The sequence below is a fragment of the Giraffa tippelskirchi genome, chromosome 13 (genome assembly GCF_054371585.1).
Source record: "Giraffa tippelskirchi isolate mGirTip1 chromosome 13, T2T-mGirTip1v1.2.pri, whole genome shotgun sequence".
NCBI lineage: Eukaryota > Metazoa > Chordata > Mammalia > Artiodactyla > Giraffidae > Giraffa > Giraffa tippelskirchi.
In genome coordinates, this window is record NC_137287.1 from 84,491,686 (window position 1) to 84,563,774 (window position 72,089).

Sequence of the window (72,089 nt, forward strand, 5' to 3'; positions counted from 1 at the left end):
AACTTTTTTTCATGACTTTGCATGAATCAAAATTTATATCTTTTAGAAAAAAAATCAATTGGGTAGAATCCTGCAAACTACACATTTGGTGGAGTGGGAGTGCTTTTCAACTTGAAGACATTTGAGATCCCTGATGATACTAAATTGGCTTCCCTGGTGGCTCAGATCGTAAACCATCTGTCTGCAATGTGGGAGACCCGGGTTCAATCCCTAGGTCAGGAAGGTACCCTGGAGAAGGAAATGGCAACCCACTCCAGTATGCTTGCCTGGAAAATGATACAAAGACCTTCCCATTGGCTGATATGAAGACCTTCCCTTTGGCTGAGCTGTAAGCGGGCACGTGCTGTAGAGATGTTGATCCCTCAATGTAGAACTGGTTTCTGATGAGGCTGGGGATGTGTAGATACTGGATGGCTCGTCCAGGAGAGTAAAGGGACCAAAATGCTCTGTATGTTTCCTCTTGATGTCACCTTTAAGATTCCTTGGGGCTAGATCAAATGATCACTATAGGAGACCAAACAGAATGGTTTGAATCAAGTACATATTTGGAGACTGTGCAGTTTGCTTCATAGGAACAGGCTTCTATTTTGAGTAGTAACAAGAAGCTGAAAGACTGACACGCCCATGATGGTCCAGTGATTAAGACTTCACCTTCTAATGCTGGAGGTGCGGGTTCCATCCCTGGATGGGGAGCTAAGATCCCTCATGCCTTAAGGCCAAAAACCAAAACATAAAATAGAAGCAGTGTTGTAATGAATTCAATAAAGACTTTAAAAACAGTCCACATAAAAAATAAAATCTTTACAAACGTGAGGTTGAAAGACTAGTAAGTTGCCATTGTGCTATGGAAACACAAGGATGCCAGCTGATTATTTGCTGCTATCAGCAGAGATGTGAGTATGAAACTCGTGACAACTGAGGCCATCATATCATCACATCTTTGTTAATAAAAAGCATGGTCTTACTCACTCAGTTGACTTTCTAGGACTCTGTAAGTAGTTCCTGAAGGAAAGTTACATGGCTCAAAATAGCCTGGAGTTAAAACTCCCCTCCAGATCCTCCCCACCATTCTAGGCAAAATAAAGAACTCTCTCACCCGAGGAAAAAAATGGACATTAGGTTGATTATGCCCAGCCCCCAGATGGTCCAGACTCTGGCCGATCTCCAGAATTCCTTGCCCCAGCCGTTTAAGAGATAAGTACTCCAGGGAGGGAGGTGGTGGGGGGGGGTCCAGGCAGGGGAACACATGTAAACCCATGGCTGATTCATGTCAATGTATGGCAAAAACTACTACAATATTGTAAAGTAATTAGCCCCCAACTAAAATAAATAAATTTATTTAAAAAAAAAAAAGAGATAAGTACTCCAAACAACCTCAGAGAAGAACAGGCCCCCTAAGACAGTAGATGTCCACATATATGCCTATATATACTTACTCTTTTCTTGGGTTAGTGCAGCAGCTAGCTAATCTGACTGTTGCCCCTTCTCACTTCATTAAAGGTGATCTGTTCCTGTAAAGTGCCGGTCTCATTCTTTTTCTGAACCTCGACTTCTCTAACTCCCTTACCCTACGGTTCCGTTCAGTTCAGTTCAGTCAATCAGTCATGTCTGACTCTTTGCAATCCCATGGACTGCAGCTTGCCAGGCTTCCCTATCCATCACCAACTCCCGGAGCTTGCTCAAACTCATGACCATTGAGTCGGTGATGCCATCCAACCATTTCATGCTCTGTTGTCCCGTTCTCCTGCCTTCAATCTTTCCCAGCATCAGGGTCTTTCCCAATTAGTCAGCTCTTTGCATCAGGTGGTCAAAGTATTGGAGCTTTAGCTTCAGCATTAGTCCTTCCAATGAATATTCAGGACTGATTTCCTTTAGGATTGACTGGTTGGATCTCTTTGCAGTCCAAGGGACTCTCAAGAGTCTTCTCCAATACCACAGTTCAAAAGCATGAATTCTTCGTCTCTCAGCTTTCTTCACAGTCCAACTCTCACATCCATACATGACTACTGGAAAAACCGGAGGTGGAATTAAAATGTAAGACCAAATTGTAATAGTTTACATATTTGTTAAATTGGCTTCCCTGGTAGCTCAGAGGTAAAGAATCCTCCTGCAATGCAGGCGATGCTGGAGATGTGGGTTCGATCCCTGGGTTGGGAAGATCCCTGGAGGAGGAAATGGCAACCCACTCCAATATTCTTGCCACGTCCAATCCCATGGACAGAGGAGCCTGATGAGCTATAATCGATGGGGCCACAAAGAGTTGGACACAGCCGAGTGACTGAGCATCTACATGTAATTTAATTGAAAACACTTTGGCATTCATGGAGGTGTCATATTTGGATATTTCTCTAAGAAAGAACTTGCTGACCTGCCGTGAGGAGGAGAGACAGCACCTCTGGAATCTTCTGAAGCATTTGTAGTGGACCAGGCGGCCCCCGGTCAGCAATGGAGCATCCTGGGGTCTAACTGTTTCTACCAGCCCCTGGAGTTTCTTTTCTGTTTCTCAGGACTGACCTGCAGTTTTGAGCTCTTCCTATCTGATCCTCTTTCCTTTCATGCCTCTCATCACAGGAGAGCTGCAGAATGATCTTAAGACATCACTCCCTTCTCCTACTCCCTCCCTGACCATTCACAGGTGTTAACGCCAATAAAACTTTTGCACTTATAACTCTATCTTGGCATTAGCTTTCTGAAGGATCCAACTAACAGTTGCTGAATAAGGTAAAATAATGCATATTTCACCTCTGATTTTTAGAATTTTTTAAAATTATTTTGCTAATTATTTCTTTTAAAAATATTATTATTATTTTTAAAATTTTTGGCCATGCTATGTGGCATATGAGATCTTAGCTCCCTAATCATGGATCAAACTCATGCTCCTTGTGTATTCTTAACCACTGGACCACCAGGGTAGTCCCTCACCTTTTACTTTTGAGGTAATCTCTTACTTCACTGCATCCAGGTGAAGGGCCAGGAAAACCATGGAAGAACCTAGAAATTTTACTGGGTGGTGGTGGGGGTTGTTATTATATTTGAGAGCCAATGAATAGCTTTCCCCACCCTTTTTTTTTGACTCAGTCTAACTCCCTAATTTCTAAAGCAACTGCATCTTGAATTTATTCTGCATTTGAAATATGGTCATAACTATCTGTTGGGCTCTTCGTAGTTGTATAACCAAAGAACTATCACACAGCAATCTGGGTTACTTTAAGCCAAATGACTCAAGCTTCAACTGAATTTCACATGGCAATATTTTCACCATAAATGTCATAAAGGAGTTTCACCATGGAAAGATTTATGAATCACGGGACTGCTGTTTTTAGACCTTGGTCAAAAGTAAAGCAACATCTGTGAATATATAAATATATATATATATATGTTTGCCATCTTTAGATTTCTCCAAACAGGAGCAGCCACCATGCCCAACACAAAAGAAAGGCCATGGATGGTTCATGTCTTACTTATGCTACAGTATGCAGCCTCTCTCTGTGGGAAAAAGCGAGTCCACAGGATTTAAGAAAGTCCAAGTTTAACCACAGTCATCAGTGACCACTGCTTTATATAATGGAAGCAGCCACTCCTGGGGATTCAGAGGCAACATATCAACTTGTTATGTTGGGTTGACCGTGAAGTCCAAGGGCACAATTGCTGATGAGCTGGATCTGAGTTTGGATCATTATGAAAGGGTTGACCTGGGTCTTGATAGTTGGTTTAGCACCCAGAAAACCACACTGTCTGTTAAAACAGATTGAAAAAGATAACAGTTTTGCATATATGATATTGTTATTTTTAAAAGTACAATTAAGAAAATAGAGGTCTAAATGATTCAGGTGAATGGTGAATGGGAGTATCCTGAGACCCTCTAAGATCACTAAGTTTATTTGAATATTGACTGTAGGATTTGCTCCATAACCGTGATTGAAGGTATGTTTCTCAAATATTTCCCAAGTAAATACATTTTGCTCCATCCTCCCAGATCTCAAGTGTATTAATAAATCTACTCAGTAAGTGGCTTTTATTTATTCTTCTTTTTTTAATTCTGAGAAGAAAACTAGAATATCATGTTGAAATCGAGCCAGATGGTCCAATCTGACTTTTCACATTAGGTGAATGCTCATAATTTACTCTATCCTGAAGCAACCACAAAAGCAGAAATCATGGTGAATGGCCTCCAAGAACATCAAATCCAAAAATTCTCAGGGGTTTTATGTTCTGTCAAACATTTCATCAAATGGCATGAGAAACATATCTTTCATGTCCTTTTCATTTTTAAAAAGGCTGTATCCTTTATATTAGAGGAAAATAGTTTTGATATGTGTTTTAAATTACCTCACATAATAACAGTCTCTGGAAATGTGTCTTTCCCTTTTTTAAGCCATGCAAAGTTTCTTCCATAAGCATAGTTTATTCATTTAATTCTCTTTCAGATAAAACTTTAAAAATCTGAAATCACTCCCTTCTACCTTAAATAAAACAAAGAAACCCTTATGACTTTTTCATCTTTTCTACTGGATAGAATTTTTAAAAAATTGATGAATAGGCAACATATAGTAGGTCAAGATGATAACTAATCTGATTTTAAAAAAAGAAACGTGGGCTTGCACAGCAGAAGAATTGGAAAACGTGTTATCTAAATATGTCATGGAATATATGGACTTTAATATGTAACATATGTGAAGTTTAATCATTAAGCAATGAATTCCTCTTCTGAGGTACGTATGGCGAGTATCAATGAATATAATATTTTTTGAGCTGAATGAAATGCTCAAGACCAATCTCTCAAGATTTAATTACCCACTTAAAAGTCCCCAGAGTTCTTGAAGGAAGCCCCAAAACTCATAGATTAAACTCCTTGATAGTTGTCGTGCTTTGGAAGGCAAGCTGACAGCAAAGGGTCAGCTCTACTTGGAATTTTGAAGTGGGCAACATGCAGCAGAGAGCCCTCCCTGCCCCCATTCATTGGGGCCCTTGTGGATCCCACAAGCCCAAGGGCCTGACCTCCTGAAGATGATAATGATAGTGCTGTGAATAACTGAATACAGTAACATTGACTTCCTATCAGTGAGATTGGCACAAAGGCAGAACAGAACAAGGTCATGTGATGAGGAGAAGTAGAGGTGGAGGGTGGGTCTGCCTCAGATAGAATATTCAGGAAATGGCACCTGAGCTGAGATCAGATGGAAAGGAGGGGTCACCCTGAGGAAACAGCAGGCGCCATCCCCTGAGGTGGGAGAGTTTGGCAGGTGTCCCCAGGGCGAGTGTTGCTGGAGGGCAGTGACCAGCTGGACTGGGAGGACCTGCTTGGGTTTTTGGATGTTCTTGGAACAGAGTTCATGGGAGGCACAGAAGGGCTGAAAGCTGGGTAGCTCCAAGAGCCGATTTATTATTTTAAAAGATTCCTCTATCTGCAATCCAGGATGGTGGAAGAGCCTCCAGTTAGGAAGTCCTATAGCCCAACCCCCTAGTTATGGTTGACAGTGGTGTGAACCATGTGGAAGCAGTGAGGTGGCGGGCAATGAGCTGACATGACCGGCTGGTGATGTCAACATCTGGGATGAGAGAAAGGAAGGTTTCAGCCTTTGGAACCTGGCTGGTAAAGAGATCAAGAAGTGAGATGAGGAATGAGAGTGAGGGTTTTTTGGATGACGTTCAGGGGATTTATTGTAGAGATATCAATTTTGAGATAACATTTAGCCAACCAGGCCCAGATTTCCAACAGGCAGATTAGACACTGGTCCATTGTGTCATTCACAATTCAAGGATCCATGCATCTCCAAGAAATGGAACTTTTTTCATAACTCGTTTGACAGATCTAAACCAACAAATGAGCCAGTCCTGGTTTATCCTTCTGGGACTGTTCATACCTTGGAAGCAGAGTTATTGACCTGTGTGTGCTCACAGGGTACACCCCCAGATGCCATTGGGGTTCAGCATGCTCACCAGATGAATTTTCTAGAATCCCCAAGATGGAAATCTATTTGCCTCTCTCCCCTGCCACTCAATTTTGCATGAGGACCTGTGGGTTTCTGCAATGTCTGGAAGTAAGCAGAAGGGATAATTCTGGAGAGGCACAGTTGGGACTTGGACCCTCAAAGGGACAAGGAGAAAGGCATGGATTTGGGAATGTCATGATCACTCTTTGAAGTTTCAGTGGAATTTTCAGCAAGTAGACCCTCACTCCTTGAAAACTCCAACACACCCTGAAGAATTGGTGGGAGTGTGCAGGCTCTCCCTACAGACATTACCCAGCCCTGTGAGGCGCCAGTTCAGTTCAGCCCCTAAATTCTGGTTTGGGAGTAGAAACCATGCTTTCAGAGCCCATCAACCTGATTTTAATGGTTCAGCACAGCCCTTTGACTAGAATTTTCAGGGATTACTTTTTATGCTATTTGGTTATTAATTATAGCTTAGAAATCATTTTATGTTGTGAAGTGCTTTTTTATTTATTAAAACTGGCATAAATTTTCCCATGACATTCAGGGTCTAACATGCCACGGTTCTCCACTTTTAAAAAAAAGTATCAAATTAAATTCAGCTTGAGCTCCCACCCAGCAGCCCAGGTAAGAAATCCAGGATCCGTGAGTTTTGGGGGGATCCTTCCTCCACCCTCTCCCCCAGTTTCAGAGAACCTCGGGGATAACTCAGTTGGTGGAAATGGGGGAGTCTAGGACTTCACATCATTGCGCTTGCTCCTGGCTCAGGCTCCCTGATTCATCTGAGGCTGGTCAGCTTCCTGGAAGCCATATCCACACCCTGAGCCCTTTGCTGCTGGGCGCTGTACTTCCATTACCCATGTGGACCCCACCCCATAGGATTGACCGGTGTGGGTGGGCATTGAAGTCATCTGGCCTTTCCCTTTGGTGAAACATTGCCCTTCTCTGCAGTAGCATCTTCCCTGGGAGCAGCCCCCTGCAGTCTCTGACCGTGAAAGCCCCCAACTTCCCTCCACACTGCCAACCTAGACAGTCCTCCCATCCTTGCCCTCTTTCAAGGTTGGAGAAAGGCACACTTTGCTCCAGAAAAGTGATAGCATTGACATAAACACGAGCTACCAGCAAGCTTTTCATACCCTCTCACAGACCAAACAGACCAGGCAGACAACCAACCAAAATTCCCTCAAAATATCTGCTCACTGCTATGTTGTTGTTTAGTCTCTAAGTTGTGTCCGACTGTTTGTGACCCCATGGACTCTATCACCCGTCAGGCTCGTCTGTCCATAAGATTTCCCAGGCAAGAATACTGAAGTGGGTTGTCATTTCCTTCTCCTGGGGATCTTCCCAACCCAGGGATTGAATCCACATTTCTTGTGTCTCCTGCATTGGAGGCGGATCCTTTACACCATGCCATCAGGGAAGCCCCATTGCTATCTTCTCAGCATACGAAACCTAAGAATTTTGGCAGAATTACGACTCAAAGATAAGGAGAGGAAAAGGTTTGAGGAAGGATATTTATATGGAACAAGTGAGATTTTTTTTTTAACCTAGCTGTGCAATATTCCAGAAGTTTCCTCAGTGGTTCAGAGGGATGGTATTCTCCAAAAACAATCACATTTATGTCTCTAAGCTGTCACCCACTGAGATATTTGTGAAAAAGGGTCGAAATAATGTCACAAAGTCAGATAAACTACATGGAGTGTTTTGTTTTTAAAATATACTCCCTGCCCCCTCTGCTCCTGTCCCCATAATTAATATGTGCCAAATTGTAGAACAATTTAAAAATATAGAAAGTGCTATAAAATATAAGAGTCGGGACTTCCTTGATGATCCAGTGGTTATGACTGCGGGCTTCCACTGCAGGGGCCACGGGTTCAATCCCTGACTAAAGAACTGAGATCTACAAGCCGCATGGCACAGTCAAAAAAAAAAAAAAAAGGGTAAGAGTCATATTGCCTGTAATCCCTCACAGGGATCACTTTTGTGAGATTTTAGGCTTTCCTTCCAGTTTTGTCTCTAATGCTGGCTCTGTGTCCTGTAATTTCTGTATTGACATAGCCGAGGTCTCCAAGTATATGCAGATTGTGTCTTGTTTTTCTTTCAATAATCTTGGATTGTCATGTTTCATTCTCAGGAAATATGTCTAAAAATAAAGTGAGGATGCCAGTATTATGCTTTACATGCAGAACCAGAGAAGCAGGCCTCTCTCTTCCTCCAGCCAGGCACACACAATCTCAAAGGGCTCCGTGAACATAAAAGGAGGCCAAGAATAAAACAGGAATAAAAACGTCATTACATGGTGGCATCTATAGGAATTGACTCTCTTAACCATTTTTCTCAATTGTTTCCCCCCTTTCACAGTCTTTTTTGTAACTCTCTCATTAATGCCTGGCTCTATTTCTAATTTTCTTCCATAGGAGAAACAGTTTGAAGTCAAAGACCTTGGTTGAAGAACATGAACTTTTGGTTAGTGTTTGCTCATTATGACACTTTTCTCTGAAAATGATATACTGTCATCTTAAAATATGGAAAATACAAAAAAAGAAACCCATAAAATGAATAACAGAAGAATCATAAATATTCCTGTAACCTAGAGAAAACTACTGTCAGTACTGTGACATCTATAATCCCGTATGATTTTGTGAACATATGTTTCTACTTCTTTTATTAATATTACTTACTGTTAATTGCATTTTCCCATATTGTTAAATATTATTTGAAAAGGTGATGTTAATGGCCTGATGCATCTCACACATCATAGCATACCGAGCCGTTTTCCTTTTATTGGCTTTAATTTCATTTGCCAATTCTTCACTAACACTGGGACCATCAACACCCCCAGGTTCCATCTCTGAGCCTCTATTAGCTCAGTTCCCCCTCAGGGATGAGGGCACTGAAATTGGGACATGCACAAAGACCTCTTTAGGCTGCTGTTGGCAGATTTTTGTCCTCTTGGCAACTTTCAAGAGGTGCCTTTCTGGGTGGATATGTCTCCTCTGAAAGGACCAATTAGAGAAGAGGGTCCCTTCCTAGGGTTGGTACAGCCTTGCCAGATACAAAGTGGAGTGAGCAGGGTGAGGGCTAGGTTTGTGCACCCACTTCCTTGACCATATGCCTTTTTTTACAGTCAACAACCTGGTTAACCTTACATAGCTGTTGTGCTACATGTGATTTTTAACCCAAAGTAAATGTCAGAGCTGGTTGTTAACAAATCCAAATGTAGTCAACTCCAATTCTGCTGCTCCTTTAGCTGCTTCAAAACACCTTTCTGATCAGGTCACGAGGGCAACAGTCTGAGGTTTCTATAGCTCTTGCTGTGTGGTATTTGTGACCGGTTGTTCAGCTGTTCAGAGTACATTTTATTTTTGAAAAAGCACTCACCATTGGATTATCTAAAGATTCCATTCAGGCAACTGTATGTATTCTCTATTTTGCTAATGTACCCAAACTTTGCGATACTGAAAGTCTTAAGTTATGGATTGCAATTAAAAAAAACAAGTTACTGTGGTCTTTGGGATCCCTGGAGAATGTCCCCTCAACCAATTCAACTGGGCAAATTGTTAAAAACAACAAGCATCTTGAGCATGACCTTAACATTCATCAGCTGTGAAGGCAACAACTCTAAGCCAGCTCAGGGATCCCTGCTGGTTTTGATGTCCCAGTGGGGTGTCCTGGAATTTCGTCCTAACCTAGTTATAGTTTTCCTTTCAAAATTTGGAAAGCGGCTTTCACCCAAAGGCAGACAAAGGATGGGAAAGTGACAATGAAATGGAAAGCGAGGCGTTCACATGTCTATTATATGTCCTTTTAACCAGTCTTTTCTGCTGTGTATTTTGGCACATGGTTTTTAGACATATTTAAGTTGATCTTTGCAAAGCTGAAAGCTGATCCAAAGCCACGCACTCAGAAAGAGACTGAAAAGCAGCTATAATCTTTTCATCCTTCAATTTTTGAACAGAAACTTCGTTATAATAATTGTCCTGGATTGATGGACTCCCCATTGAAAACTGGGTCCAAAACAAGGCTTTGATAGAAAATCCCTCAGATGATAACATAGCACCTAAACAGTGCCGAGCAGACAGAAAAAGAAGCCTTCCTTCAGGACTGGTGTGGTGTCCAGTGGACTTTCTCTGCACTGTTTTCTAACTTTCTATCTTGAAATAATCTCGGACTTGAAACTTTCGAAAAAGTACAAATAATGTCTATACATCTTCACCCATATTCTCAAAACTCAGCATTTTAACCCGTTTCCTTTATTGTTCTGGTTCTCTCTTCAGTGTGTGCTTTCTAAAAATAAGAGAGTTCTCATAGGTAACCATGGCATGATGTCCAAATCAGGAAATTAGTATTAATGCAATATTGCTATCTAATCTGCAGCCCTTATTCTATTCTTCCCTGCTAGATTTGACCTCACCCACATGGGGACCAGTTGACCATCGGAGCCCCTAAGGTGACATCGTCAGAAGGACACATCGTCAGACACAGTATTGCCCCTGTCACCTTTCTGCCAAAAGCAAAAACTGCATCTAGTCTTGAGGAAACATCAAATAAACCCAGAGTGAGGGGCATACCAGAGCACAATGGGACAGTCATCTTTAAAAGCTCCAAGTCACCGCATTACAACAAGCCAGTAATGACTTCAACAGAGAGTGGAGGGAAAATTGTTCCAAACACGCAACCTGGCAGCTCTTTGAGTCTGAATTGTTTGTGAGGATGAAGACTGGCTAAATGACTTAACAACTGGATGGGGTCTCGGGAAAGGAAATCCTCACTCTTTCTTAAGAAACACAAAGGGCACTTTCATAAACACATCCACATAAACACATCCTACACGTGACAGTGCAGACAGCTTTGATGGGCATTGCAACCCATCAGATGTAAACTGTTACCCTGTAAATGAAGGGCTGACCAAAGCCCTGCAGCCCAAGCATCTGGTCATGGGTCTCTGTGTGGCCCCAGAGCCTGCAGGACTCTGCACCCTTAGACTTCTGACTCCAGAATCAGAGCAGAGCATCCCAGGGAATGCCCAGCACAGAGCTGTTTCCTTCTGCTTTTCCACATCACAGAGCACCGAGAACCATCACATTCGTATAGCATAGCAACCAGGAGATTTAGGGACATTTATAGAGTATTTGGTGAGCTTTTCATTATGTGTTCTTTATGTTATATACTTATGATAAGAAAAGTAAAATATGAGTCTTTTAGAAAACTTTTAAACATAGAATTTGTATAAATCTTCTACGTAAAATATTTTACAGTTTTTCCCCCATCCCTCCCCACCCCCAACCTCACATTTTAATGAGAAACTTGAACTTTCCACTATAATCTAAATTCAACTTCTTCAGGTTTTATGCTTGGTGTGGCTTTATGAAATTCCCCATCAGTCACAGATTCAGGTTACTTGGGTCTGAAGATTATATAATATGAGAGGAAGGGAGAACAGAAAATTGCAAATATAAAACAAGGTACAAAATTCACATTTATTTAGAATGAGAAAAAAGTCATAATATATTACTGGAGACTTGGAGATATAAGACCTTTTGTTTTACAATCTGTTTAGATCATTATCAGAACCATGTACATAGAAAAAGTCATGTTTGAAGCCTGGTTCCCCCTCCCAGCCTCTCTGTGACCCCCACTGACTCTGCCAGGACTCACAGGGCTGGTGAAAGTCAGACACCTTGGACTTTACTGAGGTTACCTTCTCAATAATTTCACTTTCTTATAGTCATTGTGAATCAGAAAGTTTGTTCACTCAAATAGATAATAAAAAATAGCCATTGTACATCATTCAAAAATGTACAACAGTTGAGCTATTAAAGACTCCAAAGTTTCTGCTTTTCCTTAATGGAAAAATAAGCTATTACAAGAATACTGGAGTGGTTTGCCATGTCCTCCTCCAGGGGATCTTCCAGACCCAGGGACCAAACCTGAGTCTCTGCGTTTCCTACATTGCAAGTGGATACTTTACCACTGAACCACCAGGGAATCTCATGATAATAAGCACAGATTTCTCATTCATTCGATTTCTATGTGTCAAACCTGGACTTTGAAAGCGTGATAGAGCTTTATTCTGCAGGATGCACAAGCCCAGTGACAGCAGGCATGTTGGACATGTAGTTTGGATGAAAAGGGCACTTGAGCCACAAAGATGTCAGTTTCTGATATGCCAGAGGACAGGGCTTTGGGACCGTGGCCTGGATTGACCCTCGACAGGCTTCCCCCAGGCCACAGCCTCTCCCTCGGTTGCCGTCTCTCTCTCTTTTGGACACAGTCTCGCTCCCAGGAGTGGATGGCAGAGCATAAGCGTGGGCTTGAGTCCCACAAGGATGCCACTTGCCATGTGGGGACCACAGGGCAAGCCTGCCTCCCTTTGGCTGCTGTCCCAACAGCTCAATCCAGACTGCCTTGGATCAAGTCCAACCATAGCTCCAGCCGAGGGGGTAGAAATATAGTGGATCCCATAGCATATGGGGTAGCGGGGAGATGTTCTGCTGTAGTAGATGAGGTGCTTTGTAATGGCAGAAGATTAGATCAAAACAATGTGCATGAAAAGGCTTTAGAAGTGATTAAGTAGGGACTTCCCTGGCCGTCCAGTGGTTAAGACTCTGAGCTTCTACTGCCAGGGGGATTGAGTTGAATCCCTGGTCTGGCAATGCAGATCCTTCATGCCACGGGCCATGACCAAACATTTATAAATAAATAAAGACTGTCTTATGAATTACTGAATTTAAAAGTGAAAGAGAAAGTGTTAGCTACTCAGTTGTGTACGACTCTTTGTGACCCCATGGATTATAACCCGCCAGACTCCTCTATCCATGGAATTCTCCAGGCAAGAATACTGGAGTGGGTTGCCATTTCCTCCTGCAGGGAATCTTTCCGACCCAGGCACTGAACCCCTGCCTCCTTCATCTCCTACATCGTAGGCAGATTCTTTACCTACTGAGACACCTGGGACCCCACTGAATTAAAAAAAAAGTGTATATAATAAAATAAAATGATCAAGTCATCTCACTCATTTTTGGCATAGAAATTCTAAATAGAAATGCCCTTCAGTGTAGACAGAACAGCAGAAGAACCACAGCAGAGTGAAAGAAGTAAGCAGCTTTACAACAGACTGCTAAACTGTCAGTGAAACTGGGTTTTCCCAGCAGTTTCCCTGCTTCCATCACAGGATGGTATAAAAGCCTCTGTGACTCAGGGTCAATGTCTGGGAGCTTGGGCACATGTGGTCACAAAGGCTGTTGCACCATTTACAAAACCAGCTTCGCGTGAATTTCTACCTCCCAGTTGCTGAACATCAGATCAAATGTGGGGAATTCCTTGCTGATGGCTGGGGAAGGTGTGTGCTTATCTTTCTTTTTAGATGATGGTAGACATATCTAGATATGTCTGGCATTTCAACTTCACCTATAAGAGGCCATCGGTAAATGCCACACATTTTTATTATTACAACTCAGTTAATTCCAGAAATAAACATGTAAGACAACTTCATCCCCAGAGGCAATGTGGGAATAAGTTCTCTCCCACCTTTCCATTAGAGGGTAAAGAACTTCCCCACAATGCACAAGACCTGGATTTGATTCCTCAGTCGGGAAGGTCCCCTGGAGAAGGAAATGGCAACCCTCTCCAGCATTCTTGCCTGGAAAAATCCATAGATAGAGGAGCTTGGCAGGCTACAGTCCGTGGGGTCGCAAAGAGTTGGACACAGACTGAGCAACTCACACTTTCACTTTACTTTCACTTTCATCTTCCATTGGCAAGGACGTCCTCATCCGTGTTTACCTGGATCAAAAACAGATGGAAAGGGAAACATAGCACACATTGTCACATACTGGCAGCCTCCAGCAACACATAAGGCTGAGAAAATCTTTGTAGGGAGGATGGTTGAGTTCTTTGCAGATTTGTAGCACACATATATTAGTACATCTTGGATTATTTTGCTTTATTTGTGTACACAAATACTTGATTTGTATTTAGCACTAACTGAAGGAGTCCCTTTTCGTTTTTCCTGGGTCTCCATCTGGCTCCAGCCCTGCAGGCCCCTCACCCCACCCCCCCAAGCCGCAAGCCAAGACGGCTCCCCAATTTGCTCTTCCCGAGGGGGTGGCTCCGAGCCTGCTTTCACGTCTCCCCATGTCAGCTGGGATTTATACTGCTTTCCTGCAGGGCTTCCTGCTCTATGCTGCTGCAGAGCGTTCTCTCTAACTTGCCACAGTTTAATGGTCAAACTTCACATTTAAAATATTATGGATCCAAGAAGAGGAAAATAAATAATTTCCTATAATGGGCAACCGAGACCCTGCAGCCGGGCCCGCCTGTGATGCAAATTGGTGGAAGCCGGCTGCAGTCTTTCCAGTGGGCCCTTCAGAGTATGTGGTTTCTTACGGAAAGTCTTTCTTCACTCTGCTCTTGGGGTGAAGGAGACTTTTGGGGAGATACTTGGTTAGAATCCTGAGGCTGTTAATCTCTAATACCTCCTATGGCATCCCCTTTGCTGAAGGTGCTGTGAAGGTTCAGGCAAGCCCCAATCTCACGAATCCTTTGTTCACACAGGCTTGGCAATCACCATCTAGACTGAAATCATAAACACAGTTTTCCTTCTGTCCTTCGAAGTTTCAAAACTCTATCAGTAATTCAGCCAGATTGCCCATTAGAATAAACCAAACATGAATAGAGAAGAAACAGCATGAAAAACAGAAATTTTTAAAAAATGATTTCTTAAATTGAGTAAAAAACATATTTTATCAACTCACACTTCTACCAAGACAGAGATTAAAAAGAAAAACAGGCTTATTGTGAATCCAATACAAATTCTGTCTAGATACATTAGGTCATTTCCTTCAAGTTCTTAAAAGCTGTTGATATGCATTTGTTTGACGTCTCTGATTTGATTTTTGACATGAGGCAGTGTGTACATTTTTAGAACTGGAAAAAATAGTATACTAATTTTAAAGTAAACAGAATGAAATGACTTCTCTCCATTTAGTAATATTTTTTTTGCACTAGCCTTCCTGAAACTATTTCCATCTGCAACTTTATCTTTAGAAGTTTTAATAATTTTTTTAATTTTGCCACTTGACTTTGATGAGTGCTGTTGGCAATGGATTCAGATGGCAGGGCCCTGGTTTAATCAATTGCAAGCGACTTCCATAACCTTTGGTTTGAGAAGTAAATGGGAGGAGAGCAGAAACTCAGTGGCACTTTCTCTTCTCTTTCAAACATATGTTCTTATTTAATAAATTCTCCCTCAAATAAAATAAGCCCGTAGTTATTGGTGGTCAGTTTCACATAATAGGAGCTACTACAGTTTCCCATTAAAGAAAAATACAAGGCTGCAATAAAACAAACCATGAGTCACTTTATTGGGTATGAAGTAATAAACCAGTGGTTATAATGATAACTCCTGTGATGTGCCTTACAGGAAAATGACCTTGATTGCTGTGTTTGGTTTGGGGTGGGACTCCTTAGCTTAGTCGTACAGAAAACCAGTATGCAGTCAAATTCTACTTCTCTACTCTGTGTTCTTACAGCGACTAGAAGGTTTTACTCTCAGCGATGATCATAGCCATAATTGAGTGCATAATGTAGTGTTTAATATCTCAGTCTTCCATAAAACTCTACCTAAAGGGCAAGAGCTATTCAGTTTTGGCAGCTGAATTACTGCAAGCATGCATGGTAATTAGTATCCATCATAGAAGCAAGGCAAAAAGAATGGAAAGAAAGCAGAGGAGAGTAGGAAGAAAGGAAAAGAGAGAGGGAAGGAATAAAGGAAAAGATAAAGAGAAAATGGTAACTGGGGGAAAATGAAAGAAAAGAAAGACAGAGACCAAGAAAGAAACACAAAGAAGAAAAGAGAAAAAAGAAAGACAAAGGAGCAAATGAAAGAAGGCTCTGAATTATTGGGAACGTACCATCTTAAGATTCTGCCAAGCTCCTTAAGTTGACTTTTCAGAATACCTGTATCAAATAGGTATTTCTAACTTTGGTTATCTTTTTAAGGCAAGTAAACCGCAGCACTACTAGTAAAGCGTTTCCAAAGCTTGTTTCCAAAATGCCCTGTGTTGCACCTTGCCGCCAGCCTGAAACACAATATTCTTCCCCAGCCCTTCAATATGCAGAGCCAGTAAAGAAAGCAAAGGTATTTCAACCAGAAAGGGTTGCTGAGTGCTGGGTGCTGGGGCTGTGCTCCGTCGCTGCGGGTTCAGCTGGCTGGGAACCCACGGGGTGACATGGCCTGCGGATCAGAGATGAAGACAGAACATCATTACCCCTGGCAGGATTCATATTTTGCCACCGACCTGAGAACTCTTGTTGGATGCGGGTTCCAGTCCCCTGGAAATGATACTGCCCGGCCGGGGAATTTCTCTTAAAGACGCAATAATTCACGGCTGGATATTAACTAGATCTGTGACATACGGGGCTGCCACATCTTCTCATTTCACTGGCTCTAACCCTGCCGAACGTTTCTAATACAGCAGGGGTGTTGGGTGAAATACGACTTTCTGATTGAATGAATGCCTGTGGGCCTCCGTGATAAACACCAGCCCAAGCGCACTGCGGCTTCTAAGCGGAGGACAAGTGCCAGACCCTCTAGATGAGTTAGTAGCAACCCTCTCCCCACAGCTCCCCCTCCTAACCAAATTATCTCCGTTTATTTTTCATCACATCTGACTGTGACCAATAATTTGTGTACGGCGAACATCAGTGTTTCTTGCCTGCCTTGCATGGTGCTGATTTTTCTCTGTCTCTTCGCGATCAGACGCCATGCTAAATTTGACTTAAAGGCAGTTTAATAGAAAGTAAGTTTCAAAGAAACATTTGCTGTGTGGTGGTATTGATATAGACCCAAGCATGGGATAGTTAAAGTCCATCCACCTTATCGCTGTGACTTCCCCCACCTTTTTATTACCTTTGTTGGGTTCCTATGGCTAACATATTTCATTTTCTCCTGGTGTATTTTTCCAGCACTAAAGCTCTGCTTTTTTTAGGTCTACCTAGAAAATTTTCAGTTACATCATTTGCAAAACTATGTTGATGTTAACATTGAAAAACCTCTTTGCTTGCGGTTGTATATTTTATTTGGCTAAAAATGGCTCATGTCTAATACATTACATGTCCTTTGGTGATACTCTTTAAGCGAGAAATTCCAAAACTCACAAATACCGAATAGCCAAAAGTTCCAAAGCAGTGCATGAACGCTAAACATGCAATATATCTCCTCCTTTTCCAAACAGAAAGAGATTTCTCTCTGATTTGTTTGATAAATTTGACCCAAGATTTCCATTTGCAGTTATTGGAGTTCCTACTGTTTTTCTGCGTGTTGGTGGGCCGAGGCCTAATCACCCCAAAGTCCCACGGAGACCATAAATTACAGCGATGAGGCGAAGCTTTGTGCTTCTCGGGCTGCAGGAGAAGGCCATTTTGCTGCAGCCTATTTTGACAGGCATGAATTTAATTCATTGTTTTATGACAGACGGGAAAAGTGTACATGCTCATAGTACTGATTTATGGTCATTTGGGTCTGGAGGATTCTATAATTTGCAACTAATGTGAAAACAGATGGATAGGCAGACACCAAAGGTTAGGCTGACCCCTGGGTTCTCTCCCCTGGTTACAAATGGCGTCCATATGCGTCCAATCTCTCTGGGTGAGGTCTACGCTGGTCGGCCAGACGCCATAGAGCGTGCTGCCCCATTCTTTCCTTTCCTGAGTAAGTCGGCGAAAGTGAAATTTGGAGAACATTTCTAACCTTGGTTTTCCAAGAGTCATTCTGTGCCTTCTGCACGTGTGGGATTCTTCTCTTTCTTTTTATATGAGAAAGCACTTTTCTAAGGTTTGTGGACTATTGTCCTTATTAACCCAACATGCAATAGCATGTAGAGGCGTCGTTGGATGTTTTCATTTCAATTGACAAATTTGTTTTAAGAGAATGATTGATTGAAAATCATTGGTTGGGGAGTTTCAAAGGAAATGCCTCGAGTTGGGGACAAGCAAGCATTTTTGTGAGAAACGTATTTCACATAAACGAATTTCTCCCTTACAAATCACTTGGCATTTTTAGAAAATAAACTTTATTGAGTAAAGTTGTTCCATTGATACTAAAAGTTTTTAATATATTTTTGGCTATTAAATGACTTCACCAAAGAGGGAACAACAGTGATCACGTCTCTTTTTGAAGAAAGAAAGGCATTTTAGACCTATAGCAACAAGGTAAATCCACTGTGAATTTTAGTTGAACTGGTACTTGTCATCTGTTAACAAATATAGTGTTAACCAATTATATACATATTTTGTTATTGATTTTCTTGTCCAGTTATTATAACATTACTATCTTCATTTTATAATTTCAGTTTTAATTTCAATATTAAAATTAAAGAAATCATTCATTTTAGTTCAGAATATAAGGTTGTGTTTAATTCCACTTCCTTTTGTAAAGTGGAAACACAGATTGCTGATCCTTAAATAAAACTACAAAATCCAGATATAATTAAAGGCTGTTTTAGTCTTGACCAAATTAGTATTTTGCCAATAAAAGTCAAAAGACATAGTGTTGCACGGTGTTAAAATATTGCTGTATTTTTTTTATTCCATTTTAAAATTACGTATGAACCAGTCTAATGGCTGCACTGGAGGCTCAACCAACACAATATGATTTGTGCTGGTACAATCAGCAGGGTATTTGCAGCTTCACATGGTGCTATGAAGACAGCAGTATTTAACCTCATTTGACATTTCAACCTTTGTACACTTACCCCAGGAAAGGAAAATTTTAAGTGACTGAAAACTAATTTTAATCGGCATCTAAAAAAAAAATAAAACAAACACACCAGATGAGTATTTTCTTAAGGCTGTGGTCTACTTGACCATGGGGCTTCCCTGGTGGCTCAGATGGTGAAGAATCTGCCTGCAATGCAGGAGACCAGGGTTCAATCCCTAGGTTGGGAAGATTCCCTGGAGAAGGGAATGGCTACCCACTCTAGTGTTTTCGCCTGGAGAATTCCATGGACGGAGGAGCCTGGTAGGCTCCAGTCCATGGGGTCGTGCAGAGTTGGACACAACTAAGAATATAACACTACTTGACCATAAGCTCCTTTTTAACTATGGAAAGAAACCCATGTATGTGGATTTTTTTCCACACTTTACTTCCTGAAGCTGTAGGCTGGACATGCCATTTTCATTTTTTTTTAATTAATTAATTTATTTGGCTGCACCAGTTCTTAGTTGCGGCATGTAGGAAATTTGATCTTCGTTGCAGAATGAAAACTCTTAGTTGTGGCAAGTGGAATCTAGTTCCCTGACCAGGGATCAAACCCGGGCCTACTGCCCTGGAAGCCACGGGACCACCAGGGAAGTCCTGCCATTTTCATTTTGGACAAGAGCTACCACCATCTCTTTGTTGAGTCTTGTAGGGGTGGCTTCCTCAGAAGATACTAACAGGAGTCACACATGAAAGTCTGTGAAATGACAAAGGGCAACATCTGATCTTACCAACTTGGCCCAAATTTTAATTTTTGTCAAGGGTTCAGACTGTTGACGTAAAAAGAGGCTTATTCACAGTATCAGTTGACTTCAAAACAAGTATTAATACCAGGCACTTCCTTTGATCATGTACTTTTTGGAATGGTTATGCTAAGTTTTATTTATCTATTCAGTCAATTGCCTAGAAAGGGCCATATCTGGACCCCTGAGCCCTGGGAAAGGAAAGGAGGCAGCGATTGGTGGCCCCGAGGAGGCCAGCCCTGCTGTCAGCCTTCATACCCACACCTGTCTCCATCTGCACCTCACTTTCCTTCATCTGCCTCCTACCCAACATCTTCATGCCCTCAGCAGTGTCTGGGGCTGGGACTGGATGGTGGGCAAGAGCTCAGGACTCTGCTTTTGCATGAACTCTCATAGCTTTCCCTGAGTTCCCTGTGCGTCTCTGTCCCAAGCACCACACTGTCAAAAGGTTGGTTGCTCAAGACCCTTCTATTTTGCTGGGAACCTGACTTGATTATATTAACTTTTAAAATTCCATTACTGAAAGAGAAAAACAAACACCGTATATTAACGCATATATGAGGCATCTGAAAAAATTGGTATAGACGATCTTATTTACAAAGCAGAAACAAAGATACAGAGATAGAGAACAAACATGGATACCAAAGGGGAAAGAGGGGTGGTGAGATGAATTGGGATTGACTTATACACACTATTGGTACTACATAGTAAATATATAACTAATGAGAACCTACTTATAGCACAGGGAACTTTACTCAATGCTCTGTAGTGACCTAAATGGGAAGGAAATCCAAAAAGGAGGGGATATATGTATAGGTATAGCTGATCAACTTTACTGGACAGTAGAAACTAACACAACATTGTAAAGCAACTATATTCCAAAAAATTTTTTTTAAAAATTCCATGACCTACTTCAGTGTCTGGAACATAGGAGCTGCTCCCAATAGAAATTAGCGGAAAGTTGAATATGTTGAAAGGAATATGCTCCTTAAGTCAACTGCGTAATGATAGACATCAGTCAGGATGCTATAGATCATGGAATAAATTAATGGTATATCTATAACATATACATAGTTATAAAAGGATTTCAGAGAAGTAAGAACTATAGGTGAGGAGACCAATTCTATGCATTAAATTAAAACATTTTAACAATCACTTGCATGTTTTGATGGCTCAAATAACAGATACTTACACCCCTTTGGGTAGCCTTGCTAACAATTCACACAAAGTAAAAGCCAATTTCTCGGTGTCATCCTCTGCCCACTTTCTGGCTCTGAAGGTACCAAGGTTCACAATGTGTAAATCTCTCATACTTTCTTCTTTCTATTTACAAGAACGTATATGGTATATGTGAGCAAACCATTCTATCTTGGTTTGCATGTTTTTATTTTTAACTAAATGAGTAGCTAACACTTGCAGTGTGCCTGAGATTTTTGTAAGCACTTAACAGTGAGAGACTTTATTTTCTTGGGCTCCAAAATCACTGCAGATGATGACTGCAGCCATGAAACTAAAAGATGCTTGCTCCTTGGAAGGAAAGTTATGACCAACCTAGACAGCATATTAAAAAGCAGAGACATTACTTTGCTGACAAATGTCTGTCTAGTCAAAACTATGGTTTTTCCGTTTGTCATATATGGATGTGAATGTTGGACCATAAAGAAAGCTGAGTCCTGAAGAATTGATACTTTTGAACTGTGGTGCTGGAAAAGACTCTTGAGAATCCCTTGGACTGCAAGGAGATCCAATCAGTCCATCCTAAAGGAGATCAGTCCTGGTTGTTCATTGGAAGGACTGATGCTGAAGCTGAAACTCCAATACTTTGGCCACCTGGTGCAAAGAACTGACTCACTGGAAAAGACTGATGCTGGAAAAGTTTGAAGGCAGGAGGAGAAGGGGATGACAGAAGATGAGATGGTCGGATGGCATCACCGACCCGATGGACGTGAGTTTGAGCAATCTCTAGGAGTTGGTCAGGGAGGCCTGGCTTGCTGCAGTCCATGGGGTTGCAAAGAGTTGGACACGACTGAGCAACTGAACTGCCTGACTGTGTTTCATTCATCTGATAATCAGAGCAGCCTTAGGCGATAGGCACTGTCATGGCACCAGTCCTAGAAACGTTAAGACCAAGACCAGGGAGGCTGAAGAATGTGCCCAAAGCAGTGACTGATGCTCAGAGGATAAGAATGCAGGCAGTCTGGGTCCAGAGCCCACACTCTCACCTCTGTGTTCTGACACATTGAAAAGGAGAACAAACCTGATAGATTACTTTGTAACTTTTTTTTTCCATTTCATGATATGTCTTGGATATTTTTTCATTTCCTTACATAGAGATATAACTCATTTTTAAAATTACAAGCTAATATTCCATAGCATCAATGAATGCTAATTTACTTCGCCATTTGACATCCATGGATGTTTAAGTTGATTCCAGTCTTTTATTATTATAAACTTACAACAAATATTCTCGTATACTTTTTGTGTGTAATGTGGCAGCATCTCTAACTGACATACCTAAAAGTGAAATGTTGAGCTGGGGGAATGTATGTGACATTTTAATAGATGCTGGTAAATTTCCACCCAGGAAGACTTCACCAGCATTTCCAGCAACCAACATTATTTGTTATCTTTTTTTTTTCTTTGTGAAAAGAGTAGGAAAGATCCAAAAGCAATAGTTGATAGTTTTAATTTGCATTATGCTAATTATATCAGGATTTATTTTTACTATTTGTCTATTGATTTGTAGAGGTTCTAGATATATTCTGGACACTAATTCTATACATGTAACATATATTAACACATTTTCTCATTCTGTTATTCTGTTTCTTATTCTGTTATCTGTTTCTCATTAACAGATATCTGTTAATCTTTGTTGACTTCTATTATTCCACTGTTTTAATTTTATTTATTTATTTTGGCTATGCTGTGTGGCACACGGAATCTTAGTTCCCCAGGAATTGAACCGCGCCTCCTGCAGTGGAAGCACGGGGTTCTAACTTTTGGACCACATGGATGTCCTCCCACTGTTTTAAAGGTTTATGAGAACAAATCTTTCCTGTGTTTTTTATACTGCTTAAGAAATTCTTTCCTACTGGTTTTAATTGGACAGTTTTTATAACACAATAGCATTGAGATTTATTTGTTTACTTGCTTATTTATATGCAGGTGTTATTCTGAAATTTATTAATGTTTATAATGTAGGTATACTATACTTTATACTACTCAATTTCCCAATTCTATTTATTGAATAATTCTTTTGCTCTTCACTGATTTGGAATACTACTTTATCATTCATTTAATAAACATTACTTCTATTCTGATAATTGTAGTAAAATTAGCAAATAAAAATACAGAGAAGACAAAAATTATCATAGTACATTAAACTATTGTGTAGTTTTTCGATGCTTTCTCCTCAACCTGATTATTACTTTGTATAACTGACTTTCACCCTGTCACTTCTTACCATATAGTAAACATTTTCATATATCATTAACCAAGTAATTAAAATAACAGTGGAATACCATGTCTGGTATCAAATTAGCAGAGACTTCTAAAAACACAATACTTAGAGGTGGTGAAACTGGAGATTGATTGGACTTGACAATGCTGCTGGTAGCAACTTTTTTGTGCAAATGCTCTGGGAAAAAAACTGATAAAATAATTGAAGAGTATTGCAGTATTCATGTGCCCTGATCTAATAGTTTACTTGCAAGATATGTATCCAAAGGGAATAACCAGAGATGGAATCAAAGATTAATATGTAATCTGTTGCAGGTATTTTTATAAGACTAAAAATAACGAAAACCCTAAACTGTCTAACAAGGAGGATGGTTAGATAAACCCGGTTTATCTCACCAAGGTGCGTTGACTAATGCAGTGAGTGCAGTGGGCCTGGGGGGGCAGCCAGTGGTACCCTCTGCCACATGCTATCAGCTCCCACCTCCCTGACACGGGGGAGGCTGGCACTTTCTGGAGCCCTAGTGTTTGGCTGGGGCTCTGGCTGCCTCACGATGAGTCATAAGCACAAGTGACACAAGTCACCTCCAGGCCAGAATATTTAACTGCCAAACGGAAACACTCCAGGGTTAGCAAGGAGACCAGCAATGTTTGAAACAACATGCTAAGAGATGATAATCAGGAAACAACTTCTGCTAACCATGTTACAGGAAGAACAAACAAATCTGACTAGATGTTAGATTTGTTTCTTTTACTTTATTTTTATTTTTTTTTAATCATTAAGTCTTTTAGAAATTTTATTTATTTGTTTTTGGCTGCTCTGGTTCTCCGTTGCTATGCCAACTTTCTCTAGTTGCTGTGAGCTACTCTCTAGTTAAGGTGCACAGGCTTCCCATTGCGGTGACTTCTCCCCTTGGGGAGCACAGGCTCTAGGATGCAGATTCAGTAGTTGTGGTGCATGAGCTCAGCTTCCCAGCAGCACGTGGAATCTTTCTGGACCAGAGATCGAACCCGTGTCACTGGCACTGGCAGGTGGATTCCCAACCACTGGACAGCCAGGGAGGTCCTGTTGCTTTTACTTTAACCTTTGCCTCCTGTTGCTTCGTTCATTAAAAGAAATAATGGCTTTCCTCGGGGAGCCCTGCCCCTCTGCTTGAATGTTAAACAAAAGTGCCCTTGTTCAAGGAGACACCCTGACCCTGTCCACCTGTAAATGGCTGCAAGAAAGGAGAAATTAACACATCCCCTCCTTGATGCTGGCCAAGCCAAGAGATGTTTGGCAAGATTAATGGCCATTTTACTTCCTCATCTACTCCTCCTCTGTGTTCTGTAAAACAAACTGGCATCCAGATCCCATTAGATTATTTTTTGAGACATTAGTCGGCCATCTTCTCAGTCTGCTGGCTTTCCAAATAAAGTCCTTATTCTTTGCCTCAATACCTGTTTGCCAACATACTGGCCTGTTGTATGGTGAGCAGAGCGAGTGTGGACTTGGTAACAAAGGTAAATGGAAATATTGATTAAAACAAGCATATTTTATCGCTAAACAACAGCTTTTAGCCATGGATTCATACAGACAAGAAAAGGTTCACAAAATAATAACTGGAAAAACAGGATTAAAAACCTGTTATCCACATACAAAATCAATTTTGCTTCTGTGTATGCTTGTGCGTTGTCTGTGGATGTAGAAAATAATGTAACAAACACTAAAAGAAAAAAAAAAACACCCAACAGCTAAGTTTTTACCTTTGGATATTGGGTTTAGTGATTTTAATTTTCTTACATTTATTTCTGTATTTTCTAAAGCAATTGTATATTATTTTATTATTATAAAGCCTGTTTTCTAGATCTTGTAAGCATATTTTGTAATGGTTATATTTCAATATATAAATAAATTTAGCCTCTTCTTGTTGAATGTAAGTTATAGTTTTCCACTATTTTCATGAGATAGTGATTATCGCTGTGTGTAATTTTTACCTTGTGGATCAATCCTTCCCAAAGTATTGATAGTAAAGTTAATTACATTTACTCACATTAAACATTGTTTCACTGCCAGACTGTTAGGGACATTCACTCTGCTTATGATCACTGTGGATCCCAACATTAATTGTCCCTAAACTTCTGTGTTCTAAGGAAACATTGTATCAAAATACAATTTTTAGCATGGCCTTTTTTTTTTTTAACATTATGTTGTCTTTTCAAATACAGACAGGGCTAGGATTACAATCATCCCATCTTCACACCACTCAACAACATCTATGGCTTTATAGTATGGTAACCTTCATTAATGTAGATAATGATGTAATTTGGAGATCAAGAGCAGTGGCTTTGAAATAACAAAAGCCTTGAATTTAAACCCTACCTCTGCCACTTCAGAGCTCATGGACTTTGAGAAATTTATGTATGTTCTCTGGGACTTAAGGTCTCTGCTGGTGAACTTGGGGTCATACTAGTAGCCACAGCATAGACATCTAGTGAGGATTAATTGAACTATATGACAGTTTTAGCATAAGCTATATTATGCTAAACAGAGCATGAGCTCAGCAAATGATAGCCAATATTATTGTTGTTTAAATGTCCATTTCTATAAAATGCTGTTTATAAAAATTGGGAGTAGGAAAAGAGTCAAGCTAAGGAATCCAGAACAACTTGATTTTAATAAAAGGACAGATTATTTAGGGGCAAATCTCTGTAGCATTTTGTTGTCCTGTTTTTTTGGCGAATTCATCCGCCTCTATTCCCAATACCTTGTTCATATTACCGACTTCAAAGTGTCTTAATCTCCACTCTTTTCCCCACCAACAGCAGCCCCACATCCTCACTCTAAATATGAGCTGGAAGACAGCAACAACTGATTCTCCGTCTGAGCTTCTCTACATGAGCAGAGAGCTACCTTACCCTACTGCCCCAGCTGGTCCCCAGGACTTCACATTTCTGCAAACCATCAGCTCATCCCAAAGAAGCAATTTCTGTTTCAATTAAAATCTACAACACAGTTAGGATCTGGGAACTCCATGGGGAGTTTCACCCTTTCTAAGTATGAAATAGAGCTTCTCTGACATGTGCTGGGACTACTCTACTGCAAGTGTTGGAAAGGAAATGATCTTTTAAAAGATGAAATAGGCAAAAATGGCAAAGTCTCTTCTGGTTTTTCCTGGGGCGTTTTAAGGCATTTCCCCAAAGATCCCTGGTTAGTTCCATAACTTTTCAAGACCTGTTCATTGTGCCAGAGAAGGAAATGTACCTACGATTGCTCTTTGGGGTAATATTTAAGTCAAGACTAGATTTCAAGCTCCACTGAAGTGCAACATTTTGTGTTTTTGAAGAAGAAAATTTTGCTGGTAAAAATGCTGCTTTTCTTATAGAGCAATCCATAAACATGCTTTGACAACTTTCAAAATGGCTTAAAAGTTGGCTTATACTTCCAAATGTACCTAATCACATCTATTCTTTTTAGATCTATTTAAATGTTCCTTACCATGAACTGAAATTCTCCATCATTTCCCGTTATTCCTTCTCACATAGGCAGACTTCATTTTAATGTGCTTTGCTTTACTGCACTTTGCAAATACTGCGTTTTTGACAAATTGAAGGTCTTGTGGCAGCCCTACCTTGAACAAAGCTATTGGCTCCGTTTTCCCAACAGCATCTGCTTGCTTTGTGTCTCTGTGCCACATTGTGGCACTTCTTGCAATATCTCAAACTTTCCCATTATTATGGGGATCTGAGATCAGTGGGGGCTTCCCAGGTTGCTTTAGTGGTAAAGAACTCACTTGCCAAAGCAGGAGACATAGAGACGCAGTTTGAGTCCCTGGGTCAGGAAGATCCCCTGGAGGATGTCATGGCAACCCACTCCAGTATTCTTGCCTGGAGAATTCCATGGACAGAGGAGCCTTGAGGGTTATAGTCCATGGGGTTGCAAAGAGTCGGACATGACTGAAGCGACTTAGCACAGCGCAGTACATGATGAATTTCAATTGTCACTTCAAAAACTGTAGAAAAAAAAAAACAGAAATATTGCAATGTGTCATATTTTACTTCATTATTGCAATGATTGTTGAATACAATACATTTTTGTTGGCAAAGTGAGATTTATTTTTCATGTAACTCACTCCATATGAATAGTGTACTTCTATATTTAGTGGAATTCTCCTTTTCCACAGGTGTTTCTTTTGGACTTCCACAATCAGAGAACAAAAATGAGAAAAAAGTGTTTTCCTGCCTTCTGTTGGCTCATTTATCCTTGCTGTGACACAGTAGTGTTCCCAGCAACAGAATCTTCTCTGTTTGGTTGGGAAATGCACCTGCCAACCTGGCCTGGGCATGATAGATCGTAAACCACTCTGGTCCATGGGCTCCTCCTTGCATCTGCTGGATTCTGTTGCTGTGCCCTGGACTGACCACTGACACCCTTTCTGAGTCTCTCTTCCTCATATCCTCTGACATCACTTCTCAGGGCTGGGATGATCCCAGGCTCCCTCAGTAGCCCCTGCAAACACCTGGACCCACCCTCACCGTCACCTCCATAAAATGAAAAACATAGCCCTTGCCTTGATGCTGCGCAGAGCCCCAGCAACTTCCTGGAACATTTCAACAAACAGGAATGAGAACAGGCGCTGTTCTCAGCATTTTATACACCTTAACTCATTTAATTCTTGTACTAATCCTGTGCATCTTATTGTCATCCCCATGTTATGGGTGTGGAAATGAGGGACAGAGAAGGTAAGAAAACTGCCTGTGGTCACACAGCAGTATGTGGAAGGAGCCAGGAACCCCAGGTTCCATGAATTAAAAAAAATTTTTTTTTTAATTTGGTGGAGTATAATTGTTTTGCAATGTTGTGTTAGTTTCTGCTGTACATCAAGTGAATCAGCTATATGAACACATAAATCTCTTTTTTGGATTTTGTTCCTGCTTAGGTCACCACAGAGAATTGAGTGGAGTTTTCTATGCTCTACGGTAGGTTCTGATTAGTTATCTTACACATAGTAGTGTATATATGTCAGAGCTAAGTAAGAAAGAAAAACAAATATCATGTATTAACACATATATGTGGAGTCTAGAAAGATGGTACAGATGAACCTATTTGCAAAGTAGAAATAGACACACAGATGCAGAGAACAAACATATGGACACTAAGGTGGGAATGGGGAATGGAATGAATTAGGAGATTGGGATGCATGAATTCTTAACAGCATCTGCAGGCAGCCTTGGGATTTGCTTGGCCCTGAGGGCTCCAGATCCACCTGCCTCCCAGTCTCAACACCTGCCACTCAACCCCAACTTTAAAGCAAGTCATCAGGAGGTATTACTCTGACTTTTGGGTCTTTTATCTAAGAATATAGTTTTAGGCTCAAAGAGAACACCTGGTAAGAAGGATATTATTAGATCCATCTCTCAGCTTCGTCCAACTTACTGTCATCTCTCTTGCTCATAGTCCTGATTGATGGACTGACACACCATCAAGGAACTGCTAAATTGAAGGGAAATGAGATAAGGGTCAAATTAATCTTGCATTCGAGGGCTGTATACCTCTTGATTCCCGTGAGCTGAGAATCACAAAGATAATCCATGAAGATGATCAGATGTGGCTGCAGACCAAGACCAAAGTGCTCAATTGAATTTCAACTTACCTAGTTTTTAGATAGAAGTAAAAAGATGCAAAGAGGAGAAACATTTGTGACTAATATAATCATCCCAGCTTTTGGTCAGAATCTGGAATATTAGTATGTGGCAATAATATGACCAAAAATCCTCTGCTAATTCATCATGGCTTATACTTAAGATTCCCTAAAATCACTGGGTCCAAAGTCAGGCCACGTTTTGTCAGAATTTCCAGAGCTGAAGATCTTTATAAGATGTCACCATTCTGAATTTCTCAGACCACAGAAGGATTTCAATTCTTCCTCTCAACACTCAACTGCAAGTTGAACCTCAGGGCAGGCTCTCAGCTCAGCCATGTGGACATGCAACATTTGTCCTTTGTTGAGAGAGGGAAAAAGTGAAATATTTTGGAGAGATGATAAAAACTGGCTCCAGAAATAAGGGCCCCCCATGAGGGACCCATCTGTAAAAAAGACAGGGAGGAGTCTAGGTGGAAAGAAAAGGTCCAGTGGGTATAGGTGGGAAGGAAGGAGAGCAGGTGTAGATGGATGGAGCAATGAATTGCAGGATGACTAATCAGCCACTGGACAAAACTTACCTCCAAGGTAAGTGCTACTAATATTTGCCTTAAACCAGTGAAAAAACTGGCATAGGGTATCAGGGACACATGATCATTTGGCAGGTGGCAAAAACAGAGGTAAAGAAAGGGCTCTTGTTACACCTTATATCCAGAACAACTACCCACGCTACTGTTTTCAGTGCCCTTCTGAGTGTATTAGCTGATTCTCTCAGGTGATAACAAAGAGGAGGGGTTTAGACTACAGAGAAGGAACCACACAGGTATTATTTATTTGAAGATGACATCTGAATTTTTTGGTATTGACCATATGGTGATGTTCATGTGTAGAGTCTTCTCTTGTGTTGTTGGAAGAGGGTGTTTTCTATGAATAGTATGTTCTCTTGGCAAAACTCTGTTAGCCTTTGCCCTGCTTTGGTTTGTACTCCAAGGCCAAATTTACCTGTTACTCCAGGTATCTCTTGACTTCCTGCTTTTGCATTCCAGTCCCCTATGATGAAAAGGACACCTTTTTTGAGTGTTAGTTCTAGAAGGTCATGTAGGTCTTCACAGAACAATTCAACGTCAGCTTCTTCAGCATTACTGGTCGGGGCATAGAGTTGAATTACTGTGATACTGAATGGTTTGTCTTGGAAATGAACAGAGATCATTCTGTCATTTTTGAGATTGCACCCAAGTACTGCATTTCAGACTCTTTTGTTGACTGAGAGCTACTCCATTTCTTCTAAGAGATTCTTACCCACAGCAGTAGATATAATGGTCATCTGAATTAAATTCACCCATTCCGGTCCATTTTAGTTCACTGATTCCTAAAATGTCAGTGTTCACTCTTGCCATCTCCTGCTTGACCACTGTCAATTTACCTTGATTCATGGACCTAACATTCCAGGTTCCTATGCAATATTGCTCTTTACAGTATCAGACTTTACTTCCATCACCAGTCACATCCACATCTGGGTGTTGTTTTCTCTTTGGCTCCATCTCTTCATTCTTTCTGGAATTATTTTTCCACCAATCACCAGTAGCATACTGGGCACCTACCGACCTGGGGAGTTCATCTTTCAGTGTCATATTTTTTTGCCTTTTTATACTGTTCATGGGGTTCTCAAGGCAAGAATACTGAAGTGGTTTGCCATTCCCTTCTTTAGTGGACCATGTTTTGTCAGAACTCCCCACCATGACCCATCCTTCTTGGGTGGCCCTACACTGCATGGCTCATAGTTTCATTGCGTTAGACAAGGCTGTGGTCCATGTGATCAGTTTGATTAGTTTTCTGTGATAGTGGTTTTCATTCCATAAGAGGCTTATGGAAGCTCCCTGATGGGAGAGACTGACTGTGGGGGAAACTGAGTCTTGTTTTCATGGGTGGGGCCATGATCATTAAATCTTTAATCCAATTTTCTGTTGATGGGCTGGGTTCTGTTCTTTCCCTGTTGTTTGGCCTGAAACCAAACTATGGTGGAGGTAATGAAGAAAATGGCAACCTCCTTCAAAAAGTCCCATGCAAACACTGCCGCACTCAGTGTCCCCGACCCTGCAGCAGGCACCCACCAACCCACACCTCTGCCGGAGACTCCTGGACACTTACAGGCAAGTCTGGATCAGTCTCTTGTGGGGTCACTGCTCCTTTCTCCTGGGATCTGGTGCACACAAGGTTTTGTCTGTGCCCGTCAAGAGTCTGTTTCCCCAGTCTTGTGTAAGTTCTGTAATCAAATCCCACTTGCCTCCAAAGTAAAGTTGCCTGGGGGTTCTCAGTCCCTTTGCCAGATCCCCAGGTTGGGAAATCTCTTGTGGGTCCTAGAACTTTCTTAACAGTGCAAGAGTTTCTTTGGTATAATTGTTCTGCTGTTTGTGGGTCATCTGCTCGGCAGCCCTATGGTGGGGTTAATGGCAACCTCTTCCAAGAGGTTAATGGCAACCTCCTAATGGCCATCACCAGATGGTCAATACTGAAATCAGATGGATTATATTCCTTGCAGCCAAAGATGGAGAAGCTCTATACAGTCAGCATAAACAAGACCCAGAGCTGACTGTGGCTCAGATCATGAACACCTAATTGCCAAATTCAGACTTAAATTGAAGAAAATAGGGAAAACCACTAGACCATTCAGGTGTGACTTAAATCAATCCCTTACAATTATACAGTGCAAATGACAAATAGATTCAAGGGATTAGATCTGATAGACAGAGTGCCTGAAGAACTATAGATGGAGGTTTGTGACATTGTACAAGAGGCAGTGATCAAAACCACCCACAAGAAAAAGAAATGCAAAAAGACAAAATGGTTGTCTGAGAAGGCCTTACAAATAGCTGAGAAAAGAAGAGAAGTGAAAAGCAAAGGAGAAAAAGAAATATATACCCATTTGAATGCAAAGCTCCAAAGAATAGCAAGGAGAGATAAGAAAGCCTTCCTCAGTGATCAATGCAAAGAAATAGAGGGAAACAATAGAATGGGAAAGACTAGAGATCGCTTCAAGAAATTAGAGATACCAAGAGAATATTTCATGCAAAGATGGGCACAATAAAGGATAGAAATAGTATGGACCTAACAGAAGCAGAAGATATTAAGGAGAGGTGGCAAGAATACACAGAACTATACAAAAAAGATCTTCATGACCCAGATAACCACGATGGTGTGATCACTCACCTAGAGCCAGACATCCTGGAATAAGAAGTCAAGTAGCACTTAGGAAGCATCACTACAAACAAAGCCAGTGGAATTGATGGAATTCCAGTTGAGCTATTTCAAATCCTAAAAGATGATGCTGTGGAAGTGCTGCACTCAATATGTCAGCAAATTTGGAAAACTCAGCAGTGGCCACAGGACTGGAAAAGGTCAGTTTTCATTCCAACCCCATAGAAAGGCAATGCCAAAGAATCTTCAAACTACCACACAGTTGCACTCATGTCACACGCTAGCAAAGTAATGCTCAAAATTCTCCAAGCCAGGCTTCAACAGTATGTGAACCGTGAACTTCCAGTTGTTCAAGCTGGATTTAGAAAAGGCAGAAGAACCAGAGATCAAATTGCCAACATCTGTTGGATCATTGAAAAAGCAAGAGAATTCCAGAAAAACATCTACGTCTGCTTTATTGATTACTCCAAAGCCTTTGACTGTGTGGATCACCACAAACTGTGGAAAATTCTTCAAGAGATGGAAATACCAGACCACCTTACCTGCCTCCTAAGAAATCTGTATGCAGATCAAGAAGCAACAGTTAGAACCGGACATGGAACAATGGACTGGTTCCAAATTGGGAAAGGAGTAGGTCAAGGCTGCATATTGTCACCCTGCTTATTTAACTTATATGCAGAGTACATCATGCGAAATGCCAGGCTGGATGAAACACAAGTTGGAATCAAGATTGCCAGAAGAAATATCAATAACCTCAGAAACACAGATGATACCACCCTTATGGCAAAAAGTGAAGATGACCTAAAGAGCTTCTTGGTGAAAGTGAAAGAGGAGAGTGAGAAAGTTGGCTTAAAACTCAACAGTCAAAAAACTAAGATCATGGCATCCAGTCTCATCACTTCATGGCAAATAGATGGGGAAACAATGGAAACAGTGAGAGACTTTATTTTCTTGGGCTCTAAAGTCACTGCAATGGTGACTGCAGCCAAGAAATTAAAAGACGCTTGCTCCTGGAAGAAAAGCTATGACCAATCTAGACAGCATATTAAAAAGCAGAGATATTACTTTGCTGACAAAGGTCCTTCTAGTCAAAACTATGGTTTTTCCAGTAGTCATGTATGGATGTGAGAGCTGGACTATAAAGAAAGCTGAGTGTGGAAGAATTGATGTTTTTGAACTGTGGTGTTGGAGAAGACTCTTGAGAGTCCCTTGGACTGCAAGGAGATCCAATCAGTCAGTCCTAAAGAAAATCGGTCCTGAATATTCATTGGAAGGACTGATGCTGAAGCTGAAACTCCAATACCTTGGCCACCTGATGCAAAGAACTGACTCACTGGAAAAGACTCTGATGCTGGGAAAGATTGAAGGCAGGAAGAGAAGGGGATGACAGAGGATGAGATGGTTGGATGGCATCACTGACATGATGGACATGAGTTTGAGCAAGCTCTGGAAGTTGGCGATGGACAGGGAAGCCTGGTGTGCTGCAGTCCATGGGGTTGCAAAGAGTGGGACACGACTGAGTGACTGAACTGATCTGAATTTTTAGAAAACCTGAAAAAGAAGTTAAAATTTTAGTACTAATACCCAAACCAGGCAATTCTGTTCAATATAAAAACAAATACACCACAATTATATCTTTCTGACTATAAACCATGTTATTTGAAAACATGAGAAAAATGAGTCATGTGAGCAAAAATAAAAAGAAAAGCCAATTCCCCACTTCCCCAAAAAAACCCATAGAAATGACATTAGGAATAAATGAATAATTGTTCAAAAGAATCACATACACACCTTTAGAATTACTTGAAGATCATAAAATCTTAGGCTGGAAAAACATACCATGTGGTACAGAGGGTGATGGGTCATAGCACAAAGTCAGTTTCCCCCAAATGACTGCATCAGCTTCATACTCTTCATCAAAATCTTGATGGAATTTTCTTCGAAGATCAGAGAGATTTTTCTGGAAAGATAACCAGGCAAAAATAGCCAAGACTTTTACAAAAGCAGAAGAAGAGAACCACTGAACATTGCGCCTGCTACCAGCTGGAGTGGAGACTGTTACAGTAGCAACGGCTTGTAACTAGCCCTCTTAACTAACTCGTGTAACTAGTCCTTGGGCTTCCCTGGTAGCTCAGTGTTAAAGAATCTGCCTGCAATGTAGGAGATGTGGGTTTGATCCCTGGGTCAGGAAGATCCCCTGGAGAAGGAAATGGAAATCCACTCCAGTATTCTTTCCTGGGAAATCCCATGGACAGAAGAGCCTGAAGGGCTACAGTCCATGGGGTTGCAAAGAGTTGGAGATGACTTAGCAACTAAACATACACACACAACTAGCCCTTGTAATGAACCCTTATAAAAATCCTATGTTATCTTTCCTGAGCTATCACAGTTCCCTGCTTCCAAAAACTTCATGCAAAAAGAACCATGATATCCCCTTTCAGCAGAAGTCAGAAGGCTTTTAGTGCCTATTCACAAAATCACACAATCAATAGCAGGTATTTGCATAGCACCATGCAGTTTTTTTTTAGCATCCATCTGCTTACCTGCTATGCTCTGAGCTACAAAAAATCAGAGGTAGCAATGGTGTGAAGTCAACAATGGGCCAATGGACCAGAAATGGGTGCCTTGGATTGAATATGTGATGGAAGAAACATCATTTATCATGGAATATAATATTCTTCAAAAATTGGTGCTGAACACTTACTTAGCTGCTTTGGAAACAGAAAACAAAACAATCTCACATTACATGACTTACTAAAGTAAATTCTACTTGGATTAAGGCACTGAATGGAAAAAGTAAAAATTATTATTTTTTTACAATATGGAAAAATACATCTAAGTCCAGATGTCCTAATGTTGGAGAAGGGCTTTCTATTAATATACATGAAAGAAAACAAAAGGGAAACAAAATAGGAATATTTAACTACCTAAAATATCAAAAATATCGGAACTAAATCAAAACATCTTAAATAGGTTAAAATTGCCATGAAATGTCTATGTTAGTATAGAAAGAGCTCATAATATTTTGTGAAGGGAGCTTAGAATATATTTTGAGCTGATAATAAGATCCTGTTCTACAGTTTCCTAATTCTAGTTCAAAGACTTTATGCTAAGGAAAACCATCAACAATGAAGCCAAAGCTGAAAGGATCTTCCCAGAAACAAACTTTGTCCTAGCAAAAGCTACAGCATAATCTAAAGAAAGGAACACATTCAATAGGAGAAGGAGTTAACTAATTCTTGTCCATCTCTATGAAAAACACAGTGACGTGGGAAAATCTGAGGACAAAAGTTTGAAACTATGTCTATACTTAAAAAAGAGAAAAATAATTGTCAGATTATGCATTAAACATCCAAACGTGGTGATGAGAGACAGTGGGCTAGAGATCCTTACTTTGTTTTTTATTTTACTTGTTTTTAAATTTCTGCAATATTTTATTTTGTATAGTGAAAACAAACCATGTTTACCCTGAGAAAAGAAGAAAATACTAAATGGAACAGCTTGGTTTAAGATTACATATCAAACAGTGCTGCGATGAACATTGGGGTACATGCGTCTCTTTCAATTCTGGTTTCCTCAGTGTGTATGCCCAGCAGTGGGATTGCTGGGTCATATGGCAGTTCTATTCCCAGTTTTTTAAGGAATCTCCACACTGTTCTCCATAGTGGCTGTACTAGTTTGCATTCCCACCAACAGTGTAAGAGGGTTCCCTTTTCTCCACACCCTCTCCAGCATTTATTGCTTGTAGACTTTTGGATAGCAGCCATTCTGACTGGTGTGAAATGGTACCTCATTGTGGTTTTGATTTGCATTTCTCTAATAATGAGTGATGTTGAACATCTTTTCATGTGTTTGTTAGCCATCTGTATGTCTTCTTTGGAGAAATGTCTGTTTAGTTCTTTGGCCCATTTTTTGATTAGGTCATTTATTTTTCTGGAATTCAGCTGCAGGAGTTGCTTGTATATTTTTGAGATTAATTGTTTTTCTGTTGCTTCGTTTGCTATTATTTTCTCCCATTCTGAAGGCTGTCTTTTCACCTTGCTTATAGTTTCCTTTGTTGTGCAAAAGCTTTTAATTTTAATTAGGTCCCATTTGTTTATTTTTGCTTTTATTTCCAATATTCTGGGAGGTGGGTCATGGAGGATCCTGCTGTGATTTGTGTCGGAGAGTGTTTTGCCTATGTTTTCCTCTAGGAGTTTTATAGTTTCTGGTCTTACGTTTAGATCTTTAATCCATTTTGAGTTTATTTTTGTGTATGGTGTTAGAAAGTGTTCTAATTTCATTCTTTTACAAGTGTTTGACCAGTTTTCCCAGCACCACTTGTTAAAGAGATTGTCTTTTCTCCATTGTATATTCTTGCCTCCTTTGTCGAAGATAAGGTGTCCATAGGTGCGTGGATTTATCTCTGGGCTTTCTATTTTGTTCCATTGATACATATTTCTGTCTTTGTGCCAGTACCATACTGTCTTGATGACTGTGGCTTTGTAGTAGAGCCTGAAGTCAGGCAGGTTGATTCCTCCAGTTCCATTCTTCTTTCTCAAGATTGCTTTGGCTATTCGAAGTTTCTTATATTTCCACACAAATTGTGAACTGAAAGAGACACGTGTACCCCAATGTTCATCGCAGCACTGTTTACAGTAGCCAGGACATGGAAGCAACCTAGATGTCCATCAACAGACGAATGGATAAGGAAGCTGTGGTACATATACACAATGGAATATTACTCAGCCATTAAAAAGAATACATTTGAATCAGTTCTATTGAGATGGATGAAACTGGAGCCCATTATACAGAGTGAAGTAAGCCAGAAGGAAAAACACCAATACAGTATACTAATGCATATATACGGAATTTGAAAGATGGTAACGATAACCCTATATGCGAGACAGAATAAGAGACACAGATGCATAGAACAGTCTTATGGACTCTGAGGGAGAAGGTGAGGGTGGGACGATCTGAGAGAATAGCATTGAATCATGTATATTATCATATGTGAAACAGAACACCATTCCAGGTTCAATGCATGAGACAAATGCTCAGGGCTGGGGCAATGGGATGACCCAGAGGGATGGGAAGGGGAGGGAGGTGGGAGGGGGGGTTCAGGATGGGGAACACATGTAAACCCATGGCTGATTCATGTCAATGTATGGCAAAAACCACTACAATATTGTAAAGTAATTAGCCCCCAACTAAAATAAATAAATTTATTTAAAAAAAAAAAGAGAGATTACATATCAAACATGATTCCATGATCATAATTTTCACTTATCTATCCACACATAGAAGTAAATACATCCAAAAAAATCATGGTAATGATCTGAGGGAATGTGTTACAGGAACTTTTCTATTTCCTTTTTACTGATTTTTATACTTTTCAAAATATAACGGAGACGGCAGTGGCAACCTACTCCAGTACTCTTGCCTGGAAAATTCCATGGACAGAGGAGCCTGGTAGGCTGCAGTCCATGAGGTCACAAAGAGTCGGACACGACTGAAGCAACTTAGCAGCAGCAACAGCAGCAAAATATAAACAATTTTATCTCCTTTTTCTAACAAGAAAAAAATAAACAATGTACTTTTGTATAAAGACAGATCTCAAGGAGTCTGCTTTCTGCTCCCTGCAGGCAAAATTCTGAGTGTTTTTTACTGCATGTGGTTGCTGTTGTTCAGTTGCTAAGTGGTGTCTGACTCTTTGCGGCCCCACGACTGCAGCATGCCAGATCCCTCTGTCCTCTACCATCTCCTGGAGTTTGTATGTGGGCACAAACCATTTCATCAACTTGCAACTCTGGCTTAAATTCTACAGGCACCATCCCACTTTTGTTTGTGTCTTGTGTAAATTTCCAGGAGGATGTGGGTGCAGCCTTAGGAGGAGGGGTCACTTGTCTATGTGTCTATGTCTTGTGATGGATGTCTCCATCACATCCTGCAGGTGTGGTTGAAGGTTGATTCCTCGAGGGAAACAGAGACAGGCCGTTGCCGGCAGAGCTGTAGGCATGCTCTGGCTCAGATGGATGTCACCAGAAGAATGTTTAGAGCCAAACCCTGGAAACTGTGACCCCAGGAGAAGTTCCCAGATGGAGAACGGTAGCATGTTTCCATGTCCTGCAACTAGGGTTTCTGTTAAGTGTTGGTGAAGGTGAGATGGACTTGACCATCGCTGTGATGGGATTTGCTGAAAAATTTAACCCTGATGTTTGTATTTGAACACTTGCTGCCTCTAACAGCTGCAAGTTCCCTTCCTCTCAGCTGAAGGCTGCCAGCAGGAAATGACTGCCTGTGGGCTTCTGTAAATGGCAGAGTCCAGAAAAAAAGAGGATGTCGACCTGCCCAGCACCCGTCTCTCAGCAGGTCACAACACTCCTTCCCTACAGATGCGTCTTCCTGCCTCCTCACACCCTGGACTTTTTCCTGACTTTGCTTTTCACACCACGTTAATTCATGCCTTACGTGCTTTTTTCTATCCTGCTGTGTGGCTGTCAAACCTCAGGTTTGGTAGGTGGCCATGGAATTGTGCCTCCAGCACTGTAAGGAGAGTGGGGGTGGTGTCGACACCACTTAAGACAGGATCTTTCAGCGCCAGGTGTAGGGGCTAATGATGCAGAGCCAGCATCACTTCCAGCGCTGAATGCCTGGTACCTCCTTCACCGGAGTGGGCCAGGTGGTCAGACATCACCTGTGTTCCAGGAGGTGGTTTCTCTGCACCCAGGATTGACTGAGCCGTGTCCAGAGGCCTGGCAGCCAAAACACGGTGGAGTCTTTCCAAACGTAATCTTCCATTGAACAAATCTCTATTCTGTCTACATGGTGGTGTTGCCGGCAGCTGTCCCTCCAGACCTCAGCTGCCACATGGCTGGGATCCCCAGCTCAGAAGTCTAGCTGATGTTCTGTGCCTCTTGAACCCCACGGGGAAGGGGCAGTTCATGGGGATCTGCTGGCTGGTGGAAAAGACAAATGTTCGGTTGTGTTTTCTAGAGTGAGTTGGCTGACAATTCCAAGCTCTGGATTTACATTTTAAGACCCACTTACACGACAGTTGCATCTTCTTTTATAAACGACTTGAAGAGTGGTCAGAAGAGCTGGTTAGAACCTGAGGCCCAGCAGTCAGTCTGGGGAGATAAAGGATTAAACAGCAAATTACATAGGCAGACTATTAACCGCAGATGGTAAAGAATCTGCTTGCAATGCAGGATACCCGGGTTCGATCCCTGGGTTGGGAAGATCCCCTGGAGAAGAGTATGGAAACCCAATCCAATATTCTTGCCTGGAGAATCCCATGGACAGAGGAGCCTGGCAGGTTACAGTCCATAGGGTCGCAAAGAGTTGGACATGATTGAATGACTAACATATTAACCCCAATACACAGTGTTTTAAACACTTTCATCCTTCCTAAATCCCTTCTGCATCCCTGAAAAAGTAACAGAAAGTAGAAGTTTTTTGGCTTTTCCTGGAAAATGCAGGAAGATTATAGCCTAGAGTAGGCTTTGAGGCTATAATTCTAACCAAGTGAGAGGCTCTGCCAATGGATGGAGCCCTATAGTTTCCCCAAGGATCCCTCCATGGTCAGGGTCCTCGTCTGTCCTGTAACAACTCTGCTAAGTTCCTATTCTTTCTTCAATTTTTCTCATGCCCACTCTCTTTGCCTCTGACTTGCTTCTCTGATGAAGACTGCGGATACAGAGAAGTGAAGTGTGGTAAGGATGGACCAGGTCTTGCCAGTGGGTGCTGAAAGATTGCTTATTTTAGCAAAAGTTTTACATAGGGTTCCCTTCAGAAGCCTCTCCAACTGGGCTGTCCTTTGAGAGGGGAGTACTTACTCAGAGAGGAATAGAATTTAATATAAACATTCCTTGCCCCCCAAAATGAATCAACGCAAAAGACGAAAGCCTGGTCTCGGATTGTCTATAAAACTGGCTGTTTCAATAGCTAAACTCACAGAATTGCCTTCCAATTAATTTGGAGTTTGGATGGAAAACATTGTTCAAACTTTTGCCCTAAATCATTCAACAAGCAACTACTTCTGTGCCCTTCATATAAGCCTGGTACTGTGTACTTAGGTTTTATTTCTCCAGAGCCAAAAAAAAAAAAAAAGATGAAATCTACGAAATTGCTGCCTGGATTGGTACACCACGTGCAGAAGCTGTGGTTCCTTCAAAGGGTATCACAGAGCCCCTTCTCCCCCTGCAGAATACAGACCTTGTCTTTTCTTAACAGAACTTTGTCAGGTGCTTTCTTTGACAACAGGAGGATTTTTATTTGATGGAGAATTTCCAAAAGGACTTAATCCAAATTTACTCTGTGGAATTGCAGGATGGTCCAAGATTTGCCTGACCATAGCTTTGAAGGAATGGGTATGCCAGAAATCCCTGAATCTCATTTATGACCTGACCTCCCTGACAACAGAGACAAACAAAATGACACCAGCTCTGTGATGCCAAAAGGAGAATCCAGTCAGCAAAGGCTTGGGTTTAATTCCATCTTGTCTTCCCTAATGAGGAAAAATCACCTAGCATAAAACTCCTTTACGTTATCACAGATCTTGGTCCCTGATTTGAAACAGTCCATCCAGGAAACTCCAAGTTTGGGGTCAAAGTATTGAGGAATGTCCTGAAATGTGATGAGGTGGGAAGTGAGCGACATTTAACTTCTAAGAAAATCTACCAATTGAAAGTGTAATTAGGCCACTTAAAAAATAGTGATATAACTTGAAGATTAGATGACCAGTGTTAAGCTTTTGATTTTTTTCTCTCTCTCTGTCTATATATATATATGTATACGGTGTATAATATGAGTCATTATGGTTCATGATAATTGTAATCTCTGCCAATCTGACATGGAAAAACTCCAGAATTCTTAGTGCTTGTCTGATCCACTGTGGAGGGCCCTTTGAATTAGTGTGTGTACAGACCATGCATAACAAGTGCCCACAAGTGAAGGAAGTTCAAAGATAGTAAAAGTGCCTTTAATAATTTTGTCTTATGTAATTGTCTAGTAATAATTTTTATTTTCCTAATAATAGTCTGTCTATCTCAAAGTTTAGGCATGAGCTTTTTTTTTAAATGCATGCTTGTATTAATTTTTATAAGCCACAATTAAAAATAATATGTGGTATTCTATTTTACTGTTGTTTTGGTACTCTTTGTATTTCCTGAAATGTCAGCTATGCCATAGGGGGAAAAAATATGAGTCCATTTTCTTTGCAAGACATCGTGGTAACAGAACCACTGAAACAAAAGAGGACTTACAGGACAGTATTTGGATAATTAGTTTAATGCTAATCTAAATGATTCTATTTCTCTGCAAACTTCATTATTTCAGCAACAAGAATCCGTCTTATGTACATAAGAAACAGGAAGTATGCAAGCATATACCTAACATTGGTAGAACAACCCCCCCAAAACAGAACACATATTACATATTCATTTATTAGCTTTTAACTACTCAGAAATAGTTTAAAAATACCATAACATTCACAGCTTACAAATAAACTAATTTTTTTTACTTGTCTGAGGAAAAAAAACAAAGAAATCTTTTTCTTAAACTCTTTAAAGTAATCCGTAGTCATTTACATTTTTGAGAAGCCATTTCCTTCTAGATTTTTAAAGCAATATAAACATTTATGTGCTACCAAAATACTCTAAGCCTAAATATATATTTCTATATATTTTTTATGGTTCTGAGCTCACTTTATGGGCAATGTAATTTTGGGAAACTCATGCATACTACTTGGAAAATACTTCTGAATTTTATCTTATTGTTATCTAATTAATAAATGGATTTTCAGTGTAAATAGAAAAAAAAGATATAAAATATCTAGAATGAATGTAATTTTTGTAACCAAGCAACTCTGTGGATTTGACTATGCATACCATGTTTTAAATTTTGCCCTTTCCCAAACCCCAAGTCGTACCTTCAACTTCTGGCTTCAAACATGCCCACGGAAACAAGACCCTGGAAGTCTGAGACTGAAAATGAAAAAGGCAAAGTAAAGTTCTTTAAAGCATTTAGTCATCTTGAAAATAATCACATCAGAGAAACATTCATGTATGCGTTTCTCTATTTAAAAGGTGGTAGAAAGTGAAAGCAGAACATTGATTCTGAATTCTAACAGGCTTGATTTAAATTTTGATCTCTTGATGTCTAAGCAGTTTTTCCTCCTATGTCTCTAAAAGATGCCTGACTTGAAATGTATTCCTGTCCTGCGGATGCCATACCCTGTAGTTTGGGAATGTGTGGGAGAGAGAGTTACGGCTGTAGAAAGAGGTAAATACAAAATGCAGCCGTTCCCTCTCAAAAGAGTGCAACAGTTAGTCCTACCACTTTAGCAATGATAGTGTTTCAAAACAGTATTTTAAAATTGGAAGAGGCCTTTTGAGCTCAGAGCTGTGTGTAGACCCGGGGCTGCCTTGCCCAGTCTTCAGTTTCTCGTGTGTAAATAGACTAGCAGGTTCACCCACGGGACCTGGACCACCGTAAGTCAGCATTCCAGCATGGCTCAGGGACACAGGTTACAGGTGTTGACTAAAAAGATGCACTACATGAGAGCTGCGAGTTAAATTCTATCTGGGGCAAAACGAGGATAGCTCCTCAGAGAGCTCAGAGAGACTGCTCCAAAGAGGCAGTGAGGGAAGGTCAACATATAAGATTTCCATGAAGGAGGAGTTCAATGCAATCAGTGCTCACTTTACAAAAGGTTTTCTGATAGTCACAAGGAGATGTCACCATCAAGGGATTTAGTGCTTTTCTAGATATGAGGAGACACAAGGATTGGGATCATGATATTAGTTCCTGAAAATATCTAACTATCTAAAGACCTGTTTATTTTCTTGGGCTCCAAAATCACTGCAGATGGTGACTGCACCCATGAAATTAAAAGACACTTGCTCCTTGGAAGAAAAGTTATGACAAACCTAGACAGTGTATTAAAAAGCAGAGACACTTTACCAACAAAGGTCCATCTAGTCAAAGCTATGGTTTTTCTAGTAGTCATGTATGGATGGGAGAGTTGGACCATAAAGCAAGTCGAGTGCCGAAGAATCGATGCTTTTAAACTGTGATGTTGCAGAAGACTCTTGAGAGTCCCTTGGAGGAAATCCAACCAGTCCATCCTAAAGGAAATCAGTCCTGAATATTCACTGGAAGGACTGATGCTTAAGCTGAAGCTCCAATACTTTGGCCACCTGAGGTGAAGAACTGACTCATTGGAAAAGACCCTGATGCTGGGAAAGATTGAAGGCGGGAGGAGAAGGGGATGACAGAGGATGAGATGGTTGGATGGCATCACTGACACGATGGACATGAGTTTGAGCAAGCTCCAGGAGTTGGACAGGAAAGCCTGGCGTGCGGCAGTCCATCAGGTCGAAAGGAGTCAAACATGACTGAGCGACTGAACTGACTACAAGACCTGTTCCACCAGTTTCCCTGGAGCACAAAGTGCCTCACTCTCCACCCTGAATTCCCTTCAGGGAGTCTTGAGGGTCAGCAGCTGCAGTGGCATAGGCAGATGGCAAAAGCCCTTGTTGTTGTTGTTCAGTGGCTGGTGAACGCTCTTGGCAAGTGTGTTTCCTCTTGACACAGGAAAACGGAGAGGGGGTATGCGAGATGTCTGGGGGAAAGTTGGGGACATGTCCTCAACATAACTTCTTTCTCTTTCTTTATTACGTTTTCTACAAGTGGGTGAAGATTCAATTCAGTCTCTCATTCATTTCAAGAGGGAGGTGTCAAAATCACAGCAAACAGAAAGAGCCCGCCTCCTCCACCTGCCTGGTATGAAGAAATAATTCCCGGGTCATTTCCTGTGTTTCATTTTGTTTTGTTTTGTCTGAAGGACTGAGTCCCCACCCCATGAAAGTACTAGTGAATTAATTACTGAGTTATTTTTCTTGCAGCGATTTTAGTGTTTTATTAGTTTTTCTACCTCACATCACTAGTGATTTAAGTCCACTCCAGCATCTGAAATGTTACAGTTCGATAAAATAAGTAAATTAATAAAATCTAAAGTGCTTCCAAGCTGGGCAGACGCCTTTCGGTATGCTATGCTTTTACTGCTCTTCCCAGCTGATATTTATAACTCAGCCCATATGCGGTTATAAAGATTTATTATGAGCCTGTGGAATAAGTTCTGTTAATGTGTACAGTAAACGTCCAAGTTTTGACTCTGTGAGCCTTGGAGATTTCTAACAAGATGAAGCCATCTTGACCAGGGGCCAAGCCGTGCACCGTTGGAATGAAGCCTTGTATTGACGAGCACTAAGCTGTGCACCCCAGACTGTATGCACCACGTGTGTGTGTGTGTGTGTGTGTGTGTGTATGTTTGCCGAAAAAATTTGTGAAGGTCAGGTAGGTATTTTTCTTCTTCATCACCGTCCTCAGCTGAGAAGTTGAAGGATCCATTGACCAAAAGTTGAAATGGAAATTTTTAAGATGATAAATAAAAGCTGGACTGAAAAGCCAGGCCAGAGCCAGCCAGAAGTACAGTGAATGGGGCGTCTGTCCACGACCTGGCTGGCTGAGTTCAGCTGCTGGGCGGTTACTCCAGGCTCATCAGGAGAGAGAAAGTTGCAGCCACCAGCTGGTGTGGATCCTCACCACCTCCCCTTCCATGGCCCAGCCCTCTCCTTTCACTTGCTTCGTTCATTTTGTGACACTTCTCTTGTCCTTAATGTATGTGTTTATTTTTTTCAACTGAATATCTGCCTTCTGGGGAAAAGAAAGTTCTTAAAATAAAACAATAGCATGAGATAGTTTCAAAAGGTTTGCAGTACTTTTCTTGACCTTGACTGCATTAGAATCATCTGAGAAATCTTTAAAAATATAAAAAAGTCCTTCCCAAGTGCTGTTGGAACATGGCTTTTTTGTTTTTTTGTTTTTTCCTTAGAGAATCCCCAACTGCTAATATGCAGTTCAGTTCACAAATCTTTGACCTAAGTACCAGTGCTAATTCTGACTCAAGGATTAGAGAATGGTGAAAAAGTGACCTTCCATAGAAGTTTTGAAAATAAGTAACGTTTGTCTACTCCCCAGAACTTCACAATATCTGAAGATAGCTTGAGATGCCTGATTAATTCAACCTAAAATTTCTCTATGTGATGATTCAATACGTGATTCTAGTATTATCAATATTATAAATGGACTTTTGTCCCAAATGAGCAATTAATGTAAAATTTCAGAGAGTAAATAAACCTGGACTGACGCTAGAAAAATTCTGAGGACCTCTCTACGTGTTACTTACGACTCAACAGCAGTCTTCTCGGATGGTTATCCATCTTTGAAATAAGCAGAGAGCCCTGGATTTTAGCTGGACCTGTTTGTGGTTGGACAACATAATCTTCTCTGTCAATTTCCTTTCCAAAGCATGCTTGAAATCTATGCATTCTCCCCACTCCGTTTCCACTGCTGCCACCACCTATCCAGGCAACTGCGGTCTCCAGAGCAAAATATACTAGCATCTTCATCTCCCTCCAAACCTGGTCTCCACATGAGCTATGTCACCACCTCCCACTGACGTCTACTTAAAGTCCTTTATGCCTTTTCACAGCACTGAAAACAAAACCTGGACTCCTCACCAGGCTACAGGTACCGCTGGGTCCTCTCAAACACATGGACTATGCTCTCTGACCTCACCCATCATGTGTTCTCTCACTTCTTTCTCACTGGGAGACTTTCCCCAAGCTGCTGCTTCCCCTAGACGTGCTTTCTGCCTCTGTTTCAGTCTTTATCACCCTTTGACTCAGCCTGTTTTTCGCTCCTTTATGACATTTCAAGTTTGCAACCTTCCATTGTGTTTTGTCTGTTTAGCTCCTGTTCCAAGCCTGTCTCCTCCATTTCAAATGCAAGTCCTGGACTTCCCAGGTGGTGCTAGTGATAAAAAATTCACCTGCCGATGCAGAACACATAAGAGAAGTGGATTCAATCCCTGGGTCGGGAAGATCCCCTGGAGGAGGGCAAAGCAACCCACTCCAGTATTCTTGCCTGGAGAATCCCATGGACAGTGAAGCCTGGCGGGCTACTATCCATAGTGTCACAAAGAGTCAGATACAGCTGAAGCGACTTAGCACATACGCACCCACGTATGCTCCAAGCCTGTCTCCTCTGTTAGAACGGAAGTCCCCTGAGGGCAGGGACAAAGATGTTCCCTGTTTCATCTACAGTTTCTTGAACATGCTTTGTGTGTATTGACTGCTCAAGAGATATTTGTTAAATGAGGAGAGAAATAAAAGAAATAATCTTTCTTCTTTCCTGTCCTTTTCCTTAAACCTGTCTCTGTGTTGCTCCATAGTGCCACTGATATGGAATCCAGGTGACAACCTCCACTAACCTTCTTCTGGAGGGTCCATTCTTAACTTGTGGACTTTGGAAGTAGGAGAGAAACCCCAGATGGGGTTATAGCACCAGCAAGCTCACACTGATCACCAGGTATCATGCATTCTGGAATTCTGTAGTCCTCACAACAATACAGTACATTATGAACTATGATTGTTCCCATTCTATAGATTTACAAACTGAAGCTCAGAAAGGAAAAATACTCACCCAAGCTCACCTAACTAGTAAGTGTTGGACCAAGCGTTTTGACACCAGATCTTCCAGGCTAACCCACTTTTCTATGCCCCTCAAGGGAGGGTACCACTTATTAATACACCTCGCAAAACTGGCCAGGAAGGCAAGACTAATTTTACTTGGCAGTTGTGATACCATGCAGGCTTATATTAAGAAGGTTGGCTGTTCCAAATCTTCCCCTGCGCTTATGCAATTGTGTATTTTAAAACCAAACTATGGGATTTTACATTTATTTCCTTTGAATAGTATCACATTTATTTCAGTGCTCCTTTGTTCAAATCTTCTAAATATCAGTGAATATTTAGAGTGAGAAGAACATGGACACCAGAGCAGGACAAGCCTAGGTTCAAACCCCAGTCTGCAGTTCAGGAAAGTGTAATGATGGGCAAGTTATTTAACTTTTCTGAATACTGGTTTTCCTCCTTAGTAAAGGGAGAGTGCCTATGTAGAGCTCTGTGTGAGGGCTGAGAGAAATCTACCTGTAAAACATGACACCCTGCACTTTACATGCGGGGCCAGCCGCGATGTTGGCTTCCTGTCTCCTGCTCCACACATCAACCAGCTCTTCCAGCTGTGTTATCTGAGCTTCTCGCACACAGTAGACTGTTGTTCTGTAGCTTTTGAGTCATCCATCAAGTAAACTGTTCCCAGAGGCAGCGGGCTTTTAAGGGGAGCTGTCTCTTCCCCTGAACGCTTACCTTCTTCATCCAAGGGATCAACTCTCACACACTTGTGATCAAAATGACCTTGATTTGTAGGGAATACACGCGATGTTGCCCTATTGCAGCTAGGTTTATTTGGGGGGATGTTTAAGGCTTTACACTCTATCTTAAGCTTCTTGGACATCTGAATAAACACTGGCATGAAGCATAGTAAAACAAATGTATTCATCTCTGTGAACAGAAAATTCAGAACTGGGAGAAGTAAAAAAAAAATCCATGAGCTTACCTTCCACGCCCAGAAGTGACCTCATGCAGAGGACAATCAGCGCTACTGACCATGATTTTGAGAAACACAGTGTCTGGTGTGGGAGGGCCCCTATCAGACTGCCCAGTATTTTTAAACCTTAACAGAATATGACCATTAGCAAAGGATATGACCATAAAACACCTGAATAATTTGCCTGATTAATTCGTAATTATCCACTATCACCCAGACAACATTAGGATAGGTAAGCTTTGATGCAAGGGGGAAAAGTCCAGAAGGAAGACAATCAGTGAATCAAAGGGGAAAAATCTGGACTTCTGAAAACAGAACAAGTCTGTGTAAGATATGATGACGCAGAAGGGGCTGCAAGAGAACCTGGCAGTGAGCGACAGGGGAGGAGGGAGTCTTAACAAAGGACAAGGTTCTAGGCCGAGGTGAGAGGGAGGCCAGAGGCTAAATTGGCTGAAGGACCTGTGAGAACCTTCACATGTTGTGGAGAGAATGCGAATCAATGCATCCACTTTAGAAACCTCTGATGGTATCTACTTCTACACAGCTTCAGGACTCAACAATTCCACAACTGGGTACACTTCTAGCAGATGTCTGTACAGACATTCACTAAAAGACACATGCAAAATGCTCACAGTAGCACTATTTATGGTAGTTCTGCAGGAGTTTGCTTTGGGTGCCATAACAAAGTACCATCATCTGGGTCACTTCAACAATATTTATTTTGTCGTAATTCTGGAGATGAGAAGTCCAAGATGAAAGTATTGTCAGTGTTGATTTCTTCTGTCCTCTCTCCTTGGCTGTCTCCTCCCTGTGTCTTCACATGTGTCTGTGTCTTAATCTCCTCTTCTTATAAAGAGGTCAATCATATTGGACTAGAGCCTATCCCAATGACCTTGCTATTGTTGTTGTTCAGTCACTCAGTCGTGTCTGACTCTGCAGCATGGTCTGCAGCACACCAGGCTTCCCTGTCCTTTATTATCTCTCAGAGTTTGCTCAAACTCATGTCCATTGAGTCGATGATGCCATCCAACCATGTTATCCTCTGTTGTCCCCTTCTCCTCCTGCCCTCTATCTTTCTCAGCATCAGGGTCTTTTCCAGTAAGTTGGCTCTTCACATCAAGTGGCCAAAATATTGGAGCTTCAGCCTCAGCATCAGTCCTTTCAATGAATATTTAGGGTTGCTTTCCTTTAGGATGGACTAGTTTGATCTCCTTGCTGTTCAGGGAACTCTCAAGAGCCTTCTCCAACACCATTGTTCAAAAGTTCAAAATCCCAATGACCTGATTTTACCTTAATTATCTCTTTTAAGCCCCATCTCAAAATACAGTCACATTTTGAGGTATTGAAGGTTTTTTTCGGTGTGAAGTTTACACCTCAGCAAAATAGGTAAAAGGGGGAAAAAAAAACAGAACTAAGAAGTTGCCAACCAGGGCAAAACAATCCAAAATACCTCTGCCAAGGTGGTCAAGGAAATCATTCAAAACAATTTTTGTTGCACTCGGCTCATATTCTCTGAATTGGTACCTTACAAAAGGGCAGGTGTCTGTGTTGATGTAAAGGCCCTTTGAGAACCTTCCTAAATACAAGATACTACCTCAGGACGTTACAGAACACCAATAATAAAGACAGAGGAAAGGAATGAAAATAACACTGAAAGGACTTCTCATTTGTGGATCTAACTGTGAGATGGCAGTGGATTGATGCCCTCCATACTGCAAAGAAAAGTCATTCTGGATGTGGGATTCTACTTTCAGAAAACTCCCAGGCAAGGAGACAGGCAAGCTCAAAATAATGACCCATGAGAATCTCCGAAGCTTATCTTAGACATAACTTTTCTTTGGAATTTAGTAAATGATGTGTAGAACAACGAGAAGAACGTGGACTCCAGCTGTGAGAAGGGAAGAGAAGTCCAGAGATGACAACTGGGTTGTGAACCAGGGAGACGTTCCAGGTTGAATGCGAAGGACAGAAGCTCTGGTGGGGGGGAGCATCTTGGTTAAAAAATTATTTGAGGACAAAATGCCATGGACTGGGCCCTCTGACTGAGATGAGAAGGTAGAGCAACTTGAAAATATGAGGGAGATACATTATTCTTTATTCAACAAGAAAAAAGAAAAGCAATGAAACACTCCAGGAAAAATAAACAAAAGTGAAATAATAAAGTCATACTCCAAATAGAAAGCAAATAAAAACTGGCATGATTTAAACAACCAATGGAATGAAGGAAAAGAAAAACCATTTGGATTTGATTTTAGGATAAATTTTACTTAATGTATGTGTATATATATGTGTGTGTGTGTATATATATATAGGAGAAGGTCATACATATATATAATACATATGATGTGTTATGTTTGTTATCCTTTTATTTATGTATTATAATATTTTATAGTATATATAATGTATTATATATAATGTATGTAAAAAGCATTATACATATGTAAATAATATATATAATATATATTTTTTCTTATCCTTATATTTGTGTATTATATTATTTTGTATGTTTACTTATACTATATTTTTAAAACAAATAGTTTAAACAATCATCAGAGACTTTTAAAAGTCGTCAATAAATGTATTTTAGAGGCTGCCACACATGAAGCACCCATTTGCGTGTGAGGGTGAATATTTTAGGAGACCTTCTCCCACAGCGCCCACACCGGTGGATGTTGGCAAACCCTTAGCCAACGGCACCGTAGTGGGGGTGGGGGGCCCTTGGGTTGGGGGGCGGGAGCACAGGGGCAGCACTGAGACTAGCTGTCGGGGAAGATGACAGGATGAGTGACAAGGCGGTAACCGGGAACTAGGAGGGGGAGAAGGATTCTAGCCTAGCAGGAGATGGCACGCGCAACCGTCTGGAGGCAAGAAAAACATGGCTGAAGGGAACAGTGACTAGATCAGGGTGATTATGCTTAATCTATGAGTGGTGAGGTCAAAGGGCTCAATTTTAGAGGCGGGCAGGGGCTCTGGACATGTTTAGGGCATTTAATGGTGCTAGACTGTCATTCAGAAAGGCTCTGCCGATTTATTGACACTCTCATCTGCTGGGTGAGTGACCTCCCCCACCCCTTCTTTCCTTTTCTTTTTTTCCCCCCATTTTCCACATTGAAATTTGGAATGCATTTTACAATTTGGAGTGGCCAAGCAATAGTAATGATGTAATTGTCATTCCCTGCACAGATTTCTCAAAATTTGTAGAACGAATTTCATGATCTTGGAGGAAAACATTGAAGACAATAGCAGAACATCCTTTTAAGATGTGCTGTATTCTCAAAGTTCTCAGTGGCCTAGAGGATGACCCTGTGTGGTGGTAAAACAAACACAAAGCAACCCCACAGGAACATCAGTGTCTCTGAACTGAAATGAGACTGTGCCATTTGCAGAGACGTGGGTGGATCTAGAGCCTGTCACACAGAGTGAAGCAAGTAAGAAAGAAAAACATATCATATATTAATGCACATATGGCGAATCTAGAAAAATAGGATAGATGAACTTATTTGAAAAACAGAAATAGGACACAGATGTAGAAAACAAATGTTTGGACACCAAGGGAGGAAACAGAGGTGGGATGAATTGGGAGATTGGGAACTGAGACTGACAAATATACACTGTGCTGTGCTAAGTCACTTCAGTCGTGTCCAACTCTTTGCAACACCATGGACTGTAGCCCGCCAGGCTCTGCTGTCCATGGGGATTCTCCAGGCAAGAATACTGGAGTGGGTTACCATGCCCTCCTCCAGGGCATCTTCCCAACCCAGGGATCAAACCCACACCTCTTGTGTCTCCTGCATTGGCAGGTGGGTTCTTTACCAGTAGTGCAACTTGGGAAGTCCCCACATATACACTGGAAATGGACATGTTAGTTGCTCAGTCGTGTTTGATTCTTTGTGACCCCATGGACAGTAGCCTGCCAGGCTCCTCTGTCTATGGAATTTTTCAGGCAAGAATACTGGAGTGGGTTGCCATTTCCTTCTCCAGAGGATCTTCCTGACCCAGGGATGGAACCTGGGTCTCCTGCATTGCAGGCAGATGCTTTACCGTCTGAGCCACCGGGTAAGCCCCTATGTATACACTTGTATGTATAAAAAATGCATACAATAGATAACTAATGAGAACCTTTTATAAAACACAGAGAACTCCACTCAATGCTCTGTTGTGACCTAAATGGGGAGGAAATTGAAAAAAAAGAGGGGATATATGTATATGTGTGGCTAATTCACTTTCCTGTACAGCAGAAACCAACACAACATTGCAAATAAACTATATTCCAAGAAAAATTTTAAAGGAAAGAAAGAAAAGTGACCCAAAAGAGGCAAAATCAGAACATGAACAGGTTTTAGAAAAAAATGTGAACCCATTTGTGTAACTTATACTGTCCCTTTTTCATATATTAAAGGGTGATATACAATAAAAATCTACATTCATGTCTTTAAAAGTTCATTAATTATAAAATTAAATTCTGAAAGATAACAAATAATTGTGTCAAATTTAATTGGTAACATGTTTTATTTGATGTCATGTAAGATTTTAAAGCTTTTAATAATTTATGACATTTTATAGTCAATAAAATAAGGCACACACACATTTTTGTTTGGAAAAAGTGGAATTACATTTCTTATAACCTGCTTTCTTTTTAATGCTGAACAAGTACTTTTTGAATTGAGTCAAATGAACAGCAGGTGTTAAAACAACAGCAAAATGTTTCTGGCTAAATTCATTCACCAGAAGGTGCAGCCCTCCAGGATACTACACACTCTTATTCTTCATTTCTCTGCCGAGAGTTACTGCAAACCTGTCTCCAGTCAGCAAGTCAGGGGCAAACTGACTGAAGGGTTGCAGGGTCCAGCTGCATTACCTGTTAGCCCTAACAGGGTGTCCTAGGGAATGAATATTCTCCCTGGCTGAGTGCTTTTGATCTGTGAAATGATGCCAGGTCTTTGCTTTCCCTTTGCTCATGTCCCAGACTGAAGCCCCCACTACCAGCCGCTCCACTGGCTTTACAGTGATCAGAGATGCTCCCTTGGGAAGGGGCTGTGGCCATGAGGTTTGCACTGGAGGGGCCACTGAACTCACTGGAAGAATTCCCACAGGTGGGGGCTACTATCAGAGAGTTCATTCTAATCCCTAAAGTATCTTTGTTGCCCAAGGCACCTTAGGAAAATAAACGATCCTGAGGTTGCTAGTCTTGGAATGTAATTTCCTTTCTGATATTTGTTTTTGAAAGGCAAGTGGTGTCAAGAAAGCAGAGTGGGTGTGAATACTCCCCAGCTTCAATTCCGTTCACCCTTTCCGTTTTCATGCCCTTGATGACATAGAGCTCAAGATGTAATTTGCAGGGGCCTCAGTTTCCCACTTTGGACCAGGGGAAGACAATACATCATTTGCCAACTAAGCTTGAGGATCAAATGAGATCCTCCATGTAAGGCTTGTTTTCTAAGTAGAGAGGGAGGAAGCGTGGTAGTTGAGAAGCACAAAGCATTATGCGTGTTTGTTTAGAGACTGAAAAGACCTGAACAGATCATCTAGCCCAAACCCCTTGTTCTGCAAACAAGAGAAGCAAAATTTTGACACAGGCTCTCCTGGGGGTGGAGAAAGAGTTTGATGGCAAAGCTGGGTTGAGCACAGCCCTCTGCCTTTTGGTCCAAAGCTTCCTCAGTATACTTTGCAGATATTCCCTCCAAGTCATGAAGCAACCACAAATGACCTTTGGCTACCTGAAATGTTTTTTTAATATCACAGCCTGAGGTGGCGCTAGTGGTAAAGAACCCACCCACCAATGCATGAGACGTAAGAGACACGGGTTCCATCTCTGGGTCGGGAAGATCCTCTGGAGGAGGGCATGGCAATGCATTCCAGTGTTCTTGCTTGGAGAATCCCCATGGACAGAGGAGCCTGGAGGGCTACAGTCCATAGCGTCGGAAAGGGTCAGACACGACTGAAGCAACTTAGCACAGCAAAGCACCGCCTGAAGGAGTGAGGCTCAATGCCCATTTTAGTTAAAGACAATTAAAAGAGAAAACTACAGCTTTCTTCTTCTTTTAAATTAAAAATTAAAAGATAAGGCCAAGGTAAAGATGAGGATTCAAATTTAAAAGAGCCAAAGAAAGAATACCAAGTAAGTAGAAGACAAACATTTTGTCTTTCATAGGGAAAGAATTCTCCATTCTATTTTACAGCCAACCATAACTTGCAAGATGAATGATCCTTTCGGTTAATGTCATGCTTTTCAAGTTACATAAAAACCTGGTCTTGCATGAGAGGCTCTGGTGAAGCAGTTATTGTCAGCAGCTGGGCCTGATTCTGCAAGACATTGTATCCTCAGCTTTCCTGGCTTCCTCCGAAACTGAGGCTGGTACACAGGGCGCCCGGATTTGATAAGCAGTCTGGCTCTGAAATCAAACTCCCAGCACCTCAGATGGCAATGGCTCTCCTCCCTGAACTTCACTCTGGACCAATCCCTGCACATCATTCTGAGGTCAGACACGGCGGAGAGGACAACATTCCCAAGGGTTTAGTCTTGTCTCCCAAACTTCTGCACATGTAAGTAATGCATCTCCTTCCCTTCTTATTTTCTAAATCGATTTTTATGACTTACATATCAACTTCTGGCTCAGGTGATAACACCAGGACAAACACAGATGTCTTAGGCTAGTTAGCTCTTTTCCTGATACAGTGAAATAAATGAGGAGGAAAAATAAGGAATGTCTTCCTGAGATGGAGATGGAGGAAGGGTTGAGAAGCAGTGATGCTCCATCCCAGTCATGTCCTGGAGTCACCGGTGTCTATACACGTGTTAACACTCATAGAAACATATTCTCCAAAATGGCCTATTCTTCTATAGGTTAATCTCAAAAGGAAAGCTATTGTCTTCCTCATGTGCATTGAGAGACTAAAACTCAGAAACATATTTGAGTTGGCAAACTTGGAAGGCTTCCTGGAGGAAGTGACATTAAGCAAGACCCTAAGGCTTGACTCCCGACTTGGATGCCAACAGGGCCTGTGGTTCTCGGCCCTGGCTACACACTCCTTGGGACCTTTTAAACCAGACTGTTGCCCGGGCTGCCCTCAAGACACAGTACATCTGAGACACTGCGGAGTACTTGGGCACCTATATTTTTAAGCTTCCCAGGTGCTCTGAGGTTCAACTGAATTGCAGAAGGCTTGAGCTAGAGCAAAGGTGGGTGCAGGGACCTGGGGCTGGCATGGCCAGTGTTCCCTGGAGGATACGGTGAGTAGGGGAGTGGGCAGGTGGGCAAGAGGAGTGCAGTGAGCGCAGGCCAAGTGGGCAGGAGGCATCCATAGTATCCAGGGCCAAGATGAGGGGAGGACAGAGAGAGGTCAACCATGTGGAGAAGCCAGTTCAAAGGTGACGTCACCCTGGGGCCAGCATGGACTCAGAGGAGTTGAAGGATGGGTCAGTCAGGACCCCACTAGACCCTCAGAAGGAGTCACAGGAGCGATTTGTGTTCTGTGGGCTAATTGATTTAACGCCATGCCATTCAGGATAAAACCAAGGGCCATCGGCAGGAAACTCACCTGAGTAGCAATCAACACCCCTGCTCTGCAGGCCGGCACAGCCAGGGGGGTACAAGGCTTGCTGCACTGACCTTCAATGTGGAAAGAAAAAGAACATTCACATCCTGACTCTAAACTTCTCTCCTCGCCCCGTGAGTCAGTACATAAACTTTAATTCAGATGTTGGCAGGACTGTCAGCAGCTCGTATGTCACAAGGAGCCCAAGAAGGCTCCCTGTACCCGCCAGCAGCTGCCTGTACTGCCTTCCCCTGAGGTTGAACCTCCTTGATTTGTGGAAAGTTAAAGGCCAGGGCCTCCTCAGCTATGGGAAGCAAAACTTCAGCGTGAATCTCTCCCTCTGGTCCTGTTCAGGGACCCAGCTGTTGGGCCCAGGCCTGTTGCCCCCTCCCCCTCTGGGTGCATGGACGGTCCCTGCTGACAGCCAAGCTAGGAGAAACCAAGCTATTAGCCCTGAGCAGTGTGGACACAGGGGCCGACAACAGACAAAAGCACAGACAGGAAACAGGTAACTTCCATTCCTCCCGGGGCAGCAGCCTCTCCTAAACTAATTCTCCCCATCAGCCTACCTGCAGGTTCCTACTTACAAGTGATAGTGAATTGAAAGTGGCTCAGTCCTGTCCAACTCTTTGCGACCCCATGGACTACAGAGGCCATGGAATTCTCCAGGCCAGAATACTGGAGTGGGTAGCCTTTCCCTTCTCCAGGGGATCTTCCTACTTAATAAGGGCTTGAAGCAAAATGTGGAAACAGACATTACCATATGTAAAATAGCTAGCCAATGGGAATTTACTGTATGACTCAGGGAACTCAAAATGGGTCTAACAACCTAGAAGGATGGAATGGGGAGAGAGGTTGGAGGGAGGTTCAAGTGGAGGGGACATGGGTAAACCTGTGGCTGATTCGTGTTGATGTTTGGTAGAAACCAGTGCAATACTGTAAAGGGATTATCCTTCAATTAAAAATAAATAAAATAAAATTAAAAAAAAAACAAAACCAAAAACTCAAGGTTGGTAAATGCCTCGCTGAAGGGCAGAGGCTGTGACCTGTGGGTGGAGCCTATGATCTGTGGGTGGGGCCTGTGATCTGTGGGCGGAGTCTGCGATCTGTGGGCAAAGCTGACCTCCAGAGCCTGAGTCCTCTTCCCCTCTCCTTCCTCGCCTCTTTTACGTGGTACCTGGTGGGGACAGTTAAATGACACAGCCGACTCCTGTGACGTTAAGACAAAAGTCAGCACACCTATTCATGAGTTAGACTCACCACTGCACATAACCTCATCTTTGTCAACTAAAACCTGTCCTGATCCGCAGTGGGTGACCAGGATGGGATGCCTGAATTGCAGCTGGAAACACACACTCTGTGTCCCCTCTGGAGAAATCGCACAACCCAAGCACCCTAAAAAGGATCTAAATATAAGATGGTCTAGTTATTGTAACGGAGAAGGCAATGGCACCCCACTCCAGTACTCTTGCCTGGAAAATCCCATGGATGGAGGAGCCTGGTAGGCTACAGTCCATGGGGTCGCTAAGAGTCAGACATGACTGAGCGACTTCACTTTCACTTTTCCCTTTCATGCACTGGAGAAGGAAATGGCAACCCACTCCAGTATTCTTGCTTGGAGAATCCTAGGGACGGCGGAGCCTGGTGGGCTGCCGTCCATGGGATCGCACAGAGTCGGACACAACTGAAGCGACTTAGCAGCAGTAGCAGCAGTTATTGTAAAATGAAGCTGAAGAAAACCAGAAGCATGTTTAAGGTTTCGAAAAGTCTCATTATGTTGAAAATAGCCTGTGTTTGGTGCTATAGAGTTTATGAGCCTGAAAATAAAGTTACAGGGCATAATATAGAAGAGACCTAATCAATATCATATAACCGGGAAGTTTGGAAATTGAAGGGAAAGCTCATGTGCACTGCTTGAGACTGCCAAAGCCAGGACAGGGCACACTCAGAGGAAGTCAGAGCTTGTACTCAGCCCAGGTTACCTCATCCAAGTGGAACACCTCTTCCAGGAGCCTGACTTCCTAGACATGGATGACTCCTACCCTGCTCCTTCTCATCTGTGTCCTTATTTTTTAACAGCAGGTAGGCTTCCCTGGTGGCTCAGACGGTAACGCATCTGCCTACAATGAGGGAAACCCAGGTTCGATCCCTGGATCAGGAAGATCCCCTGGAAAAGGGAACGGCAACCCACTCCAGTACTCTTGCCTGGAAAATTCCATGGATGGAGGAGCCTGGTAAGCTACAGTCCATAGGGTCGCAAAGAGTTGAATATGACTGAGTGACTTCACTTTCAGACTCCATGAGAGATGGTTAGTTCTTTTATCCTTTGGAATGGGTCAATGCATCTCTATCCTGTTTAAACATGAGTAGTTCATTAATAGGGGGCTTCCCCCAGTGGCTCAGCAGTAAAGAATCCGCCTGCAATGCAGGAGATGCAGGAGCCAAGGGTTCAATCCCTAGGTTGGGAAGATCCTCTGGAGGAGGGCATAGCAGCCCACCCCAGGATTCTTGCCTGGAGAATCTCATGAACAAAGGGGCCTGGTGGGCTACAGTCCATAGGGTCTCAAAGAGTCAGACACGACTGAAGCAACTGAGCACAGCACAGCATAGCGCAGTAAATTATTAAGAGAGATTGTTTTCTGAAGACAAAGGGAGGAGAAATGGCTCCTTGCCCTTCATCATAAAAGATAACTTGAACCTCTGTAGATCTGTCCATGTCCACTCCCACCCCCACCCCAACTTTTAAAACTTGAGGCTTTGGTGAAAGCCTAGAAGCAAGGTCCAGTGATCACAGTTCCTAGAAATGTGATCTTGGATGAGTCACTCCTTAAACCTCACTTTTCTCAACTGATAGTGGAGACAGGTCTCCAATCACATATTATTCCCTCGGAGACCCCTGACCCAGGAACCTGATCAATGATGACCCTAGGCCTCTATTTAAAAAATTTTTTCTTAATCTGTTTTCTTTTTAGTCACTGACAGTGTACTGTATTTATGTGTGCTGATTTGTTAAAAGCAGAAAATAAACCCTGGGGATACTGCATTCTCATCTCTGGAATAAGGCCTACATTTGACAAGAGCCAGTTTAATGGTTGAATTATTATTAGTCAACTGTTGGCCGTATTTAGAGAAAGGAAAGAGGCTGGGATAATTTCAAGGAATGGCAGTGTGTATGGCTGGAAATTTTCTTGGGCTCCAAAATCACTGAGGATGGTGACTGCAGCCATGAAATGAAAAGATGCTTGCTCCTTAGAAGAAAAGCTCTAGACAGCATATTAAAAAGCAGAGACATCATGTTGCTGGCAAATGTCCATATAGTCAAAGCTACGGTTTTTCCAATATGGTTTTTCAACTCTCAGAATGTGAGAGTTGAACTGCAAAGAAGGCTGAGCACCAAAGATCTGATGCTTTCAAATTGTGGTGCTGGAGAAGACTCTTGAGAGTTCCCTAGATTGCAAGGAGATCACAACAGTCAGTCCTAAAGGAAATCAGTCCTGAATATTCATTGGAAGGACTGATGCTGAAGCTGAAGCGCCAATACTTTGGCCACCTGATGTGAAGAGCCAGACTCATTGGAAAAGACCCTGATGCTGGGAAAGATTGAAGACAAGAGAAGGGGATGACAGAGGATGAGATGGTTGGATAGCATCACCAATTCGATGGACATAAGTTTGAGCAAACTCTGGGAGATAGTGAAGGACAAGGAAGCCTGGTGTGCTGCAGTTCATGAAGTTGCAAAGAGACAGACAGGACTTAGCGACCAAACAACAGCAATGGTCGGAAGAGGAATAAAAGCTTGCAATGGACAAATTTAAGTTTGGCTAGAGAGTTGGGAGGTAAGTCAGCAGAGCCAAGGGAATGGGGGGAAACTGAGGCAGGTCACAGTCAGTCAGGAGATGGCTGAGTTGACTCCTCCATCCTTCAGGTGTCTGTCTGAAATTACAGAGAGTCTACATACTGGTCTCTGCCCCTGGTTCTGGCACAGATTTCCTGAAACCCTTTTAATTTCCCAAGTGATAAGGGCTTCTGGGAGCATGTTTTGTTTTATATTTGGCCTTTGACCTTGGTTCTTGACTCAGAGCTCCTAAATCCTTTGGAATTTCCTGTGTGATAAGAACATCTTTTGTTTTAATGAGGCATCTCTTTGTGGGCTCCTGCAGAACTTTAGCATGGGGGCTGATTGCCAGGAAGACCAAGCCATGATTCGAAGCTTACTGCTCCACCCTGGTGGTGGACATGTCCTACATGAGCATGTAAAGAAAACATGAGTGCCTTTCCCAGACTCTATGCAACATCAGGGTATACTGGCCAAGTGCCCTTTAGGTATAACATAAAGGGCTGTGGGGAACCTAGAATGGTAGACTAAAAATCATTCACAATCTGACAGTTGAGAGTTGTGTTTTATTTGGTGGAAATGTTTGGGACTTCAATCCAGCAGACATCATCTCAAGAAACTCTGAGAGAACTGCTCCAAAGAGGTGAGAGGGGAACCAGGATATATAAGAGTTTTGCAACAAATGGGCAGGTAGTCTGAGATCATTGCTAATCAAAGAAAACCAGACATCTCAAGTAAAGGAATTTAGTACTTTTCTATGTATGGGAAGATGCAAGAGTCTGGACTCCCTGAAATAGTTCCTTTGATATGCACCTCACCTATCTGGTGCCCGATATTCTGTGTTTTCACATCCTCAGGGCCCAACCTGGGAAGTGGCTGCTATCTGATGGCTGCTAGAAGGCAGGTATTCTTTTCCTTCCTGAGTTCCCTCAGGGCTCACAAGCTGGTGGCTCTAATTGCTGATGACCGTGATTGCCTTTGTTTACTGATATGGCAGGAAACATTCCATTTATCAGGCTGTGGTGGTGGCTCAGATGGTAAAGAATCTGTCTGCAATGAAGGAGACCTGAGTTCAGTCCCTGGGTGAGGAAGACCCCCTGGAGAAGGGAATGGCAACCCACTCCAGTATTCTTACCTGGAGAATTCCATGGACAGAGGAGCCCGGCAGGCTCATGGGATTGCAAAGAGTCAGACATGACTGAGCGACTAACACATTCCATTTATCGGTGTGAACAATTCACTGATTATCATCTAGGTGGAGAGTGGAGTGACCACAGTCCCAGCACCTACATCTTCTTGCTTGAAGCATCTTCCTGATGGTGTCCCCTGATTTGCTCCTTCACAGGCACCTGCAACCTGGGAATCAGAGGAGTCAACACTCCCAGGAGCAGCAGGGTCAACCCTCGAGGCCAATGGGCTTCACTGGTCAGAGCCCCAGGCTCCCTCTTCTCCAGCGGGTGATTCTCAGTTGGCCTCTGTGGTTCCTCAGAGGGTCCTGTGTGCGAATGAGCTCCAAGCACCCAGGTGGTAATGCCCACTGATACCTTGTCAGGTTTTCTCCCTGTTCTGCTTCATCTCCTCACTCCCTCCCCCACCTACTGGCATCCCCCCTACGTGGACCACCTGCCCCCATATCCTTTCAGGATCCTGCTCTTAGGGAGACTTAAGTGAAGAGTGTGCACAGTAGTTGATGACCTAGAATACTTGCTGTTAAGCCAGGAGCATAGAATTACTCTTGCACCAAAGAAGAACTGAACCGATCTGAGGAAACTATGATTCCTCTGAGCAATGCTCATCCCCAGAGGGAAGTTCTTTCAGGAAACCACAGCAAAGGGTGGGTAGGGTTTTCATTGTGACTGTGGGAGAGGAAGACAAGAAGGTGGGAAAATGTCAGGAAGGAGAAAAGATGAGGGAAAGAGGTCTTGGAAAAGAGAAACTTGACACTGTGATGAGAAGGAAGTGTTGGTCGTTCAGTCATGTCCGACTCTTGTGACCCCACGGACTGTGGCCCACCAGGCTCCTCTGTCCATGGGATTTCCTGGGCAAGCATACTGGAGTGGGTTGCCATTTCCTTCTCCAGGGGATCTTCCTGACCCAGGGATTGAACCTTTGTGTCCTACATTGGCAGGTGGTTTCTTTACCACTGAGCCACCAGGAAAACTTTGATGTCTAAACTGAAGCAAAACAATCAAAAGCCATCTTGTGATTTCCAGCCATGAAACCGAGTGAATCTGTATAATCGAGTGCAGATGAGGGAATCAGTTCATTCAGTCATCTTTTATTGAACTTGGAGGGTGACAGACACAGTGCTGGGGTGAGGGGATCTCAATGGGCCTGCTGAGTTTCTATCCTGCTTAGTTTATGGACTGAGCCCCTGCTGGCACTGTACTACCTGCCTCCTGTTAAAAAGAAACAGAACTCTGGATTTATAGAATGTTTGAAGTGGAAGAGAATTCAGAAATAAGAGCTTTTAGCCTCCATATTCTGCTAGAAAGGAAAAGAGAGTCAGGGCGTGAAATGGCAAAGCTGGACTTGAACTCGGGTCTCCGCTGGGCCCTGGACCCACACTCTCCCCCAACAGCCCACGTCTCCTTTTGGGAGACGGATGGCAGATACGTCTCAGAGAGTTCAGGTCTTGTGTGCTGACTGCTGGTTTATAGAGTTCTTTTATAGAGCCATGTTTTATTACACTAATTTTTAATTTGATTCAAAAGCCCCAGTATGAAATATGAGAGTCATAAACTATCTTGAGGGGGAAATATTAGGAGGAAAATTGTGGCAATGGTAAAATTCTTTCTTGTGCTGTAGAATCCCAAGGTGAAAGGAAGTGGGAAGAGTGGGGGCTTTTTCTGCCCCATCACCTCCATTTTGGACGTTCTTTTAGGAAGAGAAAGACAAGCTTTTGGAGCATCTTGATGGTGGCTCTCTACCATGACCATGCACCAAAATCTCTCATGGATTCATATAGCCGCACAATTATTATTTGATGAGTCAGGGTAGAGTCTTGGTAATAATCTTTGGAAACTTTTCCTTACAACAACATCACAAATCTTGCCAAGGGACCTATCACAAGACTGATCAGTGACCGATTTCCAGGAAATGTGAAGGAAGGCATTGAATGTGAAATGAGAGGCAGCCTGCAAAAGTCAGACCTTGGAAACTATGGGTCAGACAGCCTGGGTATTTGATGGATAAATTGAAATAACAAGAAAAGGAGAGTACGGGGGAGAACATGTATATGTGTTAGTCACTCAGCTGTGTCCGACTCTGCAACCCCATGGACTGTAGCCCGCCAGGCTCCTCTGTCCATGGATTCTCCAACAAGAATACTGGAGTGGGTTTCCATTCCCTTCTCCTGGGGGTCTTCCCCACCCAGGGATCAAACTCCGGTCTCCTGCATTGTCAAACAGATTCTTTAGTGTCTGAGCCACCAGGGAAGCCCCATGGGGGAGAATGGGTACATGCACATGTATGGTTGAGTCCCTTTGCTGTTCACCTGAAACTGTCACAACATTGTTAACTGGCTATACGGCAATACAGAACAAAAAGTTAAAAAAAAAAAAAAGGTGGGAAAGGGACTTGTACATTGGAAGAGATTTAAACAGTGTTTCAGCAGGCCACAGTTCGTGGGGTTGCAAAGAGTCGGACCTGAGTGAGCAACTAACACATACACACACAAACAGTGTTTCATGTTTGAGACAATGTGAGGAAGGAATTAGTATTGAAATAAAATGATGTGGATATTTGGAGGGAGATGTGAGCTGAGCCCAGGATGGGACATGGAGGAGGGGTCCTGCCCCTTCCCCTGAGTACCAGTTACAAGGCCCCTCATCATCGTTATCACCGTTGTCATCTACTTTCATAAGGCTGATTTCGCCTTGGAAGGAAAGCTATGACCAATCTAGACAGCGTATTAAAAAGCAGAGACATTACTTTACCAACAGAGGTCTAGTCAAAGCTATGGCTTTTCCAGTAGTCATGTATGCATGTGAGATTTGGACTGTAAAGAAAGCTGAGTGTGGAAGAATTGATGCTTTTGAACTGTGGTGTTGGAGAAGACTCTTGAGAGTCCCTTAGACTGCAAGGAGATCCAACCAGTCCATCCTAAAGAAAATCAATCTTGAATATTAATTGAAAGGACTGATGCTGAAGCTGAAACTCCAATACTTTGGCCGCCTGATGCAAAGAACTGACTCACTGGAAATGACCCTGACCCTGGGAAAGATTGAAGGCAGAAGGAGAAGGTGATGACAGAGGATGAGATGATTGGATGGCATCACGGACGTGACGGACATGAGTTTGAGCAAGCTCCGGGAGTTGGTGATGGACAGGGAAGCCTGGTGTCCTGCAGCCCATGGGGTCACAAAGAGTCAGACACGACTGAGCAACTGAACTGAACTGAACTGAATACAGGGGATCTCAAGGTTGAGTAGCCTTGCTTCCATATTTTCTACCAACGTCCATACTTTCCTGCTTTGCTGCAGCCCTCACCAGCTCTCTGTGACCTTCCACATTGAGGCCAACTCCCTCCTTGGTGTCTGTGGACCTGCCTCACATCGGCCGACTCTGTGTTCTGGTCCAACCCCATCATCCAGCCCCATTTCTGAACCTTCTCCAGCCAGACCTCTTCTTTGAAATCCTGCTGGCTGCTCTCAGGTCCTTGCCTTCTTTCTCTGCCAGCTTTGTGGACAATGACACTCAAATGTTTTGAGATCCCACGAGAGGAGGGATCACGACTCTTTTCTTTGCTGACTTTCTCTGGCAACTGAAGGTTCCTTGATATGAAGAGAAAAACCTCTTTAGTAACCAGTGTAAGTCAGAGTCCGTCCTGCATTTTCTACCGTTGTGCACTTAGCATCTCTTAGCCCACCTTCAAGTCCACCGAGAGGAGGGCCACAGCCTCCCAGTACAGGACACGGAGCTGGGAACACCAGGTCCAGGCAGGCCAATTCTCTGGGAAAACCAGGAAAGCTGGGTTTTTCTCCTAGAATCTTTCCTCCACCTAGCCTTAAGGGCCCCAGAGAGACCCACATGGAGACATCTTCTTTCCTTTCCCTGTTCAATAAATAACATTCTGAGTCTTTGAGAGAGGAGGTGTGGAGAGCTACATCTTCCACAGTGGAAGCCCACCCAGGCTGGATAAGCAGGACGAAGTGGAATGAAAACAAAGCAGGTAAGGATGATAACGAAGATGCGTACTCTGGCTGGAGAAAAGAGTGTGGCAGTGGCGTGGCCGAGCAGAGCATGGGGCCCATGCACACGTGTGGCTGAGGCAGGCTTTAGTGCAGCAGAGTCTTGTCCTTGTGGGGGGAGGACTCAACCAGGATGACAAGGAGTGGATGGTGACGGAGCTCCCCCTCAGGACCAGACACCACCCCAGCTTTCCATCATTCCATTCTAAGCTGATAAACACTTTTTTCATTCATCATTGTCCTTGGATACCAAAGGATGCTCAGAAAGGTTACATTCACTTTGCCTCCATATTTCCCAGACAAAATGGAGATAGAAACTGGCGTTCGCTTTTGTCTTCCAAAGTCTGCAATCCTACTGTGTCTCTCAAACTGTCCAGGTATATCTACCTCTTTCCTACTGTGTGGATCTCTTGGAAATTGTGGCAGGTCAACCCTAGAATAGCTAAGCATACATCCACATCACATCAGATGCCATGCACCTAACCTAGATGCTATTTAGCAAGTGTTCAAAGAGTTTTTAAAATTTACAGGAGACAAACAGAACAGCGTGAAGTGAGAAAAATTGATTCATTTGATTGTCCTGTGACCCAGGAAAAAAAGATCACCTCTAAAACTGAAGGATGAAATAGCCCCATGTCCAGCCTGTGGACTGCAGTTCTCAGAAAGAGGGGGCAGAGAATCCCAGCCCCTCTGCTCCTCCCCAGGGCACCCATCAGGTCTCCTGCAACTACAAATGCCCACCAGAGAAGCAAGACAGTAATTTGGTTTTTAGTTCAGTTTAGTCACTCATTCGTGTCCGACTCTTTGTGACCCCATGGACTACAGCATGCCAGACTTCCCTGTTCATCACCAAATCCTGGAGCTTGCTCAAACTCATGTCCATTGAGTCAGTGATGCCATCCAATCATCTCATCCTCTGTCATCACCTTCTCCTCCTGCCTTCAATCTTTCCCAGCGTCAGGGTCTTTTCCAGTGAGTCAGTTCTTTGCATCAGATGGCCAAAATATTGGAGTTTCAGCTTCAGCATCAGTCCTTCCAATGAATATTCAGGACTGATTTCCTTTAGGATGGACTGGTTGGATCTCCTTGCAGTCCAAGGGACTCTCAAGCGTCTTCTCCAACACCACAGTTCAAAACCATCAGTTCTTCAGCGCTCAGCTTTCTTTATGGTCCAACTCCTTAGATTTTGTCATTTCCTTTTTACACAAGTCACCTAAACATCTTGTGAGAAATTTGGAAAATACAGGTAAACCAAGAAAAACTTGCAATAGAGTCATCATAAAAATTCTCCGCTAATACCTCAGCACAAAGACTTTTGGGTCGGAAATCCTTCAGACTATTTTCCACGTGTTGGTATTCTGTGGGTCTCTGCTTTTGCATGCCTGCTTTTCAGTCCAATTAACACACAGCTGCTTTAGTGTTTCTTAAAGATGGGCCCCCACCAGGTGTGCAGTGAATTACCAGAGGTGCATGTTCAAATGAGGATCCCTAGGCCTTTTGTTCTACTTAATCAAAATCTTGCAGGTTATGGAAGGAAGAATCTGTTCTTAACAAAACTTCTGGCACAGTTGTTGTCTGCACTTCATGTTGACAGCCATCACCTTTGTCCCGCTCATACATACTACCCTAAAGTCTGGGTTACTTAGTGCCTTGCTGGTGGACACTTGGGCAAGCTCATTTTTCTTCATGATGCCACATGTATCAAAGCATGTGTGACATTAAATAATGTTTTCTTTGGACAAATTCCTGGAAGTGGGATTGATGGATGATGGGGTCATTTCTATACGTAGAAGCAGCTGGAGGTGCTGAGATGAGGGTGCCAAGTGACAGCTGTGGCTCCAGCTCAACCAGTACCCCACCTTGACCTGGACCCTGCCCTGCCCACTTGGGTGGTCCTGCAGCTCCCCCACCTGCCCTGCCCAGAGATGGTCCCAGCTAGCCACTCCCACAGTTCTCCAGGTGGCTGTCTGCGAATGAATCTCCATGAGGAGGGCTTGGGAAGGGGCCACATCAGGGAGGAGAGCTGCCCCCCAGGAGCGCTGGGAGTGACAGCTCACACTCCACTCAGGGCTCAAGCAGGTTGATGTTATACACCCGTCTTCCTCTCTTCCACTCAGCAACACTGAGAACTCCCGCCTGGGTGGCCAATTGCACCAGGTGCTGTGATCACAGTCTGGGATGGGACTCAGTACCAGCCTTGGGTTCCTTGCATTCCAGCTGGAGAGACAAAACTGGAGACGAGGGAGATAGAGAAGAAGCCAGGACCTCCTGGAGACCACAGGGAAGTCACCAGGAAGGTGACATTTTCTCTCTTATCTCAAGGGGAAACTTCTTTAACTATGAAAGGAACACACAGTTATCTAAGCCACAGAGAAGCACAGAACAATCTTAGAAACCCATCACTGCCTCACTCCCCCAGGTTCTTGACTCTGAAATTGCATATTAAAAAGTTATGTACGTATAAATGTACACAGTGAGGTCATACTTCACAGGCTTTTTTCATTAAACTGGTTCTTCCACTCAGCAATATGACTTGGACACCTTCTCATGTCCATACACTGATGACCTCTTTTTAGAATTGTTTTCCTGGCCGTAAGGTAGTCTATATTACAGGTGGTGCCTATGGCCCACACCCTTGTTTCTGGTCAGTATTGTATTATGGGTTTTATGGCCAGGCTCTACTCCTGACCTGTTGGGTACCCCACCTCCTGGGGCATAGGTCTCCTGTTTATAGCCCACGCTCATCAGCATCTAGTTGTGTCTTAATGAAATCTAGAGTCTTAATAGATTGTTGAACTGCTGTACATATTGTTGTAGAAGCAAACCTGGAATGTAAACAGCAGGAAAGCTCAAGTTACGATACTAGTGCTGTTGGTGAAGCCAGGAAAGCCAGAGAAATGCTTTCCTGAAGAATGTTCTAGACTTTGAAGTAGGTCAAGTGGGCACCACCTCTCAGGGAATTAGCTACTGCTGACCTCTAATGGAAACTCCGGGTATTACGCCAAAAAGAACTTGGAAACCCAGAAGCTAGCTATTTGTGATTGCTCCAACGAAAGTTGTGAAACCCTGGGGTCTCGGAAAAGGTGTCAAATTCTCTCATGATTAGAGGAAACTTAACAGAGTGGATGGCATAGATCCAGGGAGTCACGCCTCAAACTGCAGTGCCGACTTTTGGCTGGAGCCAATGCTGACCATTTTCTTAGATCTGTAATGTTTGTAGCACCATGCTGTACAGCACTTAAAGCTCACGTGAGCTCACTCTCTAGTTATATATCAGGCATCACGCTCCCCTTGTGTCTCTAATGCTCCCCCTGTTTTCTAGGTGTTCCTGGCTTCAGTCTATAACTGCCTGTGACCTCTCATTATTGCCGGACTCATCTTCGTCGTGGTGGGGAGGCCCAACCCCAGGAGAGCTTTAGCTCCTAGTCAACTGATACCTGAAGCTGGGCATCCTGGCTACCCTTTTCCAGGCTCAAAAGCCCAAGAAACCCTCATCCTGATTGGGTGGAGGCCATCCACTTGCAAAGAAGGCAGCAACAAGGAGCTCACAATGCTAAATGACTATAAAATCATTACCTTACTGGCCTCAGCCTAGCTGTAAAGTCCTCTGCTGACTACTTTTGTAGGAAAAGAGTGAGTCCAGAAAGCAACCAAATGTTTGTCTTTGGATTGTGTTTATCTTACATCAAGGATGATGTGGGCCATTTGTGGGGTCGGGACTCAGACACTCGTCTGGAGATGCTGGGCCAGTGGAGGTGGGCAAAGCTTGGAACTGCGTGGGTCCTCAGTGGAAGGGGAGGAGGGCTGAGGAAATGAAGGAAGGCGGAGAAACAAGACGATGCTGTCCTGAAATGCAGCCAAGAGAAACTGTGTAGGTGGGAAAAGCGGGCCAACAATGGTACATTTTCATAAAATGTGATGACATTTTAGTGATGTGCGAATTCACTTATGTTTTCTGCTCCCAAACTTCAGAGTGAGACCACCTGAATTACTATTCTGAGTCCTTGTATGTTTTTTTTTTTTTATCATCAGCAGGGGAAAACTGGATGGGTTTCACTTTTTCAGCCCTATGTGTCTCATTTGGCCTCCAGAGGATGACATTTAATAAGCTTCACTTTCTGTGGCTGAGATGCTGAGGCTGACATGATCTCTTTCTCCAACTTCAATGAGTTCCCTTAACCCCACAGCATCTTTTCCTGCCCTTGGAGAAGGAGGGCCTGGCTGTGATGTAACAAAAAAATTAAGGCCAATGTTTGAAAATACATAAGATAAATCCTTCATGGTCTAGGACTGCCATATTTTTAAATGACCTATATGTGTGCTGGCATATATGTTCACTGTAGAAAATTTAGGGAATACATAAAAATAGGGAGGAATAATTGAGCCACTGGGTTCTACTACACAGCAAGAGTAACATCCAGTATTTTATTGTGCGTTCTTAGAACTCTTTTAAAAATTTATCTATATTTATTTCTCCATCTCTGGTTCTTTATCCATATCTATATCTACAGAGTTATAGATATGGGAGTCAAATCATTCATAGTGTTTTGCAAAATTGGTTTATTTTGGTTAAAAATGGTAGAAATGCTTACTATGTATTCTTATGAAATGTGACTTGAAGAGATATATAATATTCCATCATGCTGCTGCTGCTGCTAAGTCGCTTCAGTCGTGTCTGAGATTCTCAAGGCAAGAACACTGGAGCGGGTTGCCATTTCCTTCTCCAATGCATGAAAGTGAAAAGTGAAAGTGAAGTTGCTCAGTCGTGTCCGACTCTTAGCGACCCCATGGACTGCAGCTACCAGGCTCCTCCGTCCGTGGGATTTTCCAGGCAAGAGTACTGGAATAGATCTACCACAATTGCCCTAGTGTTTACGCTATTTGGTGGCTTCCCTGGTGGCTCAGATGGTAAATAATCTGCCTGCAGTGGAGGAGACCTGAGTTTGATCCCTGTGTTGGGAAGATACCCTGGAGAAGGGAATGGCAACCCACTCCAATATTCTTGCCTGGAGAATCCCATGGGCAGAGGAGCCTAGCGGACTATAGTCCATGGTGTTGCAAAGAGCTGGACATGACTCAGCGGCTAACACTTAAGGTATTTTTATTGCTTTATTACCGAAAATGAGACTGTAAGGGACATCTAGTAAGATTTCCTTTGTTTACTTGTACATTTTACAATTTATTAATAACTCTGATCACTGAATAAGCAAAGGCTAAAAGGGCATCCCTTGTCCTCAGTCAACAGATGAAGATGTTTGAGTTCAAAGGTGATGAGTGACTTTCCTAAGGTACTTTGAATGAGACTACAAGTGCTTTATAAAAAAAAAAATATTTGAAACTGATCAATAAGATAGGCCTCAGGAAAGTGGGCAAGCCCTCTGTCTGTCTGCTCCCAGACAATGTCTTGTGTCCCTGCTGGTCCTGAAGCTGAGAGGGTCATGGTCACCTGAGGTTGTGAAGAAGGCCTGGGTGAAAGGGAGGAGCCCAGTAAGGTTGGGTGCCTTTCCACAATTCAGATATCCTCCCAACATGAAAGGAGGGTGCTGTTAGTCTTTATTTGACAGGTAAGGATTCTGAAGACCTGTGGCAAAGAAAGGGTTCCAAGAGCAGAGCAGAGATGGGATCTAGTGTGTAGGATGTTAGTGGAGCCTCCTTGGAGTTAGCACCTTTGAGGGGAGGGGGAGGAGAGAAGGAGTGGGAGCAGGAGTGGAGAGGGGTCCTGGTGAAGAAGGGGGATGGGATGGAAGAGGGGGAGGAGGAGGAGGGGGAGCAGGAGCAGAGGTGGGGATCAGGGGTGGAGGAGGGGTTTTTCTGATCTTTTTCTGATAACAATCTTGTACAGAATTTCCATAGCCATGGGGGAGAGGATAAAGTTAATGGTGTTTTCTAGAAACAGCTCTGAGAGTAAGGTGCCAAGTTTATGGATGCCATCTCATCTTCTCTGTGGGATTTTAAGCTAAAAATAAATACCTGTATGCATTCACACTTGGGTCAGAGGATTCACTTTTCCTTTGAACAAAGAACTAGGAAATATTCATCAGTTTTTAATCAAAATATGATGTAGTTGACAATTCAATCACTACAAACTGAGCAAAGTGACAAAATTGCTTGATAGATGGCCTTAATACATGGCATAAAATATATATTATGTTCAGAAAGTAACTACTCAACTTTATGTTGAGGTTTGTTTGCTTTTCAAATACTGCAAGTAAGATGTAGAGTTTAATTTTCTATTTATTATGTACCAGTTTCACTGATATCCATGTAATTTTTAACCATATGATTTCATATTTTATGCTTTCCGTTTCTTGTTACCCAAAATTTTACTTCTTATTTCTCTTTATCCAAAATTACAATTTTCTACTGGCTTCTAGCTTTCACTCTCAGCTCAGTTCAGTTCTGTAGCTCATTTGTGTTCAACTCTTTGAGACCCCATGAACTGCAGCTTGCCAGGCATTCTCTCCACTGTACATGTATGTAACATTCACTCTACTATACATATATGAACAAAATTATGTCTTTTTTCTCAATGATGCGTGTGTGCTCAGTTGCTCAGTCATGTCCAACTCTTTGTGATCCCATGGTCTATAGCTCATCAGGCTCCTCTCCTCTGTCATGGGATTTCTCAGGCAAGAATACTGGAGTAGGTTGCCAATTCCTACTGTAGGGGATCTTCCCAACCTAGGGATCAAACCTATGTTTCCTGCATCTCTTGCATTGGCAGGTGGATTCTTTACCACTGTGCCACCTAGAAAGAACTTTTACTCTATTTCATAAAAATAACATGCCTACGGACATGACTGAGTGACTTCATTTTCACTTTTCCCTTTCGTGCACTGGAGAAGGAAATGGAAACCCACTCCAGTATTCTTGCCTGGAGAATCCCAGGGACGGCAGAGCGGGGTGGTCTATGGGGTCACACAGAGTCGGACACGACTGAAGCGACTTAGACTTAGACATGTCAAAACTGAGCTTTCTGTTATATATGTACAATCTGTTTAAATTTGTGAGTGAACAAAATTTTTCTGTCTTGGAAAAATCAAATTATGCTTTTTCTTGTCATTTTCAGCAGTGACCCCAGTGCATTGCTTTAGAACAGAGAGAATAAACTTTAGAATGAAAAATAACTAACTCCAGCACACATGGTGGTGAGGGGCAAAACCTAAACTTTTCCATCTCTGTGCTGAATATGGGGTTTCACTTTGGAACAACGAAATGCAAGAATCACAGGAGGGTTTTGTTTTTTGTTTGTTTTGGGACTTTCACAGCCACAGTGTGCATGACACATTTTTACTCCAAGTGGGGATGGTTAAATACTAAACTCCAAATCCCAGATCCTCAGCCGCAGTGGTTATAAGGAGCGCAGCCTATTTATCAAATGAGACGCTCCCCTTTCTAGCCACTCCGATTGGACCAGGCAGAAGCACATGACCCAAGCTGGGCCAATGAGCCTCTTCCCTGTGAAAGTCGCAACTATCTGGAGGAGGAGAATACATCCTTGAACTGGCTGAGTCTTGACTGCTGGCGTGTGTACTCCAAAAGTTGCCAGGAACGGCTTTGTTCATAGGGAAGTAGAAAATCAAAGGCTGAACTGCACTAGAAATAAGAGTGAGCAGCCCCAGAGAGGGAAGTGTGACTGAGAGACACACAGAGAATGTCCTGGGGTCTTGTGAAAGCTCTGGACTATGGTTTGTTACAGTCCAGAGACCCACAGGTTCCAAGAGCCCCTGCCTCTTGATAACCCATCCCTCTTCCTTTTAATCCCCAAAGCATCCACCCCCACCCCCTACCACTAAATCTTCTGCTGTTTTGTAACCCAAAGAGCTTTGATTATAAATCATAATATTAAATTTTTGTATTTTTGAAATCCAAAAAGATAAAAAGAGGGTGTAAGTTTTAATGATTACTCACAGCTGGCCTAGGGTTTGAGGAGTAGAAGCTGTGAAAGTAATAATATCAGGAGAGGTTTCCCTGGAAGCATTTCAGCTCAGGTCTAGCCACCCTGAGTTTCCTTGGTGGCTCAGATGGTAGAGTGTCTGCCTACAATGTGGGAGACCCTGGTTCAATCCCTGGGTTGGGAAGATCTCCTGGAGAAGGAAATGACAACCCACTCCGGTATTCTTGCCTGGAAAATCCCGTGGATGGAGGAACCTGGTAGGCTACAGTCCGTGGGTTGTAAAGAGTCGGACACGACTGAGTGACTTCACTTTCACTTTTCTAGCCATCCTGACGTCCATTTCATGTTATTGCCCAGGGGCAGTGTGTGTCACTGAAAAGATGAGGCCGCCACACAAATAGTTTTGGAATAAACTATCTGAAATTG

At 42.5% G+C, this 72,089-nt stretch overlaps 1 long non-coding RNA gene across 1 annotated transcript; it reads right to left on the reverse strand.

Moving 5' to 3' along the window:
* Positions 1–25,530: 25,530 nt before the first annotated feature.
* Positions 25,531–46,130, reverse strand: LOC145531303 (uncharacterized). The gene is made up of 5 exons (XR_014072346.1): positions 46,026–46,130; positions 41,619–41,673; positions 38,738–38,817; positions 33,500–33,668; positions 25,531–26,884 (listed from the first exon to the last, which is right to left on the reverse strand). It is a non-coding gene; the product is annotated as an uncharacterized LOC145531303 (long non-coding RNA).
* Between the last annotated feature and the right edge of the window lie 25,959 nt (positions 46,131–72,089).